Here is a 72089-nt window from a genome sequence, read left to right as displayed (position 1 = left end):
GCTATGTAGTCAACCAATTGAGCCAAGTTGTCATTAGGGTAACCAAATTGTTTTGGAAGGCAACAAAGTATGTCTTACGGTACATCAGAGGCATTACCCAGTATGGATTATGGTACAAACAGACAAAGGGAGTGAAGTTGTGTGGATTCACAAATTCAAATTGGGTAGGGAGTCCATCCGATGGAAAGAGTACATCAGGTGGAATTTTCAATGTTGGGCCTTGTTACCGCTCAAACTAGCAGGGGCCCTAAAGGGAAAATGCTAGGGCTAGGGCAACAAATGGAGTCTTAGCCCATTGTCACCTCAGTTAAGGCTCCCTTCTATTTACGAAATTTCATCGATGGGAGGAGACCCGATCTGTATGGAGTCACCAATGATTGATAGGTCAATGGATATGTGTGACCTAGACCCTTTCTGAGAAGGTTTTGAAGGATGGCGCTTGCTTGCTTTCTAAGAAAGGTACTATGTGCTTCTAGGGAAAGGAAGAGGATTTTGGCGGTTAGGTTTATGGGATAAGACTTGTGAAGGAGTTTCCCAATCCCTAAAATCCTTGCGAGAATTGGTATTCCAGAATGTTCTTGAAAGATGGTCTTTCAAAGGAGTGGGACCACACAGGGCCAAGTGGACCCAGTCTAGGGTATGAGGAAGGAATGTAGCAACCAATGATATTCTTACCCTAGACAAGGTGGAGAGAGAGTCAAAGAAAATATAATTACCCAAAGGTGTTGGTTTGACCCTGAGAAGTGCTAGCCTTGGGGATGACAGGGAAAATTTTGGTCCCAGAACAAGGGCTTGGCTTTTCTTCCAATTCCACCATCGAAATGTCTTCAAATCTAGAGGAGGGATAGAAGAAAGGCCAGCGCAGGAGACCCTAGGAGATCGAATTTTTTTAGTGGCTAGCTTGGCTGGAAATTGATGCCCTAGGCACCCCAATGTGGCTAGACTTGGGAGAATGTGAAATAATAGGATTTTTGGCGACCACCCCTGGTAGATCAATGCCTTAATACTTGGGATAATGGAGTATATGTTGATTATGTGTAAGATTTCTTGGTTCCCATTCAAGGAGGCCTCAAAATTACTTCACAAACCCTCTAGGTCAAGTGAAAGGAATCTTGCAGCTTTTATACTTTAAATGCACAAGAGGAATGGCTTGTCAAGATCAAATTTTACCTCTAGGAGATTTCACTCATACTACATGGGCCCATACATGGAGAGAACTTTATAATAGAGACAATACGACAATATTAAGCATGATTTGCATGCAACAATTATTCTTAAAACAACGAAAATCCCATCCAGCATATATGACAAAAGTAACAAGAATAACATCAAAATTTCGTACTTACATGCAATCGAGTATATCCAACCATTCACAAATGACAATAAAGAACCTCCACAAGAAGATAGACCAATAACCACACATCAAAATTCATCCATAAATGCTCCAATTCATCCTCCAGCAAAAAGTGCAAAATTCTTTAAAGAAGAGAGAGATCCAATCCAAAGTGATGATGAGAAATGATCTCACCTCACTTGTATTTATACACATTTAAGGAGATCGAATTAGCCTCCTTTGCCTATAGAAGCCCCCCAAAAATAAAATAATGTGCTAATAATACAACCTTTTGTTGACAAGCCCACCAAACTAGCTCACAAATGAAAAAGTAACCCTGTCAAGAGGTCAAATGATAATCTATGCATGTCGTAGGGCCCTCTAAGAGGCCTAATGAGGTCCATGGGTGCCACAATGAAGAATAGGACCCTCAAAAGCAGTGGACAAAGGGTTGGCCCCTTGTAATAACTCATGGTGCTCCAATTGAATGTGGGGGCACACAAGTGTCCTCATGGGTCTCCAAACAAATCGAAGATGCCTATAATTTTCCCTTAAGGGCTAGGGTGATAATGTAGGTGATGCCACATCATCGTACAAGTCCTGGATCATCTGCTAAGTGTATGGTGTAGATCTGGGGCCAGCTGGGCATGATGGATCAGGTGCATCCTCCTCATCTAATAAGTGAACCACGAGTAATCTTTGAATGGTTGTGGGGATCCATGAAGTGAAATTTGTTGTTGTGGAGGCCCATGGCTTTCAACGTTCACCCTATATGTGCCAATGTAGCCCTATGAAGAATTAGGACCCCGTATAGGGAGACCAAACCCCAAATGGAAACCATCGACAATCCTGCATAAGATCCATTGCGTCCCCTAGCCTTCCAGTACAACAAGTCATTAAAGAAACCGAGTAAATGAGCTTACCTAATCATGGATCACAGACGGGGACTTCATAATGGTCTGCCCTTCCATAATGGGCTTCGGGATGTACCAATGTCTCCTAAACTCCTAATGGGGTTACCAAGTATGTTGTTAGGTGGTTTCTACTTCTAAAGGGGATACTATAGTCAAGGTACATCCGTTGAAGGTGGTGACATGTGGTAGATAGGTGAATGAGTTAAGGAATGAGAAGGGGAAACACAAGGTCACATGTTGGGGTACAAGGGTAACTAATAAGAGGGAAGCCCATACTTGGGTTTATAATGTGTAGGAGGGAGCAATTGTGGTACATGAGGTGCCTGGACTTGATTTTTCCACCCTTATTTATATGCCTTTTGCCTTTTTATGATTTTCTTTGATTAACTTCTCGGGGCTCATCGCCCACCAGGGGTTGGGACAATCATGGGTTCCTATATGATGAAGAAGGCTCATAGAACATGTTGGAACTAGGGTGATGGCCATGGTGATGGGGTAGAGCTCATGTATTGGCTTTTGACCACGTGCTAAATGTTTATGTCCTTGACATCTTTTCCATTTTGTGGTACTTTTCCTGCTAAATGTGGCCATATATGATTTTAACTTTCTTTTTAGCTGCATCAACCTCTAGGCTTCATTCCAAGCTATGACCCAAGGTGTGGGCAAGGGGAAGGGGCAAGTTGGCCCTATGTGAACACATGTGGGAGAAATGATGGATGGGGTAATAATGAGTGGAAAGGGGGTAATATAAGCGGATAAGGGAGCGGAACCACGCAACCAAAATCGAGGTTTCCCGTGAAATACCATTCCTGAAACCAAATGGTCAATAAAAGAGATCCCATGGGATTAGAATCCAAGGTTAATTCCTAAAAGGGGTATAGGGGAAAAAAGCACGAACCTAGCCCATTCCTTCGAACGAATCACCCATTAATCCATGCCCAGAAGTGTCCATGATAAGAAAAATACAAAACTCAATTTCAAAATGTCAAGCCATACCTTGAGATTCAGGAGGCCCACCTTCAAACATACGATCATGGCAGATGGGCGAGGGACCACATGGCTGGCTCAGGTGGCGGAGAAGAGGCAAAATGAGCTAGTCGTTGACTGCAAGGGGCTATTGGCTGTCGGCGGAGGACCATCTTGGAGAAATTCTCCTAGGGATATTGCCCACGAAATGGTGGGTAACAGGCCCGCAACAATTTCCTGGTATAGCACAAAGCAAAGATCTGTGGCACTCAACTCGACAAAAGCATAATACATGGTTACAAGTCAAGCAATGTGAGAGGTGATATGGATGATTAAGATACTTGTGGGATTGTTTGGTAAGATGATGGATCCAATGGTGATCTCTTATGATAATCAAAGTTGCGTTAAGCTCTTTGAGAATTCGATACTTCACGATCGATCCAAGCATATAGATATCTGGTATCATCATTTACGGGACTGTGCGCAAAGGCGGATAATGTTGCTATAATACATTTCGACAAAGGAACAAGATGTTGACATTTTGACAAAGGCCTTGTAAAGAGGGAAGTTCGAGTTCCACAAGTGTAGGATAGGGGTCGTTGATAATCCCTTTCTTACTGAGAGGGAGTGTTGAGAAGTGCAACAAGAAAGTCTTAATTTGATTTTGCCTTGGTCAAATTGAGAAAATTCGAATTTCCACATCAACAATCAACTTGGAGGTAGTTAACTTGTGTGACATGCCTTGTGTCACTCTGTTTACTCAGTAAATTTGAGTTAGAGGGCTTGGAGTTCAGTTAAACATGTGTGATTACTAATTTGTAGCAATCAAGGTCAGTTAATTCATTTTGTTTTCAGTTAAGTAGTTCTAATTGCTTATAGAACTAGTGGAAGGTCAGTTGTGTAGTGGGACAACAATCTAACTCAGTGATCATCTAGTTAACTGATTAATCAACCCAAAATAGCTAGTGTATGCAGAGAATTTGAGTTCCCTAGTTGTGGTGGAGATTCCGAGGTAGTGTAACACCAATTCTAGACTAGTTCTGAGTGTACAAGTGTTGCATGCAACCAAATGATCAACCTTGGGAATTGCACAATAAATTGGAGGAGAATTCCTAAATAATAGAGGTCTAATTCCTCAGGAATTGTGCAACAAAATAGGGGCACAAGATGAGGAATAATTTAACTAAGTTTGGGTCATAGCTTCCCATTGAGCAGAGAGATAGGTTATTCACTTTCAAGTTTTGCTTAGAGTGAACAATCAATTATAATACATCTTTATTTATCTAATTAATGCAAGCAGGCTTAAGGGTTTTTTAGCAGTTGATTTCCCCTTGAAATATACTGTGCATGTGTGTCATTTATTATTGCATGTCTGAGATTGGTTCTAAATTGTCAATTTATGTCCACAAAACAATAGAGTAGAATTGTGTCTCTTGATTTAGATTAAAATTTCTTGAGAAATTACAATTCTACATCATATTTCTATATGGTATCATAGTAGGATTCACATTAGAACAAAAATTTCGAAGTTGTTCCTCAAGAGGTTCGAATTTGCAGCTTCAATGTACCAGGATTTCTTCAGAGTTTGGAAGATGACCTTTAACGGATTGAGATTAGAGTATGCCTTGGAAGATAGCTTAAATTTCAGTTCATGAAAGGATCACATGGAGGTGATGCTAGATGACAATGGATTGCTAGAATATGTCAAGGCAAATATTGCAAAACCATAGGCTGCTGATGCACATAACCTAGCCCAATGGAAGAAATATGTAGCCAAGGCAAGGAGAATAATAATGGAGGGAGCCTGAGACCACATTGTCTCAAATCTCCATGGAAAAGAAACTCCTTTTGCAACGTGGAAGGCATTGACAAAGTTGTTCGAGAATAACAATGATCATAGAAAACTGACACTCAAAGACAAAATTCGAAAAATTAAAATGGAAAAGAATGATATTATACTGTAGTGTCTCAATAAATTTACACAAGTTTTGGATGAGCTTGGAGGGGTTGGTGTGACTGTTGCAAAAGAGGATCTGGTGAGCCTAGCTCTTATAAGCCTTCAAAAATCATGGCATAGCTACTAGGACTCAGTAAATGGAAGGTAAAATTTACCAAAGTGGGAAAGGTTGTGGTCTGACTTGGTACAAGAAGAGTTTAGGGTAAATAATTGATGCAGGAGCATAAGGCTTGAAGACAGATTCGAAGAATTATTCCAAAAATACAAAAAAAAATATTACAAGCAAAGGAGTGGGATCCTTTAGCCATCAATTTCCATGTTTTTCTAGTTAAGCATAGAGCTAGAATATAGGATTTGATCATGATGTAATAAGTTTTAGTTAGTTAGCTGTAGTGGAGATTCTCAAGGAGAATCCTCGCAGGACAGATAAGGTTAATAAATTTTAGCCTTTTAATTAGGATTTGGTTGTTAGGATGAACTAGTACTTATGTAATTTTCATGCTATTGTAAAGGGATTTTGACTGTTAAAGAAATTTAGCTTTCCAGGAGCAAATCTAGTGAATTGGGGAAAATTAGTCTCTGTGCATGTGAATGAGAAATTCCTGTTAAATCCTGAAGGATAATATCCTTCAAAATCTTTGTGTTTATTGTGAAATTTGAAGTTTAATTGGTATTCTGTGAGATGAATGAAATGGTGTTGACTGTGTTAAATTTTGTGTTTTTTAACTGTGTTTCTCATGAACTCTGAGTGTGTGGAGTGAACAGTCGAGATCAGTGGAGCGGATGGTCGAGATCAGCGGAAGAAAACCTAAGGACACAACACATGAAGATTTGTTTTGGATCGTTAGATCTTGGTCGAGACAGATCAACAATGTTCAGGTGCAGAAATTAACCGACAGTTAACAATCCGAAGCGGGTTGGAGAAACCACAAGTGGATATCGGGCGGAAGAAGGGCGGTAAGTGGTAATTCCCCCATTGGCTCCGATTCCATACAAACGGTGACATGTAGCAACGAGGAGAGAGAGGGAAACCACTTTTTCGGATGGGTTTAAGGTGCGCAAGTTAGCCGGTCGATATGTCTATGAACCGTTAGATCTGGTGGAGCAAGATCGATGGTCCATAGACATGGAGCAAGTTCGAGGTTAGGAAGCATTGTGACTGTTGGATCTTGAACAAATCAATGGTGAAGAGGTGCAACGAGTTGTTAAAAGGCGGATTTTAAATTTTATCAAGTTGTGGTTTATATTACCGTCGGGTCCGGTATGGTGGTAGTTTAGGGAACTTTGCGACTTTTGGAGGGCTGCTAACTTAGCAAAGCTCTAAAGGTTATCGGTGAATGACAGAGAGCTCACTGAACGAGTAATTACACCCGCAATATGTTGTAGAAGATATAATCTACAGTTTAGGAGATTAACACTCCTGCCTATACCCAGACCGCCATCATTAGTGGTATCAGAGCAACCTGTTGACACTGAATTGAATCTCAGAAGCAAGAGAAGGAACTCCAATATGGCTTTCAAAGTTGGAAGAGGACAAGGATGTGGCAGAAGAGGACGACTAGTTGCAAATGTTGAGGTGATGGAAGCTATGCAACAGATGTAGGCTAGATTAGAAGCATTGACAACAGGGAGAAATATAGATGATGGAGATGTTAGTGAGCCTGAGGTTGAAACTGAAGAAGAGGAGGAAACTATAGCAGTTACTCTTGAGATGAGATTCTTCCAATCAGTGTTGAGATCCACAACTAGGAGAAAAATTGAGGTTTCAATATATGCAGGAGGATTGAATCCAGAAGAATTGATAGACTGAATTAATGGCATGGAGAAATTCTTTGATTATGAAGAAATAGAAGATAAGAAGAAAGTAAAGTTTGTTGTCACCAAGCTAAAAGGACATGCAACACTTTGGTGGGATGGAGTGCAGGCAGAAAGAAAGAGTCCTGGCAAGCAACCAAATCAGAATAGAATGGTAGCAAAGCTAAGAGGTAAGTTTCTACCAAGTAATTATCAGCAAACCTTGTTCAGAAAAATGCAGAATCTTAGACAGAGGTCTATGATAGTGAGATAATATATAGAGGAATTCTATAAGGTAAGTATAAGAGCTGGACAAACTCAGGATACAAATGAGAAGGTGGCTAGATATGTGAATGGTCTTAGGATGGACATTCAAGATGAGATAAGTATACTGTCTCCTAAAACAATAGAAGAAGCTTATCAGGTGTTACTGAAAGCTGAAGGAAAACTCATGAGGAAGTAGTCTACCAGAGGAAGAGGTACTTTCCGAGGAAAAGGAAGTCAAGGTGGTAGAGGAAGATCTATAACTCCTAGAGATGGAGCTAGCAGCAGCTCAACCCAACATGCAACCACAAAAGGTGATGTAGGTGGCAGAGGGAGTTTTTCTAGAGGAAGAGGAGGCAGAGGCTGAGGAAGAGAAGTAAGATGTTACAGATGTAACAAACTGGGACACAAAGCTTTTGAATGCCCAAAGAATGCAGGAACAAATCAGAGGAATGAAATTGTTGCTCAAGTTGAGGAAGAAGCAGCATTAGTGACAGAAGAAGAAAATGTACCAGAGAGAGGAGAATCTTTGGTAGTCAATAAAATTTTGCTCAAGCCAGCAAAGGAGATAGTTGAACCATCACAAAGAAAGACTTTGTTCAGAACAGGTTGTAAGGTTCAAGGGAAATGCTGTCAGATCATTATTGATTGTGGTAGCACTGATAATTTGGTCTCTACAGAAGTGGTAGAGAAATTGAAGTTGAAGATAATGAGACATCCAACACCTTACAAGGTGTCATGGTTACAAAAGGGACATCAGTTGTTAGTGAATGAACAATGTGAAGTGGAGTTGTAGTTGGGCAAATATAAGGATAAAATTGTATGTTATGTGATGCCTATGGATGTGTGTCATATTGCTTGGGAGACCTTGGCAATATGATAGACGAGCTATGCATGATGGGAAAAGAAACACCTACAAGTTTGGTAAAGATGGTGTTAATCATACATTGCTGCCTATGGGAGAAGAGGATGCATCAGGAAAGAAGACTGATCCAAAAACTCTATTACTAGGAGGAAAGGAATACTTACAGCAGATTGAAGAGAATGAGGTAAATTTTGTTGTAATTTGCAAGCCCAAGGTAATAATGACTTCTACTAAAGTTTCTGATTTATCCATTGAAATTCAAGAAATGTTGAACAACTATTGTGATATCATTGTTGATGATTTGTCTAATGAGTTACCACCCATTAGAATAATTAGCCATCATATAGATTTGATTCCTGGAGTGAATCTACCAAACAAAGCAGCTTACAGAATGACTCCCACAGAAAATGAAGAGGTTAGAAAGCAGGTTCAGGAACTGCTTGACAAAGGACTGATCAGAGAAAGTTTGAGTCCTTGTGCAGTACCAACAGTGTTGAGTCCAAAGAAAGATGGAGGCTGGAGAATGTGTACTGATTCAAGAGCCATCAATAAAATCATAATTAGGTACAGATTTCCTTTACCTAGAATGGAAGATTTGATGGATTGTTTGAGTGGAGCAAATTATTTTACAAAACTAGATCTTAAGAGTGGGTATCATCAGATAAGGATAAGAGAAGGAGATGAGTGGAAAACTGCTTTTAAGACAAATGAAGGATTGTATGAATGGAGAGTAATGCCTTTTGGGTTGTCAAATGCACCAAGTACACTTATGAGACTCATGAATGAAGTTCTTAAAGAGTTTATTGGTAAATTTGTGATAGTATATCTAGACGATATATTAGTTTACAGCAGGTCTAAGGAGGAGCACATGAGACATCTGAATTATGTCTTACAAAGGTTACAACAAGAGAAATTATTGCTGAATTTGAAGAAATGTTCATTCATGAAAGAGGAATTATTGTATTTGGGTTTTGTTATTTCCGCTGAAGGATTGAAGATGGATCCAGAGAAGATCAAGGCAATCATGGAGTGGCCTTCACCTAAAAGTATCTTTGAGGTAAGAAGTTTTCATGGACTTGCTAGTTTTTATAGGAAATTCATAAATAATTTTAGTAAGATCAATGCTCCTATTGTTGAGACTATAAAAAAAAATATAAGCAACCATTTAGATGGACTGCTGAAGCAGAAAATAATTTTCAGTTGTTGAAGAAGAAGATCACTGAAAAACCTATTTTGGTTCTACCTAATTTTAATAAACCTTTCCAAGTGAAATGTGATGCCAGTGGAGAAGTTATTGGAGGTGTTTTAAGTCAGGAAGACAAGCCTATAACTTATTTTAGTGAAAAGCTGAATGATTTAAAGAAGAAGTATTCTTCTTTTGATAAAGAGTTTTATGTAGTTGTGCAGCCCTTGAAGAAGTGGAGACATTATCTAATGTCAAAAGAGTTCATACTTTATTCAGATAACCATGCATTGTAGTATATTATGCAGCAGCCAAAGCTTAACCAGAAACATGCCAAATGGGTAGAGTATCTTCAGGGCTTCCATTTTGTCTTGAGGCATATAAATGGCCAATCAAACAAAGTTGCAGATGCTTTAAGTAGGAGAAATACATTATTTCAAGAGAGTCAAATTCAAGTGTTGGGTTTTGATTTTCTTAAAGAATTGTACGAGACAGATTTAGATTTTAAGGAGGCATTTTAAGCTTGTAAGAATCCTATTTTGATGGATAGGAATAAATGGTTGGATTGTTTCTTACAAAATGGATTGTTGTTTAAGAGAAATCAGTTGTGCATACCAAATTGTTCTATGAGAGAGAACTTAATCAAGGAGAAACATAGTGGTGGACTTGCAGGACATTTTGGTACAGATAAGACTTATGAGTAGTTGAACAAATTTTATTTTTGGCCGAAAATGAGATATGAAGTGGAAAAGTATGTGAAAACTTGTAAAGTCTGTTAATATGCAAAGGGAAGAAGCCAAAACACAGGTTTGTATGTTTCATTACCAATTCCAAATCGGCCTTAGGATATGGTAAGTATGGATTTTGTTTTGGGTTTACCAAAGATTCAAAGAGGAAATGATTCAATTTTTGTTGTAGTGGACAGATTTTCAAAAATGGCACATTTTATCCCATGTTATAAAACTAGTGACGCTACTCACATTGCTAATTTGTTTTTCAAGGAGATTGTAAGATTGCATGGGTTGCCTAAGAGTATTGTCTCAGACAAGGATTCCAAATTTGTTGGACATTTCTGGAGGACACTATGGAAGAAGTTGGGAACTAAACTGAGTTTTAGTTCTGCCTATCATCCACAAACTGATGGACAGACTAAAGTTGTGAACAGGAGTTTGGGTAATCTTTTAAGGAGTATTACTGCAGAAAATCCAAAGTAGTGGGCTCAAGTATTGGCACAGGCTGAATATGCATATAGTGACTCGCCTAATAGGAATACAGGGCAAAGTCCATTCCACATAGTTTATGGAATGCATCCAAGTGGAGTTTTTGAGTTAAGAAACTTGAGAAAAGATGAGATGAGAAGTGCAGAGGGAGAAGATTTTGCTTCAGAAATACAAGCAATACATGAACAGGTGAAACAACAGCTACAGGATAGCAACATCAAGTACAAAAACAGAGTAGACATGAGAAGAAGAGAAGTGAACTTTGAAGTTGGGGATTTGGTTTTAGCACACCTAAGGAAGGAAATATTTCCAAAGAGGGAGTATAACAAATTGAAGTTCAAGAAAATTGGACCATGCAGAGTATTAAGGAAATTTTCTGCAAATGCATATGAAATTGAATTACCCCCTGATATTGGAATATCTCCAGTTTTAAATATTGCTGATTTGTACAAGTATGAAGGTGAAATTGCAAATGATACAGAAGAAGACCAAGAGACACAGGAAATTGACTAGGTAAAACAGTTACCTACAACAAAGGAATTATAGCCAGAAAGGATTTTAGACAAGAAAGTGTTCAAGAAAACTAGAGGACAGGAGTACTTTCAATATTCGGTCAAATGGAAGGATTAGCCAATTGTTGAAGCTACATGGGTAACAGAAAACATGCTACAGAAATTGGGTAGTTCTGTAGAAGAGCTCATGGACAGGAGCCCATGAAGAATTTTGTCCTCAGGAGTCTGATGCAGGAGCATAAGGCTTGAAGACAAATTCGAAGAATTATTCCAAAAATACAAAAAAAACATTACAAGCAAAGGAGTGGGATCCTTTAGCCATCAATTTCCATGTTTTCCTAGTTAAGCATAGAGCTAGAATATAGGATTTGATCATGATGTAATAAGTTTTAGCTAGTTAGCTGTAGTGGAGATTCTCAAGGAGAATCCTCGCAGGACAGTTAGGGTTAATAAATTTTAGCCTTTGAATTAGGATCTGGTTATTAGGATGAACCAGTACTTATGTAATTTTTACACTATTGTAAAGGGATTTTGACTGTTAAAGAAATTTGGCTTTCCAAGAGCAAATCCAGTGAATTGGGGAAAATAGTCTTTGTGCATGTGAATGAGAAATTCCTGTTAAATCCCGAAGCATAATCTCCTTCGAAATCTCTGTGTTTATTGTGAAATTTGAAGTTTAATTGGTATTCTGTGAGATGAATGAAATGGTGTTGTTTGTGTTAAATTATGTGGCTTTTAACTGTGTTTCTTGTGAACTCTGAGTGTGTGGAGCGGACGGTCGAGATCAGCGGAAGAAAACCCAAGGACACAACACATGAAGATTTGTTTTGGACTGTTAGATCTTGGTCGAGACAGATCAACGGTGTTCGGGTGCAGGAGTTAACCGATAGTTAACAATTCGAAGCAGGTTGGAGAAACCATAAGTGGATATCGGGCGGAAGAAGGGCAGTAAGTGGTAATTCTCCCATTGGCTCTGATTCCATACAAACAGTGACACGTAACAGCGAGGAGAGAGAGGGAAACCACTTTTTCAGACGGGTTTAAAGTGCGCAAGTTAGCCGGCCGATATATGTATGAACCGTTAGATCTGGTGGAGCAAGATCGACGGTCCACAGACGTGGAGCAAGTTCGAGGTCGGGGAGCTTTGTGACCATTGGATCTTGAACAAATCAACGGTGAAGAGGTGCGATGAGTTGTTAAAGGGCATATTTTAAATTTTATCAAGTTGTGTTTTATATTACCGTCGAGTCCGGTATGGTGGTACTTTAGGGAACTCTGCGACTTTTGGAGGGCTACTAACTTAGCGAAACTCTAAAGGTTATCGGTGAATGATAGAGAGCCCATTGAATGAGCAATTACACCCGCAACCCGCTGTAGAATCTCACAGTTTGGGATATTAACACTCCTGCCTATACCCAGACCACCATCAATAATCAAGATGGAACTTCATCCAAAGCAAAGGATGAAGAAAATTTTGAATTGGTTGGAAAAGGAAAGAAGGGAAAAGGGAAGAAACCTCAAACCAAACCAGAATCGAGCTAAGGGGGAAAGAAGAAAGACTCGTCCAAAATAAAATACTTCAATTGTCTAGAATTCAGGCAATATGCTATGAAGTGTCCACACAAAAAGTCTGGCAAGAAGAACTCAGCAGGAGAAACATGTGAAGCATTGGCTTCACAGTTTAAGCTAGACTTCACCCTTATCACATGCATGGCACATATTGTGATGGGGAGTGTGTGGTACTTGGATTCTAGTGCCTCGTTCCACATGACAAGTGTAGAGAGTTTTTCAGCGACATGGAGGAGAAAGATATTCAAATGCACGGGGATGACGGAAGGTATAGTGCTACCACGATTGGTACAATAACCTTTCAGAGGGAGTCAAGATCTCCTCTTCACCTCAAATATGTAATGTTTGTTTCATGCCTAACGAAGAATCTCATCTCTGTAGCAATTTTGGAAGATCATGGTTATGTTGTGATCTTTAGCAGAGGGAAAGCATTCCTAAGACACATAGTCACTAGACAGGTGAAGCAGATCAGTGTTCAGGTGAAGAACTTGTACGAGTTGGATGTGGAATGTTGTGCTGCATTAATTAGTAAGGTAGAGAAAGTGTAGAGTTGCAATGTCAGTGAACTTTGGCACAAATGATTGGGCCACTTGCATCATGGCACCTTGAAAATTATGTAGCGAATAACCACTAGCCTTCCTAAAGGAGCACTCGAGTAACATGATGTATGCAAGGGTTGTACCTTAGGGAAGTATGTGAAATCCACATTCCATGATCAAGACAACAAAGCACATGCAGTATTGGAAATAGCCCACTGTGATGTTTGTGGACCTTTCTTAATAGCCTCCACTACTAGACACAAGTATTTTGTTATTTTTATTGATGATTTCTCAAGGAAGTGTTGCATCTTCTTCACGCGGAAGAAGGATGATACATTCTCAAAGTTTGTGGAGTTCAGAGTACTAGTTGAGAAAGAGACCAACAAGAAGGTGAAGGCTCTTAGGAGTGACACTAGATGTGAGTATGTTTCAAATGACTTCAAAGAGTTTTGTGTGCAAAAAGGCATTCGAAGAGGGAGGACAACACCCATAACCCGCAACAAAATGGGGTAGTTGAGAGAAAGAACCATAGCATTGTGGGAGTTGCAAGAGATATGCTACATGACTAAGGCCCACCACTACATTTGTGGGTAGATGCATGTAACACAACAGTCTACTTGTCGAACTAGAGTCCTCATCAGATTCTTGGCATGATTACACTGAAGGAGACTTTCTCGGGGGGAAAGTCGGATGTGTCTCACATCAGGATTTTTGGAGCCTCTGTTTATTGCCATGTCTCCAAATATTTTAGGAAGAAACTTGAGACAACAACAAAGTTGGGAGTTTTTGTGGGTTACATCGAAACTCCACACAATTACCGTGTGTACCTGTCTTCCCTCAGAATGGCAGTTGTGCGAAGGGATGTAAAGTTTGATGAGGAGAAATCAACGCAATGCTCTCTTGAGATGAGATTTGGATCCCACCAGAAGAGGAGATTTTAGCTCCAAATGAGGAGCCTCATAAAGTTGTGGAGCAGCCACAAATGGAGGAATAGAGATGAGGCAGAGTGGAGACATCCACTCAGGCAGAACCATCCAGAGAAGGGAGAAAAAGAACCAGGGAAGCTGTTAGATTGGTGCAAGATGAGAGGGAATGTGGGGTCTCCTTCAAATTTGCACAGGAAAAGGAGGTCACTTGAGAGGTACACTGGCTACATAGCTCTAATGACGAAGCTTGTAGAGACTGAGCCATCCTCTTTTGAGGAATCAGTAGAGAAACTTGTTTGGGTTGATGCAATAGTGGAAGAATACGAATCCATCATGAAGAAATGTGTTTGGGAAGTGGTACCAAGACCGACAGATAAATCAATTGTGGGTTTGATATGGATCTTCAAGGTTAAGCATGTAACAAATGGAAGCATAGAGAAGTATAAAGCTAGATTTGTGGCCAAAGGATTCTCTCAAGTTGAGGGAATTGACTATGAGGAAACCTTTGCTCTCGTAGCAAGGTATTCATCCATTAGATCAATTCTTACACTGGATACACAGATGGGGTGGAAGATCCACTAGATGGATGTAAAAACAACATTTCTCAATGGGGTTATTGAGGAGGAGGTGTACATCAAGCAACCAGAAGGTTTTGAGACATTTGATCAAGAATCTCATGTGTGCAGACTCAAGCGAGCATTGTACGGTCTCAAACAAGCACCCCATGCTTGGTACACTAGGATTGGGATTCACCAACATTGAAGCGGATGCTAACCTCTATCATATCTTGGTAGAAGGTAAAATTTTTATCATAGTTTTATATGTTGATGATTTGATATTAACTGGTGATGAGCAACTAATCATCTCTTACAAGGGAATCTGAAATGAAGGACATGGGTCTCATGCACTACTTCCTCGGGCTGGAAGTATGGCAAGGCGATGGGGAATTGTTTGTGTCTCAAGGCAAGTATGCAAACGAGATACAACAGAGATTCTATATGGAGAGTTGTAAGCCCATGGAGACACATCTAGCGACCAACTGGTGGAAGGAGACTGTCACTTCAGGTGAAGAGGTGGATGCTACCATTTAGCGGCAGCTAGTGGGTTCATTGATGTACCCAGTGAACACACGACTAGATATGTGCTATGCAGTCAACTTGCTGAGGCAAGCTATGGCTAGGCCGGCCAAATTGTTTTGAAAGGTAGCAAAGCATGTCTTACAGTACCTCGAAGGTACTACCCAATATGGATTATGGTACATATGGACAAAGGGAGTGAAGTTGTGTGGCTTCAAAGATGCAGATTGGGCAGGGAGTCCATCCTACTGAAAGAGTACATTAGGTGGAATTTTCAGTGCTGGGTCTGCAACGGTTTCTTGGTATAGTAAGAAGCAAAGATCTGTGGTGCTTAGCTCGACAGAAGCACAAAACATGGTTTCAAGTCAAGCAACATGTGAGGCGATTTGGATGAGAAAGATACTTGTGGGACTGTTTGGTTACATAATGAATTCAACAGTGATTTATTGTGATAATCAGATTTGCATTAAGCTACTTGAGAATTTGGTATTTCACGAACGATCCAACCACATAGATATCCGGTATCATCATTCACGAGACTGTGTGCATAGGCGGATAATGTTGCTACAATACATTCCGATAAAGGAACAAGATGTTGACATTTTGACGAAGGCCTTGTCAAGAGGGAAGTTCGAGTTCCACAGGTGCATAATAGGGGTGGTAGATAATCCCTTTCTTGCTGAAAGGGAGCATTGAGAAGTGCAGCAAGAAAGTCACAATTTGATTTTGCCTTGGTCAAATTGAGAAAATTTGAATTTCCACATCAACAATCAACTTGGAGGTAGTTAACTTGTGTGACATGCCTTGTGTCACTCTGTATACTCAGTAAATTCGAGTTAAAGGGCTTGGAGTTCAGTTAAACATGCGTGATTACTAATTTGTAGCGATCAAGGTCAATTATTTCATTTTGTTTTCAGTTAAACTAGTTCTAATTGCTGATAGAACTAGTGGAAGGTCAGTTGTGCTGTGGGACAACAATCTAACTCAGTGATCATCTAGTTAACTGATTAATCAACCCAAAATAGCTAGTGCATGCAGAGAATTCGAGTTCCCTAGTTGTGGTGGAGATTCCAAGGTAGTGTAACACTAGTTCTAGACTAGTTCTGAGTGTACAAGTGTTGCATGCAACTAGATGATCAACCTTGGGAATTGCACAGTCAATTGGAGGAAAATTCCTAAATAATAGGGGCCTAATTTCTTAGGAATTGCGCAAGAAAATAGGGGCTCAAGTTGAGGCATAATTTGACTTAGTTTGGGGCAGAGATTCTCTTTAAGCAGAGAGATAGACTATTAACTTGTAGGTTGTGCTCAGAGCGAACAAGCAATTGTAATACATCTCTATTCATATGATTAATGCACGCAGGCTTAAGGGGTTTTTAGCAGTTGCTTTCCCCTTGAAAAATACTGTGCAGATGTGTTATTTCTTATTGCATGTATGAGATTGTTGTTCGAAATTGTGAATTAATGTCCTCAGTACAATATAGTAGATTTGTGTCTCTTGATTTATATTAAAATTTCCTGGGCAGTTACAATTCTACATCACATTTCTACATACACTTTGTTCCATAAGCCTTGGATCACAACAAAAATCGCTTTATGCCTAAAGTTTTTATATAATTCTTATCAAATTTGTGATAGGAAAAAAATATTGTTTATTAAAAATTAAATAACCCCAATTCTTAATTTTGCCATTTGACAAAACCCCTATACTATAAATAAAAAATCATTCTATAAATAATAATAATTCCAATTACTCCCTAATGGGGTGCCTATATTGCAAAGGGGGGAGGAGGGGCGGGTGCAGGCTACCACCACCCCACCAAGGCAAGTGGGTAGGGGACGTGGCAAAATGCCCCCATAACCATGTTTAAATGACTTTTCACACATTGAGACTCTATCTCATGCGAACTAGTTGCTGGTCACTTGAACTAATGCTTAATTATGCCAACAACATTGAATTTTGGGTGCCTTGCTAGGTCTGTCAAGGCATGACTTGTGTGATGTTTATTTGCCTCCTCATGTCTCTCATGCCTCCCCCCCCACGCCATTAATGATCGAGGTGGATATTGGTGGCCACCCACCTATTCCACTTGGACCCCCATCATTGTTTCTTTTTGTTTCCCTAATTGTAGCACAACTTACTATTTTTGGTAGTTTTTTGGGTCTTGAAATTCCAGAGCCATTTTGACGCCCTAAACGACGTTTATTTTGGAAAACGGGCAAACGCAAAAAGCACGACAAGGTTTGTAATCAAAAGTTGTAATCCTCAGATAAATCTTTCTACTGAGGTATTGTACTCGTCAAATGGAGATCGTATGCCAAAGTTACGACCTCGAGAAGTTGATGTACCAATTTACCCCAATGAGGCCCATAGACTTTTGGCGCTTCATCTTATAGGGTTATTTTTTTGGATGTTTAAGGTTTTCTATTATTTCTCAATAATAAATAGGCTTCTAAGCCTCATTGTAACACAGTTCAGAAGACATGTTGCCGCTACATCTCTTCTTAGAGATAAGCTACTATCGTTTGAGATAATTTATTTCCATTTTGCATGTAAACAATTTCGAGTACTTTGTTATTAATGGATTGAAGTTTTGTTTTCGTTGTATCTCTATGTTTTGTTTATATATGTATTTCATTTCGTTCCTTCATAAATCCAGATCAATTAATCTCATTTGGAGTGTTTGGCTATTGATTCTCTCTGTCTGCAGCCTCCTCCACACACTCTAGCAATACACTTCATAGGCATTGGCCAACTCCCTTTTATGAGCCTTGGCTAGGCCCTATTATTTCACTCTTGATACTTAGTTTCCATTCTATAATTGGTAGGTTTACTCCCCCTAAGTGGAGACTCAGGGGCACCTTTCAATTGGTACTCCAACACACTGATTCGACATTGTTGTTTCCTTCTCCAAGTTGAATTGTTGCACATGTAACGACTTCATATTATGGTCCCTCATGCATGACAATGGACAATCCTTTTGGGAGTTGGGCCTACTCAGTGGGAGTCTTCATCATCGTTGGTTTGCACTCCTTCCATTACCCAGTTTCCATTCATGCTTTTGTTCATATTACTAGTTTTCCTCTAGCCATCCTTTCTACTGGGCGCTCTCTGGACATATCTCATTTAGCTCTTGGGGCATTGTGTTTCTTCTTCGGTAAATCTCTTAGACTCATGCATTCTCTAGTTAATCTCTTCGATCGACCTTAGGTTTCCCTTCTTCCTCCTTTTGAGCCAACTCTTCCTCTCAGTGGTTTGCCGCATGGTTATGCCTCCTTGAAACCACATCTTCATCTGACTTCCTACCATCTAACCTCTTTCCCTCCCCACGTGACTCCTCTCACTTGGTCAACAACTTGTTCCTCTCCCCCCTTGACATCTTGGTCTTGCCTCCTTGTCGTGGCCTTCACCATGCTTTGTCTACGTAAATGTGACTGTTGAGGGGTGGCTTATTATCAAGAGCGAGCTTCTTGAGTCCACTTTCATTCCCATAATCGCTTAGAGGAAACAACTCTCAGGTTTTGGGACCTTACCCCAGAGCCTATCTAGGAAGAGATAGGGCCCATGGAACACAAGGGAGCCTCTGTGCAATAACAACTTCTAGACATCGAGGTTTTCGTTGAACTAGTTTCCTGGGTGTTAGATGTTGGACACACATGAGATTGCTTCAACCAATGCATTTACACTATCGACTTATTTTGACACTTGAAATTTCTCCTTGATTGTGTTGTAATGGACTGGTTTGAGCATAAAGCAAATACCCTACACTCTTTGGAGCATTTACACCATCACTTGAGGGACCTGGACCAACGCTTCGATCACATTGAGCAGCACTTGGGTATCCCTCCTTTGACTAGTAACAACCTCGGCAACAATGAAGACCCAATTCATGTTGCCACAACAAACTCCGATCCATCTATGTAGCTTATGCCATGTTCTAAATTATTTTGAATTTTGATCTTACAATTTGTCCTAATAGCCTATTTGGCTTGTTTTTTAGTTCATATCTCATCCTTTAGTCTTTTTGGACATTTGATATGCTATGCTTCTCTGCGAAGAGCACACTTTTGGCTATGGTTTGGTCTTCCCAGTGAAAGATCAACCTAAGATATTAAACACATCTATGTGTACTCTAGTTTAGAAAGTAATAAAATATTTACCCCACAATAATAATAATAATTCCAATTAAAATCAATCTAGACATCAAATTAACCGAAACATAATTTTGGAATTTTTGAGTTGAATTTATTTTTGGATCAAATCTTTTTTTTATTGTTTAAAATATTTTTTTCACTACATATATGGATTCAAGAACATAAAAACATACATCTAGACATTTTAAATTCAACACCATAAAAACACCTACCACATTTAAATTTAAATGGTGGAGAGTTAATAATACCATCCAATCCAAGATTTTGATATCATATACCAGATTCTAAACCAATTAGACCTAGAATATACCCATCCCAAATGTATAATATATATGGACTCCGGCAATATCAAATAGAGCACCCATTCCAAAATTCCCAGAGCTTTTACCGTGAAGCACAAGCAAGGTGAAAATATTAGGGCTACAGAGGGGCGTCGAAGGGAATGTCCAAAACGATATTGGTTTCTCCTACCTGTATAAATTGGGCTTCCATTGCCCATTAAATTTGCTTGGATTTTGTTCTATTCATTTCACGAGAGCATATCATCATTCAGCCACACAGAGACGGTAGCTCTGAGAACTAAGTTGGTTGCTATCCGTATCTCTCCACCCGAATACTATTGGTTTAGAGAGTAAAGTTGTGTCAGCACAAGCAAAACAAACATACTGCAAAAGTTATAAGAAAATGGTGCGGCGCAAGGGAAACAAGGGAGACAAAGGCAGTTCAAGCCTGGATGCCCAAGTCACCAGAATGAGCTTTGAAGATGGAGATAACAAGACAGAGACATCCTCCGTGGCCGGACTTACTGAAGAAGAATCGATGGATGTATTCACGGGCTCTGATCAGACTAGTGCCGATTATTATTTCGATTCTTATTCCCATTTTGGTGAGTTCAGAGTCTTTAATGTATCCGTACATTCAACTAGCTTGTATTCATTTACTTCAGTGGAAGTCTTTTTCATTTGTCAAAGTTTTCTTTCTTAGTTTCTGCTGGAAACTTGCAGTATGCAAACATGTAGTTATGTATGCGCACTCTAGGTCACAAGCATCTAAAGCCGAGTTTGAAATGCAGCTCAGACATATTTATGTATTTTAGCATAGAAACTTCTGAACCTGGGTTTAATATGCACCTTTAGATTGTTGCAAAGTTCATGATTGCATGTTTCAAATATGTATGCATATTGTTGAAAATAGTATAGCTGTATAGTTGGCCGGCTGCCATTTTATTTATAAATAAGGTGTTACTTTTCAAATTCTTTCGGAAGCTGAAATATTTCAGCTATTGTTGTCTGTATACGTTTGTGTTTGTTTTTGGTGAATAAAAGGGGAGGGCGCTGCAATATTGTCTGTGTATCTGTGTTTTTTTTTTCGATTTTCTGTGTTGTGATTTGCAAAATTTTCCTTTTATTTAATACACGACAGATCTCCCCTACCCAAGCTGTAGAATGCATTTTGCTTCTCTCTATTCAACAAGGACTGATTTTATACCCAGGTTTTTGAATCTACATGTTTTTTCTGAAAGATCTCATCTTTAGTAGTATTTTGCTAGCAAAAAGGATATCTGTGACATGAGTTTTTGTCAGTTTGCATAAATTCTAATAATTTTATTGTTGGTGATTTTTGTTTGTTTTGCAGGGATACACGAAGTGAGTATTGCAGAATCTGTGGTTTGGCATACTTGTGTTTTTGGAATGTTTCTTTCAGTAAAGTAAACGTATAAACATATATCTTGTTCCTTAAGTGAGCTCTGGAGATACATACATACACACGGCATGTATATATAGGTGTGTGTATGTAGCCCACATTTGAATTTTTTTCGATTGTCAGGTTACTGGTTGCAGATTGGTTGTACCAATAGGACCTTGTTGAGGACCTCCCAAGCCCTGGTGAGAATGTGAAGTATAGAGCTATGACCCACGAGCTTAGCCAGTGCAAAAGAAAAAATGTGCAACCTTTGAAAGCAAACCAGTGCACTGTTTCTCACCGTGGTTGGTGGTCTGTCTACCTTTTTGTACTATTTCTTTTGGTTCTAGATTCTAATTAAGCCATCCTACGTAGTGTTTGTGGGATGCATGGCATATAATGGACATGAGCTTCAGTTCCCTACTTTTTGAATGCTACGTGACTGTCTTACTAGGGAGTGCTTCCATGAGTTCCTGTTTCTAGTTGCCGTTACACCTGCTATGTTGTTTCGGGGCATAGATTCGTTTTCTGTCGATGTACATGGGTCTGTTCCCTTAAATAAAATACTACCACTATTAATAAAATAATTCACATACAGGGATCAAATTCAGATACAGGGATCAGGGTAAATCCATCTTAAGTTCCAGGAGGGATCAAATGCTTTGTGGTGCAAATCTTTCCTTAAGTTTTTGGTTTGTGGTGCAAACCTTTCCTTAAGTTTTTGCATTGTTAAAAAGGTTCGCTTCTCACAGGGATTTGATCCCTCTTAGTGTTTGACATTTATGGGGTCAAGCTGGATTTACACTGGTTTTTACAGTTAAAAATTCAGTTGTATGCGTTTCTCTATGCTACCAGCAGGTCAAAATTTTATTTGCCAGAAATACTTGTCCGGACAATTCATTCATACAGCCAGGCCCTATTTAGTCTTTCCTTGAGAGTCGTGTTATCCTATACGATACAGCCATTGGGGTATATCTACTGTTTGCATGGTATAACCTCACGGGCATTGTGGTCTTTGCATATTCTGTTTTTTGTGGTGGGCACTATACGGTGTCTGTCATGAGTGTAGTATTCTTGTAGGACCTAGGTCTTCACACATGTAAATAGTGTCTGCTTTCATGACTAACAATAGGTTTTAGGGTTTATGATTTACACCTGTTGGTGTTTATGTAGATCTCCTCCGCAATGAGTGTTCTTTTCAATGTTTCATGGGCCTGTAATAGTTAAGTTTATAATTATGCCACTTTGAGTATGGAAGCTGTTGCTAGCAGATGGGGCATCGAGGTTTCACTCACGGACTGTAGGTCGCTTTAGGGCCTAAATAATGTTCATATGTAAGTATTGTATTTTTATCGGCCAATACTTTGCAGTGGCAGACAAGAATATATGGGTACCATTTGCCTTGTTGCAGATCTGTGGGAATGGAAGTCTATTATGTTATGTTTTGGACCTTGGTTATACTGTAACTGAATTATTGGCAATTTGAAGATGTGTTTGTTTTGCAAGTCCATAAATTTTGGTACGTGTATATACAGGGTGAAGTTTCAACAGAACCCAAATTTCAAATTCAAACATGGCAGTAAGTTGTTTTACCTTTGGAAATTGTGTTTGCAGGAAATGCTGAAAGATACTGTTAGAACTAAAACATACCAAAATGTAATTTATCAAAATTCTTTCCTCTTCAAAGATAAAGTTGTACTTGATGTTGGAGCTGGAACAGGGATATTATCCCTTTTTTGTGCAAAAGGAGGGGCAAAACACGTCTATGCAGTAGGTCATTGTTCCTTTTACATCTTAAAAGATTTTAAATGTGTCGTTGGTGTGAGTAGAGTCATTGTCTTATGTTATTTCTTCTGAATCTTAAGTTAGTTAAAGTATATGGTTACACATTTAGGTGCTTTAGCAAATCCAGAGAGTGAATGTTTTCCCCCTAATTGATGCGGTGAATCCCTGGTCTTGGTTCCCGCAGGTTGAATGTTCTCACATGGCTGACATGGCAGAAGAAATTGTTAAAACAAATGGCTACAGTGATGGTAAGGGCTGAAATATTTATGTTTTTGTTCTATTAGTTTTGTCAAAACTACTCAACAGTTTTTGTTTTGACATTATTCTTGTGGTTCTGTGTGATTAAGTCATTACCGTTCTGAAAGGCAAAATCGAGGAAATAGAATTGCCTGTTCAAAATGTGGATATCATAATTTCAGAATGGATGGGCTACTTTCTCCTCTTCGAGAATATGCTGAACACTGTGCTATATGCTCGGGACAAATGGCTGGTAAGTAGTGTGATTTTTTAAAGTGAACTGCACCTCTCTGCTTTTATAACTTCTAGGGCATTTTTGAATTTTGTTGAGAACAGTGTGCAATATCTATTATTCACAGCTTCCCTTTTGACTTGCACTGTTTATGGTTCTTGCTTAATTTTCTTTCTTTCCCCTTTATTGTATTATTATTTGCTGCAAGAGGTTTAAAGATGTTCGTTTCATACTGCATTTTTGAAGCAGACTTGCAACCAAAAACCCTAGAAAGCAGTAAACTAAAAACTCACAAAATATAGAACAAACACATCTAACTGAGAATATAACAGTAAATCTGCAGCACTTAAAAACTCCCTCTAGTCTCCTTCCCAAAACACAAGTTTTAATCGAGACAAATCATCCAAAGCAACAACCTTTCACAGGTTCAAATGACCCTCTTGGGCATAAAGCTTCCTTCAATCATTAGAGTTTTGTGGGTACCACACTCACAATAACCCCTCACGGGTCTTGGTTTTCCTCACAGGGATGTATCTGTTCCATTCATTGCATCTTTCTAGGCATCCGACTTGCTGAAATCATCTGCTCTTAGCTCCTTCTCATAGGCAGCTGAATTCTCCATAGATTGGATGGAAAGTTTCCGCAACACAACACTGATACCATGTTAGAATTTCGCATCATGACAGTGGTTCTGTACTTGTAGAAATTGAACTCTACAGTTGAGTCTGAATTTTTTTGAAACACTTAACAAGTTTTGGGATGTGCATCAATCAAAACATTCAAGAGTGCAAACACCACACTTGATCTAACCAACAGCAAAGAGAATAGATCCACAAATTTAGATCTAAAAACTCAGATCAACATGCTAAATCAGTAGCAATAGCCACACTAGATTGACATCATGTTAATTCTAGATAACCATGGTATGTTCTATGCTTCCCACAATTACTTCAATGTCCTTTAATGCAGAAGACAAGCCAAGACAAGAGAACACCAGTGTTTGGCTCAAGGCAGGGAAAAACCCCAAGATGGGGAAAACCTTTTGATCAATTCTTCTTATTATTATATCAAACGTTCAGTAGAGAGAGAGAGTACAATAAAGTCAAAATTGACTTGCCAAATGATGATCAAAGCAGCCCTGTCAAATCTGAATTTTTCTGCAATAGTCAACAGCCCTAACCAGAAAGTCAATGCTGGTCAAATCAGCAACAAACAGTCCTCTTTGGAGCTTGGTCAAAGGCAGTCAAACTCGGCCTTCTGAAGTGGTCAAAGTCAGCCCAAAACAGTCATAAAATCAGTGGTCAAACTTGGTCAAATTCTGCACTTCTGTTTGTGGTCAAACCTGCAATTTATCTCTGCATTCAAAGTGCCCAGATCAACTCAGTTTCTGTGTGAAATAGTAAGACCTGCCCAAACAGAAAACTGGCCAAAAGATCGAACTCAAATTTTGCCCAGAAAGTAAAGTCAATGCTGGTCAAACCTGCAACAAGAGTCTGAATTTTTTGGCCCTGTAATCTGTCCTGAAATTCGTCCTTCTTGCCACATGTGTGAGAGAAAAGATATGCCCAATAAGCTGTATGAACCAATCGGAGAAGGAGAGAGGAGAAATGTGTGTGATGAGATGATGCCAAATGAGGTTTGAGGTTTCTTATATTTTTACAAGTCGTTGGGTGTCAAGAGACATGTCCATTGGGCTCCATGAGCCTATATGATGATGTGGCCGACCTTGACAATTTGCACATATGTGCGCTTGACCTCAAAACATATTTCTCCTTGTCCAAATTTGATGATCTTTAGGTCGATTTTGGTCCTCTGGAAAGTTGGAATTCAATGCAATGATCACCTCCATCAAATGAGCTGTTCAAAGTGGAATTTGGCCCTGCCAATTTTAACAACCACTATTACAAAGAAGATTACATAAACAATTCTCACAAGCTTAACGTAAAATAACTTCTCACAATATTAAAGCAAACTAGCTTCTCACAAATTCATAAAGCAAAGTCAAAACCCGTGCAATGATAGGGTGTTAAATGGAGTTACAAAAGGAAGGGTTCAACTAAGTTTAGAGGTGCACTAAACTTAGCAGAGGGACCAACATTCCACTATCTGCAATTTTTAATTATTTCCTAGCGGAGGGACCCACAGTCCACTAGTTTTGAGTGCTTTGTGGGCCCAGGTTGAGCTCTTAAGGGGGAGATAAGGCAACTGGTGGGCAGTTTGATTTGCATCAGATGTGTGTGTTCTTCTTAGCTATTGCAACCAACTTACCTTAGCACTAGGGCATCGTTTCCAGCACAGGAGGTCAGGAGGAAAGAGGGCGTTTGAGCATCAGATTTTTCCAGCTAAGTGATCTCTACAGCCAGGTTGAGTTTCGACTCAAAAAGGCCACGTAGAGGACTATATAGACCAGTTCGGACTTTGTACAATGCGTAGGCTGAGAGAGGGTTGTGCTTAGGAAGAAAGGTTGAGTTGACCCCATTCTTCTCTTTCTTGATTAGCACCGAGATGTCCAATCTTTGACTCCCACTTTGTATCACAACACCTGACATTATTATATATCTTTTGGGTTTGGTTTTGGTTAGACCTAGTTATTAGCTTAGCTACTTATTTAGGATACACTTTTTCTTTTGTTTTCTTTATCTTAATTTTAGTATTTCCTAGATCATCTTTTGCACTCCCACATTGTTGTTGAAAATAATAGTGAGTTCATGTAAGTTAGGAACAAAACTTTGCATTGGTTGGAAAGGGAAAGAAGGGAAAAGGGAAGAAATCTCAAACTAAACTAGAATCCAGCCAAGGGGGCAAGAAGAAAGTTTTGTCCAAAATTAAATGTCTCCATTGTTATGAATTCGGGCACTATGTCACGAAGTGTCCACACAAAAAGGAAAGCAAGAAGACCTCAGGAGTAGCAGCAGGTGAAGCTTTGGCTTCACAGTGCAAGCTTGACTTTATCCTTATTGCATGCATAGTGAGCACAACGATGTGAAGCGTGTGGTACTTGGACTCCGGTGCCTTGTTCCACATGACATGGTGTAGAGATTTTTTCAGTGACCTAGAGGAGAAAGATATACAAATGCACATCGAGATGGGGGACGACGGAAGGTACAATGCAACCGCGATTGGTACAGTCACCTTTCAGAGGGAGTCAGGATCCCCTCTCACACTCAAAGATGTCATGTTCGTTCCAGGCTTAAAGAAAAATCTCATCTTTGTTGCAATTTTGGAAGATCATGGTTATGATGTGATCTTCAACAAACGAAAAGCATTCCTGAGACACTAGCCTTGAAGCAGATCGGGGTTCGTGTGAAGAACTTGTATAAGGTAGATGCGGAAGACTGCGTTGCATTAAGCACTAAGGCGGAGAAAGTGCAAGGTCGTGATGCCAATGAACTTTGGCACAAAAGACGCGGCCATGTGCACCATGATGCCTTGAAGATTATGCAGCAAATAACCATTGGCCTCCCCAAAGGAGCACTTGAACAACATGATGTATGCAAAGGATGCACCTTGTCGAAGTACACAAAATCCACATTCCATGATTGGGACAACAAAGCACATGCAGTCTTGGAAGGAGTCCATTTTAATGTTTGTGGACCTTTCTCAACATCCTCCACTGCCAGGAAGTGTTGGATCTTCTTCATGTGGAAGAAGGATGAGACATTCTCCAAGTTCGTATAATTTAAGGTACTGGTTGAGAAAGAAATTGACAAGAAGGTGAAGGATCTCAGGAGCGATAATGGAGGTGAGTACATTTCGAATGAATTCAAAAATTTCTGTGTGAAGAAGGCATTCAACGAGAGTTGACAACACCCCACAAACCACAACAGAGTGGGGTGGCTGAGAGAGAGAACTGTAGCATTGTGGGAGTTGTGAGGGCTATGTTGCATGACCAAGTATTTGTAGAACCAGAGTCCTCATCGAATTCTGGGCATGATTACACTAGAGGAGGCTTTCTCGGGGAGAAAGCTGGATGTGTCGCACTTAGGATTCTTGGAGCCTTTGTTTACTGCCATGTCTCCAAAGAAGCTTGAGTTGACAACAGAGTTGGGAGTATTTGTGGGTTACATAGAAACTCCTTACAACTACTATGTGTACTTGCCATCCCTCAAAATGACATTTGTGCGAAGGGATGTAAAGTTTGATGAGGAGAAAGCAATGCGGTGTTCTCTTGAGAGGGAGTTTTAGATCCCACCTAAAGATGAGCTTTTAGCTCCAAAGGAGGAGCCTTAGGAAGTTATGGAGCAACCACAAATGGAGGATTAGAGAGGAAGCAGAGTGGAGACTTCCACTCAAGTAGAATCATCCATAGAAGGAAGAAAATGAACCAGGGAAGTTGATAGACTTGTGCAGGATGCGAGGGAGAATGTGGGAGCTCCTTCAAATTTGCGCAGGCAGAGACGGTCACCTGATCGGTACACTGGCTAAATGGCTCTAATGACTGAGCTTGTAAAGATTGAGTCAACCTCTTTCGAGGAAGTAGTAGAGCAACCTATATGGGTTGATGCAATGGTGGAGGAATACAAATTAATTGTAAAGAGCGGTGTTTGGGAAGCGGTCCCAAGACCGATAGATAAATCAATTGTGGGTTCGAGATGGATCTTCAAGGTTAAGCATGCAACAGACGAAAGCATAGAGAATTATAAGGCCAGATTTGTGGCCAAGGGGTACTCTCAAGTTGAGGGAATTGATTATGAGGAGACCTTTGCTCCTGTAGCAAGGTACTCATCCATTAGATCAATTCTTGCACTAGTTGCGCAGATGGGGTGGAAGATCCACCAGATGGATGTAAAAACAACATTTCTCAATGGGGTTATTGAGGAGGAGGTGTACATCGAACAACCAGAAGGCTTTGAGACATTTGATCGGGAGTCTCATGTGTGCAGACTCAAGCGAGCGTTGTACGGTCTCAAACAAGCACCCTGTGCTTGGTACACCAGGATCGACAACTATCTCACTGGTTTGGGCTTCACCAAAAGTGAAGTGGATGCAAACCTCTATCATATATTGGTAGAAGGTAAATTGCTTATTATTGTCTTATGTTGATAATTTGATTTTCACTGGTGATGAGCAGCTGATCAGATCTTGCAAAGGAGGACTTTGCAAGAGAATTTGAAATGAAGGACATGGGTTTCATGCACTACTTCCTCAAGTTGGAAGTAATGCAAGGCAATGGGGAACTATTTGTCTCTCAAGGCAAGCATGCAAATGAGATACTACAAAGATTCTGCATGGAGAGTTGTAAACCCATGGAGACACCTCTAATTTGTAGCAATCTAATTCAGTTATATTAAGTTGTGTTTAGTTAAACTAGTTCCAACTGTTGGAGGAACTAGTGGAAGGTCAGTTGTGTAGTGTGACTTTAGTCTAACTCAGTGATCATCCAGTTAACTGATCAATCAACCCAAAATAGCTAATGCATGCAGAGAATTCAAGTTACCTAGTTGAGGTGGAGATTCCAAGGCAATGTAACATCAGTTGTAGACTATTCTGGAGTGTACAGGTGTTGCATGCAATTTGATGATCAACCTTGGGAATTGCGCAATCCATTTTGGAGAATTTCCTAAATAATAGGGGCCTAATTTCTCAAGGAATTGTGCAAGGAAATAAGGGCTCAAGCAGAGGTAGAAATTGACTAAGTCTGGGTCAGAGCTTCTTAGTGAGTAGAGAGATAGCTTATTCACTTGGAGGTTGTGCTTAGTTGAGCAAAGCAATTTTAACACATCTCTATTCATCAGATTAATGCAAGCAGGCATTGGGATTTTTAGCAAATTGCTTTCCATGGGAAAAATACTGTGTGCATGTGTTATTTCTCTTTGCATGTTTGTGATTGATGTTCTAAACTGTGAATTGAATTGCACATAACAGTAGAGTAGGTTTGTGTCTTGTGATTTTGATTAAAACTTCATTAGTGGTTGCAAATCTACATCATATTTTCCACACTGGTCCTATTCCACTGCAAAGTTTAGTAGAGAAATTCTATGTTTATATGAAAAGAAATTATATTTCAGATTGCTCATATTAGCAGATCGAATTTTGTGGATTTTCTACAATTGTTTTTACATTCGTTCTATATTTTAGTCCCATTGATCTACTTTTGTGGTCACTTTTTAGACATATCCCTGATTCAATGTTGTTAAAAAAAATGCCTTTAAAATTCAAAATTGATCATTCCATTTCAGGTGGTAATATTTAGCATCAACTCCATGCCAAGCAAAAAGTTATTTGCTAGCATTTTAAGACATAGATTGTTTTTCGTATAGATTATCATGGAATTCTTGTGGTTGCAAAAAGGTACACGAGCTTAAGGAATGGTTTATAAAGGATCACCAGTTACTCGTGTACTCAACTAATATCCTACTTCAGTTAAATGCATCCCTTCTTGTCATAAACTTTCTATTGGATCATGGGAGTCGACTAGTTTTTCTTATGATGTTCTTGAAAAAAGATGCCCTGTTAGTGTTGGCCAGGATGATTCTAAATAGGAAAGCTAACAATTGATTAAATAAGATGCCATGAATTATCTCATGTAAGGGATGAAAAGATTGTGAGAGCAGTGAGGGCATGATGACAGAAACCATGTTGCCCTATCCTTCTAAAGTGTCGTTCATTTTAGTGCAATGTTGTCAATGTGTAGAGAATACAATTTTAGCTGAGAAATGAACAACGAAACCATAGTTTTTTTTGCTGGTAATTGAAAAATCAACACTAACAACCATTGACAAAATTGCCTTTGGTGCAAAAGTTGGATGTCTACATAATTAAGGAACATTCATTTAGAAGGAACCAATCACGAGCATCCTCACAAGAGATATCTTGAGATATATTTGTAGCCTTTGATTAAGTTCTTGAAATGATCAATCACAGTCTTCACATGCTTTGAGTGTTTGAGAAATGCATTGGGAATGAATTACTACAAATGCCATATTCCACTATTGGCTCTGAGGTCGCTTGGTTTTTGTTTTCGTTCAATTTTGTGGACAAACAAATTTAAAAAAAAGTCACTAGTGCAAAAAAATGATCAAATTTGTTGAAAAACCACCTACAAGCTAATAACCTCTTGTAGGCAATTTGTCAAACACTTAGATAAACTCTTTCTAATTCCAATAATTCTTCAATGATATTCAGCAGTAATGTATTAAATTTCAACACATTCAACAACTATTTATAAGTGGAAATACAATTAAGTTTGAAAATTATTTGCAGTGGAATTGAACAACAAACAATCACACATTTGACACAATGTTTTTGGGCAATGCCCTTGGAAAAACCACGAAGGGAAAACCAGTCACAAGAGGGAAATCTTATTAATGAGCTCACAGAAAATTACAATGAATTTTACAACAAAATTTTCCAGCAATAAATTCCTTGTAATTATCTCACAAATCTCCCTTGAACTTTGTGCACTTTTTCATCCTTAGAAAATGTGCCACATAACTGTACTCTCTGCAACCCTTTTACTTGAATTTTGTGTAGATTTAGAAGTACCAGTTGTATAATACTGTACAACCTTCAAACAACAAAAACCAACACCTCAAAATCTATGCCTCATGCCTTTATCGTTGTACTCCCTTCGTAGAATGTTTACCAAGTCCCCAAAATTCGAGACCTCTTTTAACTGCAATAGATGTTGGTAAGGTGCCTTGGGATTTGTGCCCTTTCACTTAGCCTCCCTGTCACATTTTTCTTCATCGCTCCTTTTCCCTCTCTCCTTATTAAAATCTCATTAATAAGTCAATGTGTGTGCCTCTTCACTTCACCCCCTCCTTTTATAAACTCGTTAATTACTAAAACCACTGACCCTTGATCTCAATGGCCAAGGTTAAACCTTGCCATTTCAAGATCAATGATTGTGGCTTAATTTTAGAAAAAACCACTTTCTAAAGTCACTTAAGTCACTCAAACTTTATAGCCACTTTTAGAAAAACCAGTTTCTAACTTTCTAAAATCACTTTTAGTGATTAAATATAAAAGGCCACTTTATAAATAAAGTGTCTAGGAAGTGACATTAACTCGGTCACTTTTGCAGGCTAGGCAACGCCACTGTAGAAGTATCCCCGAGCTACAATTTATAACACTCTCTCTTAGCAAGAGAGGTACTCTTGGCTACCTTTGAACCATGTCTTGAAGACTTGTGCCTCTAAGCTATGCTCTAAGAAGACTCCTCTCTCCCATTCTGAACATCCTCTAGTGTTATATCATACCACGAAGGCCTCCCGACCGAACCTCTCCTCCAACCGCCTTTGACACTACCATTGAGTGTGAAATCAAATTGATTTACCATCCACAGTATGTCCTCTTAGCATGTACATCCTGCCCTCACGAGCACCAAGCAGTCGTGATGCATCCCTACTCTCTCCCATTGGATAAGATAACTGCTTGTCCATTGCAAAACATGGCTGCATACCTATCATCCTCTAAAGCTGACATGGAGATGATGTTTGTCCTTTGCTTTGGTACCCATAACACATTGGCCATCTCCATATGCCCTCTTGACACCAATTGGAACTTCATGTATCTAATTCTCCTCACAGCATGTGTGGTGTTAACCCCACTATTAACATGCATGTATAAGTCGATATCTGTAAGACTCAGGAACATAGCTCTAGTCCCTGTCATGTGATGTGATGCCCTGCTATCCACAAACGATGCACCAATGTCCTCACTCTCAGCAACATTGCTCCTTCGCTGATGCAACTACCTGTCCCTTGTCCTCCTTGCTGTTGAATTTCCATGATATTAGGATCTAGGATATAATCTTAAAATATTTGACGCTATCAAACCAAGAATCTCAACAAAGCTACTTTGCACAACAAAATATAAATAGCAGTAAATCATACATGCACAAGTATAGACAACTTTTTACAAAATATTGTACAAATATGTACAACAACCCCAATCTTCATTATATTAAACCAATTGAGTAATACAACAGTTTAGGGCTCCCGTACCAGGGATAGTGGCCCTCAAATATCCAATGGTACAAGAATACAAGATACAATGACAATCTTGCATCTCTAGTACACAATCACAACCTCTATGTCGTATCTTGTCCTGCCGGTCCTTCGCCCTTGATCTGCAACGACACAATTTTGCCTCTATCAATGAAACAAGTCCATTTGCTCACTGAACACAACTCTACCTTCTCTCATGCTGATCGTAAGTCGTTAAAATTGGCAACTAGGGCCAAATTCCATCTTGGGACAACTCATTTGATGAAGATGATGATTGCATTAAATTTCTCTTTTTGAGAGGACTAAAATTGATATAAAAATCATCAAATTTGGACAAGCGGAAGTGTGATTTTGAATTTATGCCCACACATGTGCCAATTGTTCAGGGCGGCCACATCAACATGTAGGCTCAAGAAGCCCAATGGGCGTGTCTCTCCACCCACAACAAATTGTATAAATACAAGTGATCTCACACCTCATTTGGCACCATCATCACTCACACATTCTTCTCTCTCCTTCTCTCATTGGTTCGTACAACTATTGAGCTGCTTCTTTCTATCACACGTGTGGCAAGAAGGACGAGTTGTCTGCGCTGAATTGTAGGACTGAAATTTGAGACTGCAGACCCAAGTTTGACTAGCATTGACCAAGGGGTTATTGACCGACTTTGATTATGATTTTTGGAGGATCTTTTCTATCTCTTTAGGCCACATTTCTGGGCAAAAAAATCTAGGGAATTTGGGCAATTTGACCGCAAAAAATTACAACAATTTTTCTTTCTCCTTTGATCGAGTTTGACCGAGTTGTTTTGGGCTAACTTTGACCTCCTGATCACGCTGAGTTTGACTAGGGAAGATTGAGCTATTTTGAGGATGATTTATTGTTGATTTGACCAGTGTTGACTTTTTTGTTAGGGCTAAAGTTTGACTGTAGAAATTGACAACACTATTTTGACTTTGAATTGGGCAAGTCAATTTGATTTTTTGTACTCTTTCTCTGCTGAACTTTTGATATAATAATAAGAATAATTGATCAAAGGGTTTTCCCCACATTGGGGTTTTATCTCGGCATCTGCCAAATCTGATGTCCTCTTGTCTTGGCTTGTCTTTTGCATATTGTTTTATGTTCTATCCACTTTTACCGTCAATGTGATTAATGATTAATGTGATTGCTACTAGAAATCTAAATTGAAATTGCTATTGAGCTGCTTAAGGAACATTGAAGTAATTGTGCTAAGCATAGAACATACCATTGCTAACTCAAAATTAACATGGTATCAGAGCGTAGGTGAAGGCAAAGCGAGGCAATAGAGAAAAGCAATCACTAAGAAAAGAGTTGTTGGACAAGAATATTGGTCTAGCTTTAATGACGACTACATCATACTTCAAATTCGAGGATAAGCTCAAGGATGAATTTGACTATGATGCATGGAAGATGACTTTGGATTTGACTTTGGTAGAGAATGATGCTATGGACTATGTAAAGGGAAGAGTGGTGGAGCCTCCTTCAAATGCACCCGCTGTTGCAAAGACGAAATACAAAAAAGGTGAGGTCAAAGCTAAAAGAATTATCATTGATTCCATTCAAAAGCATTTGGTTGCCTATATTTTTGATTTGGAATCATCTAAGGAGATGTATGATAAGTTGGTTGGGATGTTCAATGTAAACAATGCAAATCAAATCTTCTTTCTCAAGAACAAGTTGAAGGACATCAAGATGGATAGAGGAGAGTCTATCCAATCCTACTTCATGAGGATTATCGAAATCAAGAATGACCTTCTATCTATTGGAGAAGTTGTTGCTGATAGGGAGCTCACTCTCATCGCTCTTGGAGGTCTCACAAGTGCATGGGATGTGTTTAACCACCACTATTCTTAATAATGATAGGATTCTTAGTTTTGATGAATTATTGGCTCGATGCACACAAGAAGAGACGAAGATGATGGAGAGACAAGCCTTCAAATGGAAATGAACCTATTGCTTTTTCCGCTCATGCAAAAATGAAGAACAATGCTGGTCCAAAGAGACAAGGTAAAGGATTCAAGCAGAGATTTAAAAAGGAAGAAAAGGAAGGTGCTACAATTGCAACAGGTTTGGCCACTATGCTAGAGAGTGTCCTCACAAGAAGGATACTCCGTGGGATGATAACAACAACCACAATCAGAATAATTTTGAAGGCAATGGAAATCAAAGGAACAACAGGTTCAATAACAAAGGAAGGAGGAATGCTCCCGCTGCTCGATATGGTAATGGTTGACCTCTTAAAATGATGAGAAATTCCAGGTATGAGGAAACTAATGTTGTAGAAAAACAAAAAGAGTTTTATCTTATTTCCGCCCTCACCACTGCCTCTCCTCCAAACACTTCGAATCATTGGTTGATTGATAGTGGTGCCTCAAGGCACTTCACTAGGTACAAGGAGGCCCTCTCAAATTTGATTGAAAAGAAGACTAATTTGGAGATCATACTTGGAGACAATGCCACCTACCTCGTGAAAGGGATAGGGACTGTCACTCTTCACTTAAATCAAGGTCAAACCCTTCATCTACAAGAAGTATTGTATGTACATGATTTGAAGAAGAACCTCGTGTCTATTTTTGCAATGGAAGACAAGCTTCAAGGTAGCATTCATTGATGGAAAGGTATATATTTGACAAAGAAACCCTAAAGATGCATTTACACTTGGATTTAGGGTTGAAGGTCTCTATCAAGTTGGAGGAAGTCCTTTGGGAGCTATGACTTGTGATACTTCTCATCAATCTGAATTATGGCAATGAAGATTTGCTCACCTTCATTACAAAGCCTTACCTAAGGAAGATGGTCACAGGTATGCCCAAATTTAACATAGATCATGAATGTGTTTGTCAGGGTTGTACAACTAGAAAACATACATGGGGACCATTCCCTTAAAGTGAAATTCAAACTACCGACATTCTTCAATTGGTCCATTTTGGTCTATTTGGCGGAAGTCCTTTGGGAGCATGACTTGTGATACTTCTCTTCAATCTGAATTATGGCAATGAAGATTTGCTCACCTTCATTACAAAGCCTTACCTAAGGAAGATGGTCACAGGTATGCCCAAATTTAACATAGATCATGAATGTGTTTGTCAGGGTTGTACAACTAGAAAACATACATGGGGACCATTCCCTTAAAGTGAAAGTCAAACTACCGACATTCTTCAATTGGTCCATTTTGGTCTATTTGGTATGTTGTCTGTAACATCACCGGGAGGATACTTATACTATGCAATTTTTGTGGATGACTTCTCTTGCAAAATGTGGATCTATTTTTTGAAGAAGAAGGATGAAGTGTTCAAATGGTTTCATTCTTTAAAAGCCTTGGTTGAAAATCAAACAGGGAAGAAGATCAAAATATTGGGGATCGATAATGGAACTGAATATGAATCAAACGAATTCAATGACTTTTGCAGAGAGGTTGGCATTAAGAGGGAGACAACCGTTACATACAGTCTTGAGAAAAATGGTGTTGTTGAAAGGAAGAATTGAACAATCATAGAAGCCCCCGTGCCATGCTTCATGACCAAGGCCTACCAAAGTTCTTATGGGGAGAAGCTGCCAACATTGCTGTATATGTTCAAAATAGGAGCCCACATCAAGCATTAGACTTCAAGACACCCGAAGAAGTTCTCATTGGTAAGAAACCTGATGTTTCTCATTTTATAATATTTGGATGTCCCGTTTATTTTCATGTGCCTAAAGAGAAAAGAAACAAGTTAAAAGCATTTGGGAAGAAAGTAACATTTGTGGGCTACAATGAAACTTCGAAGGCATATAGAATTTATGTGCTTGGTCAAAGAGAATTGAATATAAGCCATGATGTCACTTTCGATGAAGATTTTGCCCTTGGGAAAGCCAAAGATCTCCCTATTCCAAGGAAGGACAATGATGATGTTGCAGGAAAACATGATGAATCTCTGACAGATGAACCAATGCCTGATGTTGAAGGACCGATGGATCCCATTGATCCACCTCTTGGTGATCCCTCTACCTTAGGGAAAAGACCTTTGTGGCTCAAAGATATTCTCGAAGATGCTGAAAGACATTATGCTCCAAGAGGGACATTTCGTGAAAGTAAGAAGCCGAACATGTACCAAGGGTACTTCGATGCTATGAGTACTATTGTTCAATCGTTCGAAAACGCTGTGAAACACCAAGTATGGAAGGATGCGATGAATGAGGAGTATAAATCAATCATGAAGAATGATGTATGGGATGTAGTTCCTAGACCCAAGGACAAGTCTAGGGTCACCTCGAAATGGCTTTACAAAATCAAACATGGAGTTGATGGGAGTGTTGAAAAATACAAGGCTAGGTTCGTTGCTCGAGGCTTCTCTCAAAAGGAAGGAGTGGATTATGACGAGATATTTGCATCGGTTGTCTGATATACCACTATTCGATCTATGATTGCTTTCACTTGGAACCTACACCAAATGGATGTTAAGATTGCTTTCTTGCATGGCTCACTTAAGGAGGAAGCCTACGTAGAACATCCCGAGGGATTCAAAGTACAAGATCGAAGGACACACGTGTGCAGGTTGAAGAAAGCTCTCTATGGGTTGAAGCAAGCGCCTAGGGCTTGATATGAGAGGATTGATCTTGATGCTGATCCTAACCTATACTTCAAGGTTGAAAAGGACATGCCTCTCATTTTGGTCCTTTATGTGGATGATCTCTTTTTGACAGGTGCAAAGCCTCTCATTTATCAATGCAAGAGGGAGATGGATTCCGATTTCGAGATGAAGGACCTAGGTTTGATGCACTACTTCCTAGGCCTGGAGGTCTGGGAAAATCTAGAAGAGATTTTCCTTTGTCAAGGAAAATACATTGTGAAGCTGCCTGAGAGATGTAGGATGGTGGATTGCAAGTCTGTGTCTACTTTGATGGATCTCAACTTCAAGAAGCTATGAGGAAGTGCTGCTGGGTCCAAATTGGCAAATCCTTTCGAATATAGACAACTTGTTGGGGCCTCGATGTTCTTGGTAAACTCCCGTTTGGACATATGCTTTGCTGTGAATACATTGAGTTAATTTATGGTCGCGCCTCATCACATACATTAGATTGCTGCTAAGAATCTCTTGAGTTATCTCTATGGCACAATCAACTATGGACTAAGATACACTGTCGGGAATTTGAGGCTGCATGGATAAACTGATGCTATTTGGGATCGCAGTGTGGTGGATCGTAAGAGCATGTCTAGATGTTGCTTCTCATTGCGGTCTGCTTCAATTTCTTGGAAGAGCAGGAAGAAAAAATCGGCTACTCTAAGCACCGCCGAGGCCGAATCCATTGCAACGAGTATGGCCTTGTGATGCTATTTGGTTGAGGAAGCTCTTCAATGAGCTATTTGAGCACGTGCTGGATACCACTGTGATCTTCTGTGACAACCAGAGTGGGTTTCAACTTTTAGAGAATCTCGTTTTCCACGACCTCTCCAAGCACATTGATATCAGGTACCACTTTATATGAGATATGGTACAATAGGGAGCAATAAGGCTCCAACACGTTAGGACTGATGAGCAAGTCGCAGATATTCTCACGAAGCCCTTGGGGAAGGTCAAAATCTTAACCTTTCGAGAGAGACTTGGAGTCGTGGAAAGACCCTCCCATGAGGGTCTCGCTTGAGTTGAACATTGAGCTCTGTGTGCTCCCGGGGGCTTGGGGTACTTCTTGGAGCTATGAGCGACCTTCGGGTGAATGGTTCACCTTCCCCTATTGGTGCGTTGTGTACAGGGTGAGTGGTTCACCTTCCCTTGTGATACCCCATGATGGTAGACATGTGTGTAGGGTGAGTGGTTTGCCTTCCCTTACGATTGCAGACACATGTATGTAGGGTGTGTGGTTCACCTTCCCTTACGATTGACATATGCATAGGATGAGTGGTTCATCTTCTCTTATGGCATATGAGCAGGATGAGTGGTTCACCTTCTCTTGCTGATGCCCCAACATACATCCTACCCATGTAGTCCGGGACTCATGGGAAGTACCTCTCATTTGGCCAATGAGTTGGGAAATGTGGATAGGGACCATAGCGCTACCAATGGATGCATCGTGTACTGCCATACTCCCTATGTCTAGGATGCATGGTGTTCACAGTTCAACCAATTGATCTGGGATCAATTGAGGTTCTACCTCTAGACTGATTTTTATCAGTGGAAAGTGGTAAGGTCTTGTGACTCACTTTCGATCTATTCTTCTTCATTATTACATGATGGCTTAGCAGAGCATAGATGAGATGATAGAGATGGTTTATGATGACAGGATGGCATGATGATCAATGACGATAGATGGATTGGCAGTTGGAATTCTCCCTAATTGAGAGGGAGTGTTAAAATTGGCAACTAGGGCCAAATTCCACCTTGGGACAACACATTTGATGAAGATGATGATTGCATTAAATTCCTCTTTTCGAGAGGACCAAAATTGATATAAAGATCAACAAATTTGGACAAGCGGAAGTGTGATTTTGAATTTATGCCAACACATGTGCAAATTGTTTAGGTCAACCACATCAACATGTAGGCTCAAGAAGCCCAATGGATGTGTCTTTTCACCCACAACGAATTGTATAAATACAAGTGAACTCACACCTCATTTGCCACCATCATCACTCACACATTCTTCTCTCTCCTTCTCTTCTCTCTCCTTCTCTCATTGGATAATACAACTATTGGGCAACTTCTCTCTTTGAGACGTGTGGCAAGAAGGATGAGTTTTTTGGGCTGAATTGCAGGACCAAAATTTCAAATTGTAGATCAAGTTTGACCAGCGTTGACCAAGGGGTTATTGACTAGCTTTGACTGCGATTTTTGGAGGATCTTTTCTATCTCTTTAGGCTACATTTTTGGGCACAAAAATAGAGGGAATATGGGCAGTTTGACTAGTGTTGACCACAAAAAGTTACAACAATTTTCTCTCTCCTTTGACTGCATTTGACCAAGTTGTTTTGGGCTGACTTTGACCTCCTGATCAGGCCGAGTTTGACTGGGGAAGACCATGTTGTTTTGAGGATGGTTTATCGCTGATTTGACTAGCGTTGACTTTTTGGTTAGGGATGAAGTTTGACTGCAGAAATTGACATGACTATTTTGAATTTGAATCGGGCAAGCCAATTGGATTTTTTGTACTCTCTCTCTGTGCTGAACTTTTGATATAATAATAAGAATCGATCAAAGGGTTTTCCCCACATTCGGGTTTTTCCTTAGCATTTGGCAAATCTGGTGTCCTCTTGTCTTGGCTTGTCTTCTGCATATTGTTTTATGTTCTATCTACTTTACTGTTAATGTAATTGTTACTGGAAATCTAAATTGAAATTGCTATTGAGTTGCTTAAGGAACATTGAAGTAATTGTGCTAAGCATAAAACATACCATTGTTAACTAAAATTAACAAAAGTCCCTCTACACATCAACACATCGAGACTCCGCTTGATTTGTCCATAATTTCGTTTGTGACCAACTCCTTTTGCCTACTGCTGCTCCTCAGCTACTCAAGGTCTTCTTCCCACTATAGCCTTCCACTGTTGCTATATGAAGGCTAACATAGGGCAGGAGGGCTGCCACCTATCATTGCTGCAAGTCTCTTCTCCAACAATGAACATGTGCTGATCTAATTTGCTCCTCTAGGTTGGCCAATCCTCAAGCTTTCAAATTGCCCCTTCCTAGTAGCTTCTTTCATCCATCAGAGAGCTACACATAGGCACAATGCTTCACCCAACTTACAACTGTCCAAGTTCACTGTTCTAGGGCTATCTTGGACACTTTCTTGTTGCCCTCCACCAATCACTAAGTGCCCAATACTTTTGTCCACACTAGGACTCCATCCCTAGCATCAAATCAACAAACAATCATCCATATATACCATATTTTGCAGGTCTGTTCATTGTTGCACGTTCTACTCATGGTTAGGGCTAATAACCCACTTCTACAACCCTTTATTCAATCTCTAGAACCATTCCAGCAATTGCGGCCTTGCTCTATTATACTCCTACTGTCAAGTGTTGTAGGTCTAGGAAGAAATCAACCCTTGATTAGGCTGTCTTGACCTCTCCAACCTGCGTTCTCTTCCAGAATTTTGTTTAGGCTTGCGGCTCCCTACAACAACCCAAAACAACCCTTCCAACATTCCCATGTAATCATGCTACTGCGCTGTAGCAAATAGAGCTTCTTTAACATAGAACCACACCCAAAACAACCCTTATAACCCCTCTCTGTAATGCGGCCTCCTCCTTGCAAAAGATCTGACTTGTACCAAGAGAAAAGACACTTCAAAACCTCAGAAAATGCGCCATGCTGTTCCTTCTTTGCATCTGTGGCTGCCTCAAATTAGTATGGTGATGATTTGATGCTCTTGGATTTAAGAAAATGATCTCACATTCTCCCCTATTTATACCTTTCTTATGTAGCTTCATCACACTCTAATTTGGCACACCTAATACTCAAGTCGACCTGACTTGTATGCCAAATTAATCTACATCCACATAGAAAAAACATTTCTCCACTTCTAAAGCTCGGATTTTGATGATTTTCGTTGCCCCTTTCTTCTCTACGAGTCCTAACACCTCCATGTGTCAAATTATCAAAACTCCTTGTGGATTCACACCCACTAACTTGGGTGCAAAGCCCACATGCTTGGGTTCTAAGCCCACAAGTCACTTTGTGGTGCTCCAATCTCCAAACCTTGAACCCTAGGGCTTGGAGTACCTCCCAAGCTACTAAAAAATCAACACTCCCTCTTAGTGAGGGAGGTACTTCCAAGACTAGGAAGTAACTCTTCATCATCATCACTGCTCGCAACACTCTCCCAATCCCTGGCGCTCACAACTGCAACAATCCCTATAGCGTGAACCACGCCTCTCTCGAAAGTGGTACTACCACTAGAAGCATCCCGCTTCTTCTCCTGGAATGTCTTCCACTCTCTCCATGATTCCTTCTTGGCAGCGGTAGGAGCACCCTTGCTCCCCCACTGACCGTGCTCTCTTCTTGGGCTGCAAAGTCTCCCTCTGAACATGCAAGCTCTGTCTAGAACTTGACTCTCCCTGAGTCTCCAGAACCCAGACGTTCTTCTCTGGAACCCGTACTTGCCTCGCTGAAGCATGCACCTCCACCTGCTTCTCTGAAACCTGTACCTGGTCCTCTTGCTTCTTTTTCCCATGATCCAAAGGCTTGCTTGTTAGCCTGTATAGACCATGCTCTCTAACTCCAAGCACAAAACCTGCAGAGCTAGAGCCTCTAGGTCCGAGTCTTGCCTTCCCATCTTAGAACAAGACCTCATATCTGAGTCTTGGTACAAACAATACATCCTGGACCCGCATCACCTGTCCTAACTCCATCCTGAATGGCACAACTCTCGATCCTCGGATCTCCTTCTGACTCTTGTCGCCCAACAACATGTGCAACTTTGTGTCCCACTCAGCTAGAGCCTCGAATACATCTTGTGACCCTGTCTTATGTTTCGATGCACCACTGTCCATGTACCATCCATCCTCATCGATAGTACCCTGTGAGAAATGAGAGGTCATAGCAAAGTCCTCCTCCTCCAACCTCTTGGTGAGAGCATCTATCTCAACAGAGGTGGCAACACCGATGACCTGATTTCCTTTCTTCTTCCATCTTCTTCTTCATCGGAAATCTCAACGAAAAATGACCCATCTCATCACAGTTGAAACACTTGACTTTACTCAAGTCCTTTTGCTTACCCTTCATTCGTGCTACAAGTGCCATGTCATCATCTGAAGCCTTCTTCGGATGAAGATCCTCGTCTCACAACTCTTCCTGAATGAAGTTGTCCCACAACCTATTCCAGTGTGGCAACTATCCCCTTGATGAAGAGCTTCCATTCCTCGGTGAACCCTTTCAAAGCATCCCTCACCATATCAGAATCAGAAATAGTCACATTGACAACAACAAGCTCATCTTTTACTCGAGACAATCTTGTCAAATACGAAGTCACTCCTTCACCCTGTATCATCTTGGTGGACTTCAACTTATCCTCCAATACCAGTACCCGATTCTCATTCTTATTTTGGAACAAATTTTGAAGAGCCATCCACATCTCATGTGCAGTGTTCTTCCCAGACAAATGAGGTATTAGGGGATCCTTCACACCATCAAGGATGATCAATCTCGCCCTCGTATCCAAATCCTCGTACACTTCCAACTCCTTTGGGTCAGTTGGCTTCTTGATGGCTTTCTCGGCGAACTCCCAGATCTTGTTGACTTGCAAGACCAACTTGATCCTTTCCTTCCATGGACTATAGTTGGACAACCCCTCCAACCTGTCCTCATACTGGAGACCAGCCTGCAACTTCAACATTGTAGTGAGCCTTTCACCTACAATGTGACCAACTCTCACTTAAGTTTTACTTCGCTGTGCACACTTTGATTCACTGTCTCCCAAAGTAGCTCAGACACGCTCTGATGCCATGTTGAATTTCCACGATCTTGGGATCTAGGATAGAATCTTAAAATCTCTGACGTTACCAAACCAAGAATCTCAACAAAGCTACTTTGCATAGTGGAATATAAATAGCAATAAATCATACATGCAGAAGTATGGACAACTTTTTGCAAAATATTGTACAAATATGTACAACAACCCAATCTCCGTTATATTAAACCAATTGAGTGATACAATAGTCTAGGGCTTCCGTACCAGGGATAGTGGCCCTCAGATATCCAATGGTACAAGAATACAAGATACAATGACAATCTTGCTGCTATAGTGCACAATCACAACCTCTATGTCGTATCTCGTCCTGCCGGTCTTTCGGTCTCGATCTTCAACAACACAACTCTGCCTTTATCAATGAAACAAGTGCATCTACTCACTGAACACTGCTCTACCTGCTCTCACACTGATCGTAAGTCCGTCTACACATGAAGACCCCGATTGAGTTCACAACTTCGTTTGTGAACAACTCCTTCTGCCCACTGCTGCTCCTCAGCTACTCATGGTCTTCTTCCCACTATAGCCTTCCACTGCTACTATATGAAGGCTAACATAGGGCAGGAGGGCTGCCACCTATCACTGCTGCAAGTCTCTTATCCAACGATGAACATGGGCTGATCCAATCTGCTCCTCTAGGCTGGCCAATCCTTGAGCTCTCAAACTGCCTCTTCCTGGTAGCTTCTCTTGCCCACCAAAGAGCTACACATAGGCAGAACGCTTTACCAATTCACAGCTGTCCAAGTCTGCTGTTGTAGGGCTACCTTGGGCACTTTATTGTTGCCCTCCACCAATCTCTAAGGGCTCAATACTTTTGTCCACAGTAGGAGTCCATTTCTAGCATCAAATCAACAAACAATCATCCATACATACCTTAGTTTGCAGGTCTGTTCACTGTTGCACGTTCTGCTCCTGGTTAGGGTTAATAACCCACTGCTACAACCCTCTATTCTTTATCCAGAACCATTCCAGCAACTTCAGCCTTGCTCTAATTATACTCCCGCTGTCAGGTGTTGTAGGTCTAGGAAGAAATCAGCCCTTGATTAGGCCGTCTAGACCTCTCCAACCCTTGTTTAGGCTCGCGGCTCCCTACAACAACCTAAAACAACCCTTGCAACACTCCCATGTCATCATGCTACCGCGCTGTAGCAAACAGAGCTTCTTTAACACAGAACCACACCCAAAACAACCCTTATAACCCCTCTCTGTAATGCAGCTTCCTCCCTGCAAAAGTTCGGACCTGTAGCATGAGAAAGGACACTTCAAAACCTCAGAAAATGCCCCATGCTGTTCGTTCTTTGCATCTGTGGTTGCCTCAAAGAAGTATGGTGATGATTTGATGCTCTTGGTATAAGAAAATGACCTCACATTGTCTCCTATTTCTACCTTTCTTATATGGCTTCAAGATAAAATTGGCAACTAGGGCCAAGTTCCACTTTGGACTGCTCCCTTGAAGAAGATAATTATGGCATTAGGTTCCACTCTTTGAGAGGACCAAAATCGTCTAAAGATTGTCAAATTACTAAGGTCGGCCTTATCTCTATGTGGGATCAACAAGTCCAATAGACACATCTCTTGACCCCCTACCAAATTGGATAAATATAGAGGTGGCTCCACCCTCTTTTTGGGCACGTCCATTTCTCTCTATTTTCTCTGAAATGGCCGCAGAAGAGGAAGTGCTCCAGTGTTGATATCAAGGGCAAGTTTGGGTTCGGTTTGTTCTTCTTCAAAAGCTGAGTTCCTCAAGCAGGAGGCCGAGGTTTGTATGGTGGAAGTCTGGCCTTGTCTATGTATGATTCTGGCCTCAATTATGATCTATTTCAGAACTGAATTAGAGCAGAAAGGGCGCCACACTTGACTAGGGTTATTGGATGGTGGTTTTGATGTATATTTGTGTGGGTCTCCTCTCCAACAGTAAGCCACACTCCTATTAGCATGGTTCAGGTAGACCGAAACTCTTGTCACATAAGGCCGAGAGGTTAGTTGTCTTCACAGCTACGCCGTGGACCTTGTCTCCATGATCAGGTGGAGTGAAAGGCATATGAAGAGGATGACATTAGCCCAGATCTACCTTTTGATGTGCACACGATCTTATGAAGGATGGCCGCTGCCCTGAAATGTGATCTAAGGGTGAGAAACTGGGCTACATCAGCATGAAGTTAAACCTGATCAGAACTCAGACTTGTAGAGGCAGTTTTCTTGAAATTTGAGCAGTGATTTTGATCTTCATATTGGCAAGTGTATGATTGTATCTGCTGAACATTTGATAATAATTATAAGAAGAATTGATCAAGGGTTTTCCCCATCTTGGGGTTTTTCCCTGTCTTGTGCCATATCTTTGTGTTCTTGTGGCTTGGCTTTGTCTTCTACATTTACATTGAATGTTCTTTCGTTAGTTACTGTCATATGTTGATGGTTTATGGTCTAATGGAATTGATAATGAAGTAACTAACCTAAGCAAAGAACATGTTAACTCAAAATTAACCTGGTATCAGAGCTCAGGTGAGGACAAGCTCAAGCTTAAGAGATTGCAATCATTAAGAAGCATCTAAGGAATTTCAGTGAGAAGTAACCTTTAAGCCCTGTGTTGTAGGACAAGTCTGGGTTCAGGAATGACAAATCTGTGATATTGTCTTAAGGCCTTCTACAACCCTAGTGATTGAACATGGGCATCAATTAAAGAGCAACTCAATCATTACGAGCAAAGGCCAGAATTCATCAAGATATGTTTCAGTATTTATAAGGTGTGTTTTAAGTAATTTTAAGATATTTTCAGAGGAATATTTAGTTGTTCTATCCAATCAAGCTTCAGACTGTATCATCATCATAAGCATATAGAAGGAGATGTTTCCCTTTAAGATCCTTGCATTGACTTTGAGGTGTCATAGTGACATAAAATGATTTATATGTCAGAATTAGAACTCCAAATCCTTTGGCCTGGTGGAGTTAAGGCAACTCAGAATTTATTATGATCTGAGTTCATAAGTGCTGTGGAAGATTGGCTGATTTGATTCCTATACTCTGAAAAACAGTGAAGTATTGCTGGAATTATTGTAGTATCACTGTAAGAATGAAATGCTAATCCTGGTCGCTGTCCTACAACAGTCATTTGAACAAAACTCTGAGTATTCTATTGCCTAATCGGATGTGTGGAGAAAATTCTGAGAAAAATATGACCTTATTTGTGATGTTTCTGAGCTTCGAAGAGGTCCTCCTGATATGATAAACTGTTTCACTTAGATCATCATTAAAGAAGGGTACCTAAAGTCCAACAAATTGTTTCAATGATTTTTCTCTGAGATTGGATCAACTTTGAAGAATACCTTCGTCTCATTTCTGCTCTACTTAACTATCAATGGTACGTTCTATAGAATAACAATGGGGGAGTATGTTACTCTGAAGCCGAAGTCTGTCCATTGTATAATACCAAGTTTAAAGGGGCTTCCACTCTAAAGAGGGCTCAGTTGCCACAGTGGCAGGATTTGTACCTTATGATTAAAGCAGCCCATAAATCATATATAATCAAGCTCCTTATCTACTCCAGTAGCAGTGAATGAGTTTATGATTAGTCTCTGTGGTCTGAGCATCAAACACTGAAGCAACATCTTACAATTCAGTTCACAGTAACATGGGAATTCTGAAGCATTTTTGTTTTAGTCTTGATCAGTGTTTTAAAAACCGGCCGGTTAGCTAGCCCACCAGGTCAAACTGGCAGAAAAACCCGGTTTGACCCTTCATTTCGCCCAAAAAAGGGAAAAACCGGTCCTAACTGGCTGTTTAGGACGGAACCGACTGGTTTGTGGTCAAACTGGCTGGTTAGTTGCCAAGGCTGCGGAGGACCCATGCAATGCGGTTTTCAAAGTTTGTAGGGTGTTTTGGAGGGAAAATAAGGGTTCTTTCCCTCCAAAAATACCCTCTCCAAGCATTTAAAAGGAGCTCAACCCTCTCATTTGCCTCACACATGTCATTTGGAGTTTTTGTGAGTTTGATTGGGAGCTTGGAGAGTGTTGAGTTTTTGCTGGAGTAGTGGAATAGTAGAGAGCTTGTGCTAAGTAGTAGTCATTATGCCTCCAAAAGCCAAGGATAATGCATGGGCTCATTGTGATATGATTGATGGCAAAATGATCTGCAAATATTGCCAAAAATCTATTGGAGGGGGTATTAACAGGTTCAAGCAACACTTGGCTGGGATAGGAGGCCATGTAAAGCCATGTGAAGCACCAAATGACTCAATAAGGCATATTAGGGCAAAATACCTTCAGAAGTTTGAGACTCAAGTCACTGAACCAATAGAGAAGTTTGTGACTCAAGCAGTTGCAAAGTTTGGGAGTCGAGACTCAACCAACTGAGTTTGATCATGATGACTCATGAGAAGTTTCAAGTGATAATTCTGATCACTATTATCATATATGTAGACTTGTAGTAGGCCAGTGGCCCCATAGTTTGTAGGCTTTGTTTTTGCACTCTAGAGGCCATTTAGAGTCTCATTGCTTATGTATTTTGTCGATGATATGTATTGCACTCTGTGTCATTTTGATATATTCACCTTTACATGGTATATAAATGAGCAATATTTGCGTATTTTGTCTCTATTGGCTTAGAATCATGGTTTTAAATCTTAAAAATAGTTTTTTTTCATTAAAAATTAATTATTTAATGTATTTTTTTAAAACCTGTTCGTTTAGACCTAACCAGTCTCGGTTCATTAGGTGGACTGGTCTGGTCACCGGTTCTGGTTTTTAAAACATTGGTCCTGAGACGCATTGCAGTGACATATTCACGTATGTGTGTGATTCAGATTAGTTCACAATGATACTTGGTCAATATCTCTATTGAAGCCAAAATTCAGAGCCTATGTTGATACATATAAGAAGACAAGTATCCTATCTGTTTTCTGTAAATGGTTTCCTTTTAACAAAGCATGTTATCTATCATTCGTTCTTGAAGAAGGGCAGGGCTTGTTTGATGACGCACTTGAACCTCTGTCTAAGGGCATCAAGTCTGAGCAGAAGGGTTTTGGTCCCTCTTCTGAAAGCACAAAATCTATTATCAACAACAAGGCTTGAGATCAATTCATGGCTATCCTCATATGCACTGGTAGAACAATTGAAAATACATGATCGTCTTAATGGTGATTTCACTCCACATTATCTTCATGTAAAAATTTGATCTAAGGTTTTCCAAGCATTTTTGAAGTCTGATCGAATATCTTCAAGCTGTAAGCATCACTGGCTCTACAAATTTCTAGTAGTTTAGTTCTCAAATAATCTCTGGAGCCTTGGATCTGACTTAATATCTACGCCGTTATATTTGGCATAATTTCCAGAGCAACGCATTTGGTATTGCTACTTAGTTCAATTTCCAACCTCTATTTGAAGCGGCATCACCACATCACACAAAAGACTGCATTATGAAATGACATCTCTGTAATGGTCATCGCATAATCCTCACTCTTCCACACTCTTGCTCATCTGTGGCTATAGGTCTCTCTCATGTTCAGGTCCACTCATTCCAATGCATGGTAATGACATCATATCTCTAGTAGTTTGTATCAGCATACACTCTTGCCCAATATCCTCTCTTCTATATATATGGCATATCCATCTCAACATCATTTACTGCATTATTGTTTTAGTCCAGAAGCCATGATGATATGTTGAAGCTCCTGCCAATTGTTGACTGTGTTATAGTCATGTTGTGAACAAGACTGTCGGATAGTTCATATTTGGAAATGTTATTTATGAAGAAGCTCCTGGGATCTTCTAGTAAAAGAAAATACAACACTTTTGATAAATGCAGCACACCTGGAACCTTTACTTTAAAATATCAGCTAAGAGAAGAAGTGCATGGCACTATGGAACAGTCTCTTTTGGGGAAACATTCATCAGCTCGAAATCAAAGGTGTCCTGAAGAAGGTACATGACAGATTCTATGTCTTGTCAAGCACGATAAGCAAAAGATCCTGATTTAAGCCAGGATCTTATAAGGAATAGTCTTATAGATAGTCACCTGAATGCAAAGGAACCTTCCCCATCATGGATCAGTTGCCTCATGGAAGTCTCATCTCTCGTATGGATAGCACATGATTAAAGGCTAGATGATCATCCAAAACAAAGCTTCAGAGGGAGCTATAAAATCCCAGGATTAATAGCAGATTGTAGATGGTTACATTATAGGCAAGGTTACCTTCTTAATATTCAAAGGGAGACATGATGTTTGGATTCAGCTATTGATGTTGATAATCATCCTCTCCTCTATCAATTGTTTGCCTTGATACGAAGATGGATAGCTGCTCATTAAGATAGTATGATCTGAAGTACATTGCAGAGAGAGGCTGGATCGACAGTATGGTAGATGGTAAAAACACATTTAAGTATTACATCTCTTGAGGTCCACCTTTATTTCTTAAAGATTGAAATCTGTTACTCTGAAGAACTATTGAAGAAGAGTGTATAAGGCAGCAAGCATGGCCATTTGAGGAAACTCTCCAACAGTCATTTATACACATGATCACCATTGTTGTATATTGCAGAAGAGGATTTAGAGAATCCTGTATTTCACATACCACTCTATATGGCACAACAAATGACATACATGTTTTATGGCACGTCTAAGTAGACTGATCTCATGATGAGCAGGTTGTCTGATAGACACTGTGTACCTGGAAAAGACAAGTTTAGGCTATAGTCTCCCTGAGTAAGAGGGAGTAAGATCAGTCAAATATTTTCTTCATCAAGATGTGCAAGAAGCGGAGGATTGGTAAGTGCTGCCAAGATCTCTGCTGTGAATCAATATGTTTGCCATATATATACATCTGTCTGCTGCTCCCATTGATCTAGTTTTGATTTTCAGAAAGCAACTTGACATTGTGTCCTATATGAAGGAATCCTTGGTTAAGATTATATATTGAGCTTTGGGAGCTCCTTGGGGCTTGGGGTACTTCTTGGAGCTATGAGCGACCATAGGGTGAGTGGTTCACCTTCCCTTATTGATGTGCTATGTACAGGGTGAGTGGTTCACCTTCCCCTATCGGTGCGCTGTGTACAGGGTGAGTGGTTCACCTTCCCTTGTGATACCCCATGGTGGTTGACATGTGTGTAGGGTGAGTCGTTCACCTTCCCCTATTATTGCGGACACATGTATGTTGGGTGAGTGGTTCACCTTCCCCTACTGTTGATGACATATGCATAGGATGAGTGGTTCACCTTTTCCTATGGCATATGAGCAAGATGAGTGGTTCACCTTTTCCTATGGCATATGAGCAGGATGAGTGGTTCACCTTCTCCCTTAGATACCCCAGTGAGAGATGCATTCAGACATCTGCTTGTGGACATGTTGGTGGGACATTGTTCATCCTTTCCCCACATGTAGGATGCTTATTCCCTACGATCTGTGGTTGACATGTCGGTGGGATGTGGTTCATCCTTTCCCCACGTGTAGGATGGCATGCGTGTAGGACGTGGTTCATCCTTTCCCTACTCTTGGTGGTTGGCATGTGTGTAGGATGTGGTTCATCTTTTCCCTACTTGGTGATTTGCATGTGTGTAGGATGTGGGTCATCCTTTCCCTACAATGGTTGTGATGTGTGACTGTAGGATGTGGTTTATCCTTCCCTACGTATGGTTGTGAGTAGGATGTGATATGTTCTTTCTCTGTTATTGATTCAATATCATCCTACCCATGTAGTCCGGGACACAAGAAGTGCTTCTCATTTGGCCAATGAGTTGGGAAAAGTGGATAGGGACCATAGCACTATTGATGGATGCATCGAGGATTGCCATACTCTCTATGTCTAGGATGCTTGGTGTTCATCTCTACTTGATTTGAGATCAAGTTTGATTGAGGTTCTACCTTTGGATTGACTTTTGTCAGCGGAGAGTGGTAAGGTCTTGTGACTCACTCTCGATCGATTCTTCTTCATTATTCTTATCATTGTTCAACAGATCAAAGAAGTGATTCAGAGACTATTCATGGCGATAGGATGACATGATGATTGTTGTCAATTGTTGATGGTTCGTTAGGTGGAATTCTCCCTAGTTGAGAGGGAGTGTTAAAATTGGCAACTAGGGCCAAATTCCACTTTGGACTGCTCCCTTGAAGAAGATAATTATGGCATTAGATTCTTCTCTTCGAGAGGACCAAAATCGATCTAAAGATCGTCAAATTTGGATAAGTAGAAGTGGGTTTTTGAATTTATTCTCTCACACGAAAATTACCAAGGTCGGCCTTATCTCTATGTTAGCTCAACATGTCCAATAGACATGTCCCTTGACCCCCTACCAAATTGTATAAAGGGAGGTGCCTCCACCCTCATTTTGGGCACATCCATTTCTCTGTATTTTCTCTGAAATGGCCGCAAAAGGGGCAGTCCTCCAGCGTGAATATCAATGGCAAGTTTGGGTTCAGTTTGGTCTTCTTCGTAAGCCGAGTTCCTCATGCAAGAGGCCGAGGTATATGGTGGAAGTTTGGCCTTGTCTATAGATGATTCTCGCCTCAATTATCATCTATTTTAGAACCGACTTAGAGCAGAAAGGGAGCCGCACTTGACTAGGGTTATTGGATGGTGGTTTTGATGTATATTTGTGTCGGTCTCCTCTCCAATAGTAAGCCGCACTCCTATTAGCATGGTTCATGTAGACCACAACTCTTGTCACAAAAGGCCGAGAGGTTAGTTGTCTTCACAGATAGACCGTGGACCTTGTCTTCATGATCAGGTGGACTGAAGGGCATTTGAAGAGGATGACATTATCCTAGATCTACCTTTTGATGTGCACAAGGTATTATGAAGGAAGGCCGCTGCCTTGAAATGTGATCCAAGGGTGAGAAAATGGGCTACATCAGCATGAACTCAGACTTGTAGAGACTGTTTTCATGAAATTTGTGCAGTGATTTTGATCTTCATATTGGCAAGTGTATGATTGTATTTGCCGAACATTTGATAATAATAATAAGAAGAATTGATCAAGGGTTTTCCCCATCTTGGTGTTTTTCCCTGGCTCGTGCCGTATCTTTGTGTTCTTGTGGCTTGGCTTGCCTTCTACACTTACATTGAATGTTCTTTCATTAGTTACTGTCATATGTTGATGGTTTATGGTTTAATGGAATTGATAATGATGTAACTAACCTAAGAAAATAACATGTTAACTCAAAATTAACACTTCATCACACTCTAATTTGGCACACCTAATACTCAAGCCGACCTACATCAATCATATGATTTCTTACCCATCTCGCAAGAGCACATGAACGTAGGTGGGCTTCTGATCAAAAGGTACTTTTTCATTTTGCAATAGGGTGCTTATGCTTGTTTGTACTTTGGACTTTTGATATGAATTATGAGTGACCTGGAAGGAGGGGTTTCGACTGTGATCTTGTTCCCTCACCTTAATTTGGGGGTTAATTTTCAACCCTAATCTAGTTGCACCTCCCTTAATGGCCCAATCGGTATAGGAGGGTCACTACTTGGGAAGCCCTAATTGATAGTGTGTTCCATCTATCCGGATTCCATACTCACCACTGCTATAGCTCGGATTTTGATGATTTTTGCTGTCCCTTTCTTCTTTAAGGGCCCTCTAACACTTCCATGTGTCAAATCATCAAAACTCCTTGTGGATTCACGCCCACCAGCTTGGGTTCAAAGCCCACATACTTGGGTTCTAAGCCCACAAGTCACTTAGTGGTGCTCCAACCTCCAAACTCCGAACACTAGGGCTTGGAGTACCTCCCAAAGTACTCAAAAATCAACACTTGGCCTTTCCTCTTACTTGGACGTTGGCTTGCATAGTGGCCAAACTTGTGACATGCAAAGCACTTGAATTTGCGCATGTCCTTTTCAAAAGTGGATCCCTCACTCCCTTTTTCCCTTCTCTTTTTCCCAACACAACCCCTTGCAACACCACTATGTCAAAATCTGCCCAAGGGTAAACACCAACTCCCTCTCAACTACCAAATCTCTGGGTATATAAGCTGGTTATGCTTTCTGTTCAACACTTCTCGGCTGAAAAGCTCACTGTAGCTCTGGTACCATGTTGAAAAGCCACCTACAAGCTAATAACCCCTTGTAGACACTTTGTTAAACACTTGGCTAAACTCTGATTTTTGAGTCCAATAAATATTCAATGGCGATTTATAAACAAATATACAAATAACTAAGTCTAAAAATTATATGTATTGGAAATGAATAACAAATAGTCACACATTTGACACAATATTTTGGGCAATGTCCCTCAAAAAACCCTGAAGGAGAAATCAGTCACAAGAGAGAAATCTTATTAATGAGCCCCTTTTCTCAAATTCTGTGTAGATTTATAAGTTCCAACTGTACAACCTTCACGCAACAAAAACCAACACCTCGAAAATTGTGCTTTGTGCCTTGATTTTTGTGCCCATTAAATGTTGTATGGACCTGTGGCAAATCCATACTATACAACCTTCTTTACTGCTGTACCCCCTCCGTGGAATTTGTGCCAAGTACCTGGAATGCAAATCCTCTTTTAACTGCAATAAAAGTTGATAAGCTGCCTTGGGATTTGTGCCCTTTCACCCAGCCTCTCTGTCACAATTTTCTTCAGCTCTCTTTTTCCATCTCTCATCAAAATCTCATTAATGAGTAATGTTTGTGCCACTTCACTTCCCCCTTCTCCTTTTATTGACTCATTAATTACTAAAACCACTAACCCTTGATCTCAATGGCGAAGATTAATCTTGCCATCTCAAGATCAACTATTGTGACTCAGTCTCTCATTGAGAGGACTTCAAGTCACTTTTAGAAAAAACCACTTTTGAAAATCACTTAAGTCACTCAAACTTTATAAAGTCACTTTTAGAAAAAAACCACTTTCTAAAACCACTTAAGTCACTCAAACTTTATAAAGTCACTTTTAGAAAAAAACCACTTTCTAACTTTATAAAATCACTTAATTCACATTTAATCATTAAATATAAAAAGTCACTTTATAAATAGTGTCTAGGAAGTGACATTTGCTCAGTCACTTCTGCAGGCTAGGCACTACCACTGTAGAAGTATCCCTGAGCTACAATTTCTAACAAAATTCATCATTGAGTTCAGATCAACAAAGATTTGAAATATATTACAAAATATTGTGTCCCTAATTAGCCCAGGAGGAAAATCTTCAAATGTTTAAATGCTAAATATATAAGGGGGTGGATTTAGAAAAGTATGAAAAACATTTAAATCAAATATTTCAGTATTTTTTTTAAATGATTCTAAAACCAGTGGTAAATAACTTGAGGGTGCCACCAAATAATAAACAATTGCAATTGAGCTACGCTTGTCTGGATGGTTGAATGTAAAAGTCACTGAATAGGTTACAGTTTTTTAGGATTTAGGCAAAACTCTCTGAGGCAGCCTCATTTGAGTCATAACATGTATCTATTGGTGAAATTTATCCTGAATGCTCGTGTGACTTTACTGGGAGTGATCCTGCTAGTACTGGCAGCAGCAGATGTAAAGTTCAAGGTCTCAATAGTGTTTTTCCCTGTTGTAACTCAAGATTGAATATCATTGTGTTTATTTTAATTTTTATTGGCTCTACTGACATATTTAATATGATCTGATAGCTGCGATTAAATTTGCCAATTATAAAAATTCACTGATTTTTAGTTGTGTTCAATTTTTTTTGACAAATGTGGTCACCAGGATTGGATGGTTTACAAACCTGGTGAAGAAAAACATGACAAGTACAAAATGTGTGTAAAGAAAAAGACGATGATCAAACTGTGCAATGAAGAAAAATCCTGAACCGAGATGATATCTATAAAACTGGTGTTAGTAGAATTTGACTGGTTCAACTAGTTGACAGGGGTTGTCAGTTGAAATCAGTGATCTAAACTAGAAGTGGCCAGTTCCATTACACTAATCTGCACTAATTAATATATATATATACACGTTTGAAAAAACGTGGAACAACATTCTTATCCATGGAGAGTTACTATCACTTTAGCATGGAGATTCTTAAACTGTATATAGGTTTTTGTACAATACCATGACTTTTCAATACCACATGCTCAAAAAATCATAATTCACTTCATATGGCACTTCTTCATATGAATTTTTTTTAATTAATCAATTTAATTAAAAAAGGAAAAAGGGGCATAACTTCTTTGGAAATAAATCTCAACCTTTGATTTGTGTACTACTAAGAATATTCTAAAATATTCCATGGAGGTTAAATCCCTACTATCCACCTAATAATGGTTAAATTAAAATTCTATAAACCCTATTCCAAAATAGACACCCCCATTGGAGTAATTAAGGAATGTCAAAGTATGTTCTGTTAAAAAATTGGTAATATATTGTTTTTCTTTGTATACAAAATCCTTACTGAACATGAGAAATCGATAATTTTGAGAAATGGTGCCATGTTTTGAGATAGTTATTTCCATGGAGCATGGCGCTGTGTCACATTGAATGCTTTGGGAACAAAATGTGTTGATGGGAGCAGTAAGAGGGCGGGTCCCTGAAACTCTAAGGTGAGGTCACTTTGCGGTTTTCCTGGTATGAGTTTTATATAATGTTTTTGAATGGCTGAGAAGCAGGCCATTCAGAATCAAATGCAACCATAGTAACCTGTACTAAATTGATGTGTTTTCAAGCCCGTGAAGAAAAAATTACAAATTTGAAAGAATTCTGTCAAGATGTCTCCATGTCTTAAGTGAATGTACAGAGATACTGGGTATTTAGTTTACGAAATGCATTTTCCTTCGCCACTTTATTTTAGGAGACATGGTTGTGAAGATTTTGTCACTGGATCAATCCTTTGTCTTTTAGTTTCCACTTCACTGCATGAGAGAAAATCCATGGAGCTTTCTTAGTGCATGAGAATGCAGTTTCAGCAGCTTTTGCTTACTGTGATAACATTCATGTAAAAGGCTTCTAGGCTTTACCCAACCTGAATGTTCTCTATGTTGTGGTCATGCGATGTAATCAGCAATCTTTGTTCCTTATGATTTGTGTCTAGTATTATGGACTATCTTTGGATTCCGTATAATCCTTTAAGGTCAAATAGTGATTGAGTCTTGATCTCTAACTAGTGAAAATCAATGTTTTAAAACTCTGACTCGGCCAGGGTCAACTCCGACTCCGACTCCGACTCGGTATCGACTCGACCGGCTCGATTTCAATGACTCGGTCGTTGTAAAAAATACATTAAATATTTATTTTTTATAAAAACACATAATTTTAAAGATTTTCATTCATGTTTCCAAACACACAGCATTAGAATATAGATAAAAGACAACATATGACCAAAGTAGGTTCATGAATATATCCATTTTATCAAAATAGCACCCAGTGCACTGTCCAATACATATACGATGATGATATAGAGATCAAAACAAAAACACATAACCAAGGAGGCTATAAATGGCTTCTACAACAAAAGTAAACTGTGCCCCAGTACTACTGGCTACTGCTAGAGTTGCCAACATCATTTGGCTCAATGTTACTTGGGAGCGGGAGCGAAAGTGGGGAGCGAGAGCGAAAACGGGAGCGGGAGCGACATTTTCAGAAGCTCCTGGTTTGGGAGCGAATCCTGGAGGAGTTCGACAACCAATGTCACTAACATCAAGGTACATAGAAGGATTGGTGCTCTTGATTAAATACGAGTTCCATACCCTAATACATGACAAAATTCAATGGAAACATTGCAATCGTCCAATTCTAAAATCCTGAAAAACTGATAACTCTGCTGGATTTTGAATGAAATCTAAAATTCTACTTTCTCCATATGAAATCCAATAAGGCCGGAACCACTCTCAAACATCCTGAGTCATTTCATGGTAATGTAAAAAATTTAAGTAAAAGGATGAAAATGAAGATTAAGGAGAATGTCACTTTTACTTGAATTCTTCAACATTACCATGAAATTTGAATAGCATATCAATACTAGGAGAGGGGAATGGACCCCAAATAGCATTTAACTAATTTATAAAACACCTTGGAGTCCCCACCAACCAGCTAACAGTTAAATTTAAAAAAATATGAAAAATCACATTTTTTTGGGGTTATAGGCCGCATTCATTGACTCGTCCGAGTTCTTGCGGAACCGGCCGGGTTCACTGAGTCATGACTGACTCGGCCTCCCGTTCCGTTTTTTTCTGCCGGGTCACAAAAATTTTCAACGACTCGGATCAACTTGGCTGTTTCGGATTCGATTTGGTCGAATTTTAAAACATTGGACTGAAAATACCATTGTTATTAGATTGTTTTGCATTTAATTCTGTAAGCAGCTGATATGGCTTTTGTCTGTTTAAAGAGGTCAGTGTTGGCTTTCTTTTGCATTTATTTGTTTTCCTAGGACTTCACAATCCTCTAATGCTTTTGCAAGTTTGTATATATGTCATTACTGTCTGATGGGTTTCCTGCTATGCAGATTCCAGGTGGTATTGTGTTACCAGATAAGGCCTCTCTTTACCTGACAGCCATTGAGGATGCAGACTACAAGGCAGAGAAGATTGATTGTGAGTTTGGCTGTCTTCTCAAATTGAAGTTCACATAGACATGCAAGGGGAATGTAATTACTAAGTTACTATATTGTGATGGAAAACTGATGTTTTGGTTTTGTTTTTTGAAGTCTGGGAGAATGTCTATGGCTTTGACATGACATGCATTAAGAAGCAAGCAATGTTGGAACCTCTTGTCGACACAGTTGATCGAAATCAAATAGTTACGAACTGCCAGTCACTCAAGGTACAATTTTTATTACATCCTTTATATTTCCTAACTTCCTTGAGGATCCGTTTCTATTTGTACATTTTCCTGATTGGGTTCTAATTGTTACCATACTGATTGTTATTTAGACAATGGATATTTCAAAGATGAAACCTGGTGATGCATCCTTCACTGCATCTTTTAAACTCGTAGCCGAGCGCAATGATTATATCCATGCTTTGGTGGCATATTTTGATGTTGCATTTACAAATTGTCACAAAGTCACGGGGTTCTCAACAGGTAGCGTCAAAGTTGATTGCTTTATCTGCAGTCTAATGGTGGTGTTTTCAATTTTCAATTTTCATTTCTTTGATTTGTTTATTATTTATAATTCTTTATGATGAATTTTTATTCTGTGATTCTTTTGTGCATGGGAGAAATGGTTAGATTTATTACTCTTACATTTTTATAGGCCAGAACTTGTGTTCAGGTTTGAGTTCACTGGGCCTAGAATGCAGTATGATGTGTTAAAATTGCTTCTTTGCAGGACCTAAATCTCGTGCTACTCACTGGAAACAGACTGTCTTGTACTTGGAAGATGTGGTCACCATTTGTGAAGGGGAAGCCCTTGTTGGAAGCATGACTATCGCTCAAAATTCCAAGAATCCCCGTGATGTTGACATTACATTGGAGTACTCTCTATCAGGAAAACGTTGCCAGGCACACAGAAAACAGTTTTATAAGATGCGCTGATGTATTTGTTTTCACAGTATTTGTATTTGTATTCTTCCTATTCAGTAGAAATGTTAGCACCCCGTATTCACAATTGTTCTACCATTGGTGTTTAGATCCGTTTGCCCTGTACAAATGGATCTCAGTTAGACCAACGTGGGCTATGCTTTGGGGATATAGATTATATTATGAACTAAGGTCCGTGAAATCATATTTTCAGGTTGCCCTCTTCATCTTTGTCAAGATTGTTACTTGTGATTTTCAAAATATTGAAATGTCACAAGTTGAATTTCAAGTAAAAGCATGTATCTTAGAGGTAGGCATGTAGTTTACAATGATCTATAGAAGTTTACAATGAATATTATTTTTATTGATTTTCAGCTGTTGAGGCTTGGGATCGAATGTAACTCCATGCTTAATAGGCACCAACATTCTCAATGTGAGTTTATCTGTCATGAGAATAAGTGCAATAAGTGGCCTTGCAGAATTAAAATGTTGGTGTTTATCTGAAAAAGTATCTATGCATTATAACTTTTATATAGATTTGCGGGAAAAATATTATGATGATTTTTTACACAGTTCCGAAAATACATTTCGAAATTTTTTCGGAGTTCCCTGAAATTGACACAACATGATGTCTTTTCTTCATTCTTATGTTAAGATATTAGTAGTTTGTTTCTGCTTCTCCATGGGATGTTATCTTCAACAATATATGATTTTGATTTTGCGGCCCAGTGAAGGAAGAAATGACATGCTATTGTCATAATCTATGCTTATATTTTTCTAGTTCAATTGAATCAAAGGGATACTGGTATATCCAGATATTTTACTTGGACTGATGGATAATCATCCAATTGAGTTCCAGAACAGTCTCATAAAGGGTTCAGATATGTCATGAGCCCTTGTGAAAGTGTTTAATTAGAAAACACTTTGAAGATCCATTATAGAGTTAGCAAAACAGTTTTCTAAGGTAATTTCTTCTAACGAGAAGGCAATACCACATACTATAGTCACCTAGCATAAAGAATCGAAAACTGGATGCAATCCTGAAATGATCCATATGAACAACTAAGAGTCAGACAGGGAGTCAGAAAGGATATAATTGGCAGAGGAAGGACTATAATCCCAAGCAACGTTGGAATCTTAGTTAGTTAGGGTAAGGTAAGGCTTGGCTTAGATGCGATCCATTGATTAGACTTCCAATGGATCCTTGTTATGGGTTTGATGTGTACGAGTGATTTTCCTTCCATCCAATGGTTAGTTCTTATTCTCCATTATTTTCTATTACCACGAGAGCTTGATAACAGGATGATTTATTCCTGGCCAATTTTAAATTCCCCTTAAAAGTGTAATATGGCCGTATAGTTTATCAAGGTATGGCATTTCCATAACAATGCAACATGGTTTAGATGCTTGGTTCCTAATTATCGAAGAAGCATTCTTGAGAGTTTCCTATTATATTTCTTTTAATAATCCTTCCAAAATAAATGTGAATTAAAACAAATTCTCTTCTATTTGTTGTTCATATTGGAGTTGAAAAATTATTATCAAAGCTTGGCTACAATGCTTGAATATGTAAATTACCATTTAGTTCAAATTATTAATTATCAAACCATAGGTAAGGTAACAATGGAAAGGTTAGGAATTGGTTTCAAAATGTCTGAATATTATTTACATTAAAAAAATTGATAGACATGTTTTTAAGAATCTGTATCTTGTGTCGTAGAAAATAATCACATTTCCTGTCACTGGAATTTGAGAGAGGCAACTTAGATTCTGATTTCTAACTACTCATAAGGTAGATGCTGGAAAAATGAACAAAGATTTGATGCTGTTGTGTATGAGTGAGAGTTGGAGTGCTGAACCTACACATATATGTAATTCTTAATACATTTTCAACGATGGAGGGTAAAGGTATGGGGTTTTTCTGCATGTTAAACAGGGTACCATCAACTTCATTGACTTGTCAGATCAGGCCTATATATATTCTAAGAAAAGAGTCCAGCAATTATATATATATATATATATGTATGTATGAGAGAACAAAATTATAAATCCCAACGCTGACTAGCATTCCAGATTGCCTCATAAGGTCTTTAGCATAAGGTTTGAGACAGTTCTCTGTAGTTAAAACTCTAAAATATAAAAAGTAAAGTTTTTGTTGAAAATAGTTGTTATTGCTGTCAAAGGCTGTCCGAATGGAAGGGAAAGATACATATACATGTCTTCTAACTAAAGGGTGAGGAGAAATGATTTTTTGAATATTCATTATACATTCTGTCAATTGCACAAGTCGGCCCTACCCTAGACCCCAAAAGCACTATAAATAAGTGTGAGGAGAGTTTTTTGGCTATCTTTCAAGTGAATTCGGTTATGTTTTAGCAAGTAGGTGGAGCAAATCTGAGGTTCATACCTCATGAACCATTAAGAAGTGAAGTGAAGTTGAGTTCGAGAAGTCTTTTGTGAAGTATTTGTTGAGTCTTACGAGATTTTTTGGCACAATTTTGAATGTTTTTCAGTCATTTTGGTTCTCATTTGATGGATATTGAGTTTTTGTATGAAGTCGAGTTCTGCCTTGTTGGAGGCCGAGCCCTATTTGAGGCCAAGTTTTGTTGAGGAGGTTGATTCCTATTGAAGACCAAAGTTCTGATCTGTTGGACCAAGTTTTGTTGGAGAACGAGTGTAGCTTGTGTTGATTTTTCCAGTACAATAAATACAAGTATTTCTTCTTCTGAAAGTTGATAATTTCTTCCAATGATGTAGATGATTATTGCTCTCTCAAGGTATCCTTAAGCAATTATACATTTAAAAATTCAACCATAGAAATACTAGAGCAATGGCGATTTGTTGGAAATATTGTTGGCGGGGGGGGGGGGGGGGGGTGGTGATTTAGTGTTTGTTTTCAATTGTTATTTTTATCAGTTAGATCACTTATATTTAGAACACAAAATGAATAATGATAGAATAAATACTTTTATTAATTTCTTCTTTCAATAAATCAAGTACAATATATGTAGGGCTCCAACCATAGATGAAGACACCAATCTTCAATCTCCTAGGCTCCAACTTGTAATATGCCAAGCACTGAATTGGACCTCCAAAGGCATCAACTTTGTCAATTTCGAGGCACCAAATTCTAGGATTCCAACCCTATTTTTGGTTCAGGCTCCAACCTAGTTTCTTAAAGACTCCTATCTTCTAGGGCTTTGACCCTATCTTCCAAGGCACCAACCTTGTCTCTACGAGGCTCCAACCTCTTGGGCTACAACCCTTAACTTTAATTCGTCAAGATATGTTTGGTTATTGTTCACGGCTCTCAATGTCTTCTTCAACGAGCCCTGTCGATCTTTAGCTATGTCGTTTCTTAGCATCCACGTCACAATGACAACCTTGTTCTTTTAGAAGGTGTCACCTTGCTCTTCACTGTACCCAAAACAATTTCTCTAAGTCACCTCATGATGAATTCAATTATGCATCAATGTCTTTCAAGAATGCCTTCAAGTTCAACGAGTGTTTTCTAGAGTTCTTCAACAATGCTCTCAATAGGATTACTTCAAACCCAAAGCAACTTCCTCTAGGTTACTTCATTAGGATTTCAATGATGACTTCTTTATAAGGCTTCCTCAAGGTCTGTGCTCACAAAGTGTACTCAAAATTCTCTTGAAAATCTGCTCCAAGGGTCGTTAAGATTGTCACTTGGTTTCTCCAAATGATGCCCAAAACCCCGCTCTCAAGATATCGAAAAATGCCAACTAAGTCTTCAACAATTTGTTTCTCAAATAACTCCCAATGTTTTTCAATGATGTTTCTTCAATGATTTTGTGTTGTCCCTCTTGCTTGGGTCTCTTGTCAATCCTTACAACCCACTTTCCAAAACAAACTAGGTCACTGTCAACAGTTGCACATGGAAGACATGAATTGGCAAACAACACAAGAGGAGTTCACAGGCGCGAATCAACATGAGCTCCTACAAGCAAATACGTCGCTTAGGGTTCACATTAAACTCCAATAATAAATAGATACACTTTGTTAGGGATAGTAAATCAAATCCCTGAATGATAGGAACTGAATGACCAAGAAAAGCACAATCATAACTACGTAACAATAATCACCTAATCTCCATTAATTCTAACACTCCCCCTTAATGGAGAATGGGTTATTAAACACACCTAATGTGTCCCTAAACAACTCAAACTTCAGTGTTCCCAGAGGCTTAGTAAATATATCAAAGATATTATCACAAGAATTACAATATTCAACACAAATCTCTTTGGACTGCACTTTTTCCCTGACAAAATGAAATTGAGTGTTTATGTGCTTTGTGTTTTTATGAAACACAGGATTGTAGGCCAATTTGATGGAACTTTGATTATTGCAATTGATGACCGTAGCTTCTGTCTGTTCTTCCCCTACATCTTGGAGAAGTCTGCACAACCAAACTGCCACACATGCTGCTGCACACATAGCTTGATATTCTGCTTCTGTTGAGGATAAGGCTACAGTATGCTTCTTGCTGCACCAAGAGATGACCCCGGACCCAATGCTAAAGGCGTTACTTGTAATTGATCTTCTATCATCTAAATTTCCCACCCAATCAGAGTTTGTATAACCTGTCAAACTAACATCAAATGAGTCAGAATACAAAATACCAAAGTCTGAAGTTCCTTGCAGATACCTCAGTACTCCTTTCGCTGCAATCTAATGGTTCTCATGAGGCCGAGTCATGAACTGACTCAAAACACTCACTCATAAGCTAGATATGGTCTTGTTGTAGTCAAATAGATAAGACTACCAACCAACTATCTGTACAATGTTGCATCTGCGTATTTCGAACCATCATCTACCTGAAGTTTGCTGTTCCGCTGTAAAGGCACAAATGCAGCGTTGCATTCATCCATTTTGAATTTAGTCAACAAACTCTTACCATACTTACCCTGGGACAAGAAAGTTTGGCTTGAATCTCTCCAAACTTCTAGACCCAAATAGTAATGCATTTCTCCAAGGTCCTTCATCTCAAATTTTTGTGATAACTGCTGCTTGACTTCTTCAATGAGATTGTCTACACTCCCTGCCATGATTAGATTATCTACATATAAACAAATCAACACTATTTTCCCCTCATCATTAAACACAGTATACAAATTAGGATCATTTTTGCTCCGTTTATAACCATGCATGAGGAAAAATGAATCAATTTTTTCGTACCAGGATCTAGGAGCCTGCTCTAAACCATATAAAGCTTTCTTTAATCTACATACTAAGTGCTCTTCTCCCTTCTTAACAAACCCCTCAGGCTGCACTAAGTATACTTCTTTTAAATCACCATTTAAGAAAACAGAGTTAACATCTAATTGATGTATTTTCCAATGATGCTTAGTGGCTAATAATCAATCTAATGGTATTTAGTTTTGCAATAGGGGCAAATGTTTCCTCAAAATCAATACCTTCTTTCTAGGAATACCCCTTTGCAACCAACCTTGCTTTATGCTTATCAATAGACCCATTTGCTTTAAATTTCAACTTAAATAACCATATGCAACCTATGGGTTGTTTACCATGAGGAAGCTTTACTAGATCCTAAGTATTGTTCTTAATAACAGATTCACATTCCTCCTTCATTGCTTCCTTCCATTCAGAACTCTTACTAGCTTCATAAAAATTAGAAGGTTCTGCAATGTTTAACATACCAGTCATGAGCGCACAGTCCCTATATCGAGCTGGTAACTGTTTCGGCCTGCTAGATCTCTTGAGCGGTGGGGGTTCAAGTATTCTGCTCTGTTCTTTTATTTGAGGACTGAACTCAATCTCCTCCTCTTTATCCTACTGCTGCTACTGCTGTCGCTGTTGCTGTTGCTGTTGACTGATTCTTGTTTCAATATCCTCATCTGAAAGTAAGGGTACATGCCATTCTTCATTATCTTGAACATGATTTCCATCATCACCCTGTTCATGGAATACTATGTTTCTATTGACAAACACCTTGTGAGTAGAAGGATCAAACATTTTATAAGCCTTATACTCACTGCAGTATCCAATGAAGGTGAATTTAATGGCCTTTGAATCTAACTTCTTCTTGTTTTCTTTGGGAACATGCGCAAAATCTTTACAACCAAGTACTCTAAGATGACTAACTGCAGGCTTGAAGCCAAACAATGCTTCAAAAGGAGTTTTATAATCAAGACTTTTAGTGGGACTCCTATTATTCAAATACAGTGCAGTATTGACAGCTTTTGCTAAAAAACCATTAGTTAGATTCTTACCTTTCAACATATTGCAAGCACACTCCACCAATGTTCTGTTTTTCCTCTCAGCTACTCCATTCCGCTGAGGAGTATAAGGTGTTGTAAACTGTTGCTGTATCCCATGCTCTTTATAGTATTTGTTGAAATCCCCTTTCTTGAATGCTCTACCTTGATCTGATCAAAGAATCCTGATGAACTTTATTGTCTGCTTCTCGATCATGTTCTTGAACTGCTTGAAATACTCAAAGGCATGACTCTTCTGTCTGAGAAAATACACCCACGTGAATTTTGTACAATCATCAACAAAAATTAAAAAGTAGTAGGCCCCACCTAACGATCTTGTCTGCATAGGGCCACATAAATCAGTGTGTACAAGTTCGAGTATATCCCTCTGTTTCCTATCTTTAACAACAGGAAATTCATCTCTATGCTGTTTACCGAATGCACATGCTTCACAATCAATATGCAACTTTTTCAAAACAGGAAGACCATCTACCATACCTTTGTTTTGCAACAGAAGAAGGTCACTGAAATTGATGTGCCCAAGTCGCTGATGCCACAAATTTTCAGCAGACTTATCCGATGACATCAATGCTTGCTATGGTGTACTCTTCACATCCAGTTTGTAGAGTCCTCCTATACGAATACCTGTAGCAATAGGCTTCATCTGGTCCAACAAGTCTTTAATAATACAATGAGATTTAAAGAATTCTACCTTGAGATCCTGATCTGTAATCTTTGATACAGAAATCAAGTTCTTCTTAATACCAGGAACATACCACACATCAGATATATTCCTAATCTTTCCATCAGGCAGAGTAACAAGGACATCTCCATGTCCCTTGATCTCATACCCTCTATTATCTCTAAGGTATACTTTTACTCTAGTGTTGGATTCTCTAAAATTTCTGAACCATTGCTTTTTACTTGTCATATGTGAGGAGGCTCCAGAATCTACGAACCAAATATCTAATTCCTCCTCCTCAGTAGCTAAAGCAGTCTCAGCCTCAACCATAAACAATCTGACATCTTGATTTTGATCTGCATCTGCATCAACAAAATGACCTACATGTCTTCTCTGCTTGTACCTCTCTCGATCTGCCTTTTTCTTATGGCAAAATTTAGCAATATGGTCTATCTTACCACAATAAAAAAATTTAGGAGCAGAGTCATGTTTATGCGAGGTCATACCTTGTGGTGTCCTTTTTTTTGATGCGTTGCCTTTCCTGTGATTAGCCATTGCTTTCCCCTTCGGCTTGAACTTGGTCATCAATGCAAGATTTGGATTTTGAGGTTTGAGAGACAACCTCCTTTCCTCTTCTTGTTGCAAAATCCCAGTGAGCTCTTCAAAGCCTGGGGGATTTTCTCTTGCATTCAATCCCGTTATAAACATTTGATAATCATCCATCATGCCGTTCATAGTAATTGTCACCAGATCATCATTCGCCATGGTCCGACCGATATCAATTAGTTTATCTTTAACTTCCTTTATCCGGGATATGAATGAAGAAAAAAAATCATTCTCCTCCATCTTGATTGAGAGAATATTCTTCCTGAGGTACAAAGTTCGACTGGTGTTCTTGGTCTCGTGCATCTCTTTGAGAATTTCCCATATGTCATTCGCTGTCTTGCAATCCCGAATGTGAGCGATGATGCAATATTTGACTGATAACTTGAGTAGCACCTTTGCCTTCATCTCCCTTTTCTCCCAGTCTTGAATTGTTGTATTTGATCCACTAGTCGCAGTAGTCGGCTTGACCTCATCACTGGTGGCAATGCCATAGGCATTCTGTCCCTTAAGTAGAGTCTGGAGCTTAAATTTCCAATTTGTGTAATTAGAACCATCAAGCTTATTACTCTCATTGAGATAAGCTTCAACGATTTGATTATTCATCTTGAGTGAATAAAATCTTCTACAATTTAAGCAACCATCAAATTTCAATTAAAGGAACTCCAGATCTGTTTTTTTTTTTTTTTAAATAGATCACTCCAAATTCTCTTAAAAATGCACACCCCTTTAAAAAAAAAAATAAGGAACCCTCCAATTAAAAGAAATCCAAAGAACGTTTTTTAATTAAAGCTTTGAAAATATAACTTCAATTAATTTTTTTTTTTATAATTATCTGAACAACAATTGCAAGGGGCCAACGTTCACCATACTCCACGCTCATCGCACCAGCATGGAAGACAACATTTGTCCAGCGCTACTCCCTCAGCGAGACAGTGGGCGACTCTTCCACTCGACCCCCTGAACTCTGCTACAAACTACTCTTCCACGCGGCCTCTTGAAATCTGCTGCAACCTACTCCTTGCAGCTCTACTGGCGATACCGAGTCACCACGCAGCTACCTCCTTCTCGACGCAGGTCCAACGCCCTTGGCTTCCACATAGGATCCAACCTCCCTTCCCAACGCAGGTTCTATTGACCTCCACACAGTCTTGATCGGCCTCCACCAGCGATCAGGCCTCCTCCTCCTCGATGTAGGTCCAACTGGCCTCCTCCAATCACGCGCAGCTTCCAAGCCAGCCCACGCAACTTTCAAGCCACCACACAGTCGTCATAGTCACACATAGCTTCCAGGCACACATAGCCAAAAAAAAAACGTAGCCAACAAACTGATCGTCACAGTATTCACCTCGGGTTCACGACTAGTTGCAGGTGTACACCATAATCCTGCGACGATGCACGCAATAAAAATTGAGCGTAGTGTCCAAGAGTATCGGCGTGATTACTCTTCAGTCTCCATGTGACGATGTCACGTTTTTATAATCCTCAACTCAACGTACAGGTCTCTCCTTCCTACAGCGCTGATACCATGTCAACAGTTGCACATGGAAGACATGAATTAACAAACAACACAAGAGGAGCTCATAGGTGCGGATCACCAGGAGCTCCTACAAGAAAATACACCGCTTAGGCTTCACATTAAATTCCAATAATAAATAGATACACTTTGTTAGGGATAGTAAATCAAATCCTTGGATGATAGGCACTGAATGACCAAGAAAAGCACAATCATAACTACGTAACAATAATCACCTAATCTCCATTAATTCTAACAGTCACTTTTTCTTAACGTTCTTTTACAAGACTGTGAGCTTCTTAGGTTTATGAGTCTAGGTTCATAATCATGTAACTACGATCAAAACTGTAACTCGAATTCTTTGTGTTTTGAGCAACTGAGACCCCATAATCCATCTTGGCTACAATCACTGTCTAGGATAAAGACAAGCTACTACATGTGTAATCTGAGATTACTATTCAGTGAGGGATATGCTTTTAAATCACTGTTCCACACAAGCTTCTGAACTACTGTTCCACAGTTAGTTGGAGGGCTTCCAAACCTGCTGTTCCATTAGCAATTGGAGGGCTCCTGAACCTGCTGTTCTACTGGCAATTGGAGGGCTTCCGAACCTATTGTTCCACTGGAAAATAGAGGAATTCTGAGTTGTTGTTCCACTGTGAGAGATAGAGAAATTCCGAGTTGCTGTTCCACTGTCAGATAGAGGACTTCCGAGCCTCTGAAGTGGATAACTGCTCCTAATTCAAAACTACATAAAATCTTTGTTGTGATGTAGTTAACTTCAGACCCAAATGCATTTCAAATATTTCTTGTGCTCCTTTCTCCCTTATATTCACTCATTTGAGCTTCTGAAGTGTTTTGTAGCTCACTACTAGATATACTTTTCTTGACTTAAAAATTCCATATCTCATCAACCACTAGGAGTTTCGGGGCAAGTAAGGGCTCATTGGAAAGAGGAAAAAGTGCTCTTTAAGATGGTGTAGGACTCATTGAGAAAAGATGCCTCTAAGATGGCAAAACATATTTTTATTTGCGACCGTCTTAAGTTATATGCATAAAAAAGTTTGGGACAACATGGCTTCTTCATTGTTATCAATGTCATCATAGGATCGTAGTCATCATGTAGGAGTGTAGCATCCATGTCATCATGATAGTGTAGCATCACGTATCAACAATGTCATCATATACTAGTGCAGTGATATGCCATTAACCACAATACAACATTTATTGATTTGCCATTAGGAGATTTCCAAGTCCTTCATGTCATGTCTTGCCATTTAGTGATTTCCAAGTCCTTCAATCATTGCATCAAAACCTTCATCAAGTGCCATCATCAAGTGTGGTCATTCTTCAAGTGTATGACATCATCAAGTATAGTCCTCCATATGTCATCAAGGGGTTGTATATTGGCACTTAAGGTCTAGATCATCAAACAAGGCACATGATTGGCACTTAAGGTCTAGATCATCAAACAAGGCACATGATTGGCACTTGGAAACATTAAAGGATTTCTTAAGACTTCTTCATTAGTGGCTTGACATATTAATAGCTTGACATCTTCATTAATGGCATCCTTATCAAACAAGAGGGACTTGTCATCATGAGCAAGGACATCATCATACTTTGCAATGACATCACAAGAATAATTGCCGTCCCAATAATTCCATATTGACATCAATGACAACCTTGATTAACAATTTCTCCCTTTGTCATTGATGGTGATATTCTATCAATGACAACCTTGATTAACAATTTCCCCCTTTGTCATTGATGGTGATATTCTTACCCTTCAACATTCTCTTCTCCTTTGGCAAACGGGGTGCCCAAGTACTCCCCCTATCAAGCTGCTTCTTTTCATCATATTTTCTTCATCAATAGTAGTTTTTTTTTATAGGTATGTTACTCTCCTTGTCATGGTGCTCTTCCTTTTGGCAATGTGGTCCTTGATTGATGTGTTTACATTTCTTCATGTGATGAACCAACCCCTGCTTGTATAAACTCCTTTAGATTCTTATGAAAAATTGCTGCCTTGTGATCAAGTGGAAGAAATTTTCAACAAGGGTCCATCATATCAGTAAGGGATCATGTTCTTCAATGGAGTTTCTCCCGAGAGATGATCTATGATTGTTCATGTGTGACTCATCAAGAATTTCATAGGGCCCATTCACGGATAGCTTCTGCAAGAATGATCACAAGCTCCCCCTAACTATATGCATGGTCTTCTTTTTGGCAGATCCTCATCAATCACTTGGGATATCACATTTTTCAAGGATATCTTCATCAAATCAACAACATGTGTTGTTGGCTAGAGCGTCCAAGAGACTTTTGGATCCTATTTGCTTCTTTCTCCATATTTGTGTAACTTTCTTTTCTGACTTGGTTGTCATGGTTCTAGCTTGTGTAGGGACCCAAGTCAAGTTACAATCATGTGCCATTTGTCCAATGTTATGGGAATTGAAGCACTCCATCTTGTTCATGAATGAGAAATCATGAATTCTTCTTGTAAAATTGCTTCTAGGAGATTAACGGGGATCGTTATATTTGTCTTTGTGATATTCCCTACAATCTTTTGCCATGTGCTCAAAGTTCGTACAAGAATAACAATAAACAGGAAATATACTTTGGTGCCTGGGAGATGAAGATTTTCTTGATGTAATTTTGAAGTCTTTTTGCCTTGGGATTCTTTGATGATATTCATTGACTTTTGTATTCTCGACACCATCTGCAAGTCTCCTTGGAGTAGGATTTCATCCATATTTGTCTTGACTCTTCTCCTTGCGTTTGTTGGAAGTGGGAGCATCAACATTTCTTTCTGGCTTCCTCACATCCTTGTTGTTTGAAGCATTATCATTCTTGCTTGATGATTCACCTGCATAGCCAAGACCTGATTTATCAAGGGGAGACCTTTGATGACTTAGGATGTCATCTAGGGTTTGAGAAATTTTCAAGTTCTTATTCAACAAGTCAACTTCCTTTTTAAGAAAGACAATTTCTTCCTTCATTTGCTTGCATTCTTCATCCTTCTTTGATAGTATGATCTCCATTTCTTCCTTCATCTTGGTTGCTTCACATGATTGGTCCTTAAGAGAAGTGATTTTCTGATCTTAACTGTGTCATCATCCTTTTTTCTAGTCGACATGTCATGGTGTTTCTCTCCCTTTTTGCCTCATCAACTTGTCCTTCTATGAATGCCAAAGCTTCCATCACCTTCTCAGCTCCTTGTGATTGTTTCCTTGCTTCTTCTAGTTGAGATCTACGGGAGGATACCTCTTCCTTGTATTGACCAATCTCTGCATCAAGTTTTATTAAACTCTTGAATCTTTGTTAAATGTGGCTTGACAAAGTTTATTCCCTTTTCTTTGCCTTATCCAATTGATTTGTCATGGATATGACTTCTTCATGACACTTTCTTTTGTTTTGATGAAATTCCTCTTTAATCTTGGTAAGCTCCTCATCTCTTTCTTGTACTTGAAGTTTGAAAAAGGTCAACTTCCTTCCTTGTCTTGCCCTGGTCACCATCTTGCGCTTTCTTCTTAAGTTCCTCATTTTCCTTTTTCAAACTGTTAATCTCTTCCATGGAAGCTATAAGTTTAGTCATGAGATCTTCTTCAAAGTCTTCTTTGCTTTCTTTTCTTCTAGGTCTTCTTAGGCCTTGATGTCATCATTCTTATTTTTAGCTTCCTTGATGGGTTCTAGATTTCCCTCTTGCTTTCCATCACCTTCTTGACTAATAAAGATCATGGTCAATGATCCTTTGAGTGAAGGTCATGAAGTTTGTCCCATATATCTTTTGCTGACGAACATTTTTCCAAATTGGCCTTTATAGAATTTGGTATCCCATTCAAAATTGCCTTCATTGCTCTTGTATTGTACTCCTGGGATTCTTCCTCCATTGTGCTATCAATAATCATTGATTCCCATAATTCAATGCCTTAAGCCATTAATAAATTTCTCATTCTTACCTTCCATACATCAAAGTTTCCATTAAACACTGGAACTTTCTCAATTTGATTGTCTTGAGTTTTCATGGTTGAGAAAGAGACATCTTTAGGAGGATTGGAGGCTTTCTTCCTTGGCTTTGCCATTTGTGTTCTAAGGATCAACCTTCAAGCTGTTAGGCTTTGAGTGAAGGTATTGACTCCGATTCCAATTGTTGGAAACACTGAGAGGGGGGTGAATCATTATTTTTTTTAATTGTTATTTTTACCAGTTAGATCACTTATATTTAGAACAAAAAATGAACAATGATAGAATAAATACTTTTATTAATTTCTTCTTTCAATAAATCAAGTCCAATATATGTAGGGCTCCAACCCTAGATGAAGACATCATTCTTAAATCTCCCAGGCTCCAACCTGTAATATGCCAAGCACCGACTTGGACTTCCCAAGGCACCAACCTTGTCAATTTCGAGGCACCAACCTCTAGGGCTCCAACCCTATTTCTGGTTTAGGCTCCAACCAGGTTTCTTGAGGACTACTATCCTCTAGGGCTCTAACCCTATCTTCCAAGGCACCAACCTTGTCTCTACGAGGCTCCAACCTCTTGGGCTCCAACCCTTAGCTTTACTTCATCAAGATATGTTTGGTTATTATTCACGACTCCCAATGTCTTCTTCAATGAGCCCTGTCAATCTTCAACTATGTTGTCACTTAGCATCCACGTCACATCATCAATGACAACCTTCTTCTCTTAGAAGGTGTCACCATTTCTCTTCATTGTACCCAAAACAATTTCTCCAAGTCACCTCATGATGAATTCAATTATGGATCAATGTCTTTCAAGAATGCCTTCAAGTTCAACAAGTGTTTTTTAGAGTTCTTCAACAATGCTCCCAACAAGATTACTTCAAACCCAAAGCAACTTCCTCTAGGTTACTTCATTAGGATTTCAATGATGACTTCTTTATTAGGTTTCCTCAAGGTTTGTCCTCACAAAGTGTCCTCAAAATTCTCTTCAAAAATATTCTCTAAGGCACGTCGTTAAGACTGTCACTTGATTTCTTCAAATGAT

The 72089-nt window shown here is 39.4% G+C and overlaps 1 protein-coding gene across 1 annotated transcript; it reads left to right on the top strand.

The window, feature by feature from the left end:
- The first annotated feature begins 19628 nt into the window (after window positions 1–19628).
- Window positions 19629–58468, top strand: LOC149138847 (protein arginine N-methyltransferase 1-like). The gene is made up of 9 exons (XM_089452777.1): window positions 19629–20159; window positions 20909–20919; window positions 22571–22726; window positions 22926–22989; window positions 23089–23231; window positions 57021–57108; window positions 57222–57337; window positions 57448–57598; window positions 57846–58468. The coding sequence occupies exons 1-9, from the start codon at window positions 19958–19960 to the stop codon at window positions 58049–58051; spliced, it is 1137 nt and encodes a 378-aa protein (XP_089308903.1). The 5' UTR covers window positions 19629–19957; the 3' UTR covers window positions 58052–58468.
- Window positions 58469–72089: the final 13621 nt, after the last annotated feature.

Source organism: Pinus tabuliformis, chromosome X (assembly GCF_031772625.1).
Source record: "Pinus tabuliformis cultivar Carrire ecotype Pingquan chromosome X, CPIR1, whole genome shotgun sequence".
NCBI classification, from domain to species: domain Eukaryota; kingdom Viridiplantae; phylum Streptophyta; class Pinopsida; order Pinales; family Pinaceae; genus Pinus; species Pinus tabuliformis.
This window is presented reverse-complemented; position numbering and strand designations above follow the sequence as displayed.

Bases quoted from the DNA above. Each gene is read 5' to 3' on its own strand.
- LOC149138847 (XM_089452777.1), top strand. From the start codon at position 19,958: ATGGTGCGGCGCAAGGGAAACAAGGGAGACAAAGGCAGTTCAAGCCTG. The intron at 22,990-23,088 runs GTAAGGGCTGAA...TGTGTGATTAAG, and splicing joins AACAAATGGCTACAGTGATG to TCATTACCGTTCTGAAAGGC. The intron at 57,599-57,845 runs GTAGCGTCAAAG...GCTTCTTTGCAG, and splicing joins AGTCACGGGGTTCTCAACAG to GACCTAAATCTCGTGCTACT.